The 72,089-nt window shown below is 46.1% G+C and overlaps 1 protein-coding gene across 1 annotated transcript; it reads right to left on the bottom strand.

Moving 5' to 3' along the window:
* Positions 1-13,049: 13,049 nt before the first annotated feature.
* Positions 13,050-38,300, bottom strand: LOC142783996 (uncharacterized). The gene is made up of 3 exons (XM_075882610.1): positions 37,908-38,300; positions 13,908-14,077; positions 13,050-13,092 (listed from the first exon to the last, which is right to left on the bottom strand). Exons 1-3 carry the CDS (start codon positions 38,298-38,300, stop codon positions 13,050-13,052), a joined length of 606 nt encoding a protein of 201 aa, XP_075738725.1.
* Between the last annotated feature and the right edge of the window lie 33,789 nt (positions 38,301-72,089).

Genomic DNA, 72,089 nt, shown 5'->3' with positions numbered 1-72,089 from the left:
GTTAAAGCGCGTTTGCCGGTGCCTTTATAAGCTGAGCCCCAGTAAACACCGTCGTCCTTATTGCACTGACCATGCCGAAGTCAGCATCGTCCGTATGCTCGTGCGCTAGCCGTACATGGTATCAGAAGCAGCGCTTTGACCCCAGAGGAAACCATCCTCGCGTCTGCTACTTCATGGATCTCCTGAAACTGCGGAGCCATTGCAGCTGTCCGGTAACGTCAAGAAAAACTGGAAGTGGTTTAAACAGAAGTTTGAAATATTTTTCCAGGCAGTGGTGGCAGTGGAGCAGCCGAACACGGAAGCATCGAAGGCAGCGCTACTTCGGAGCATTGCCGGTGAGGGCGCGTTGGACGTCTTCAACAACTTCCAGTTCGGACCGAACGAGGACAAGAACGACTACAGAACCCTGGTGAGCAAGTTTGATGCCTAGTGCGCTTAAAGTTAGCAATGAAGTGCATGCCCCGCCGTGGTGGTCTAGTGGCTAAGGTACTCGGCTGCTGACCCGCAGGTCGCGGGTTTGAATCCCGGCTGCGGCGGCTGCATTTCTTATGGAGGCGGAAATGTTGTAGGCCCGTGTGCTCAGATTTGGGTGCACGTTAAATAACCCCAGGTGGTCGAAATTTCCGGAGCCCTCTACTACGGCGTCTCTCATAATCATATGGTGGTTTTGGGACGTTAAACCCCACATATCAATCAAGCGATGAAGTGCATGAAAGGTATGTATTCCGTTCAGAAAAGCTGGCGGAAGAGGAACCATTTGAAATATATGTTCGTGACTTGAAAAAAGTTAGCAGCCCAGTGTAACTTTGGCATATTGCAAGACTCAATGATAAGGAACCGAATCGCATTTGGCAGGCACAATCCTAGACTACGCGGAAAAATGCTACGGGACAGCAAGTTCACGTTCCCAAAAGCGGAGGAAAAATACAGGGCAGCGGAAACAGTAGCACAGCGAAACGAAGTGTGGCATAAACGCAAAGACAGTGTGGACGTGCTGTCTGAGCGCCCGTCAGCCCTAAAGGAAGGAAAACGAGCGAAACAACAACATCGACATCGCCGGTGCAATCGCTGCCACAAACCCAAACAATGCCCAGCATTTGGAAGGAAATTTCAATTGAGTCATAAGCTTAACCACTTGGCAAGTTCCTGTTCCTCAGCTCTAGTAAGTGAAGTTGGCAAACAACAAAATGAGGACTGACATCCTCGAGATCACAACAACAAAACGCGAGAGGGATTGGATGGTTAAGGCTGAAGTTAGCAACTGCGAGATAAAATTCCAAGTTGACACCGGATCACGAGCAAGCTTGTTTCCTATGTCAATGTACCGAAATTGCATGGAGCAGGCGAGTTGAAACTGACGAAGTCTGTCCTGTGGGCATATAACGGCCGTACCATATCTTCTTTTGGAAAGTGTACGCACGAAGTAAAACATGGGAGTGTTACAGCTATTGTCACGTTTTTTGTTGTGAAAAATGGTTGGCAGGCTTTACTCGGACTTGAAGCAAGTGAAGCCCTAGGACTAGTCAAGCGTAATGTTTTCCTCGTTGATGAGACTGCAAGGGAGAACTTCTCAAAAACTTTAGACATTTATTTGAAAAACTTGGTTGTTTGCAACAGACACACAGCACGGTGCTGAGACATGAAGCAGTGCCAGTCGTGCAACGAGCTTGTCGGGTTCCGGTGGTGCTGCAAGAAGTGCGAAAAAAGAAACTTGAAACAATGGTACGTGCTGGCATCATTGTTAAAATGAATGAGCCAACCGACTGAGACAGCACAGTTCTGCAAAGACGGCTCACTGAGGGTGCGCATGGACCCCAGAGCTGTAAATAAGTACATAAGGCCGCAGCACTTACCGCTTTCTACACGGAAAGATTCGGAAGCACGTTTAACTAATGCCACATGCTTCAACTGTCTTGATGCCAACTCGGGCTATCACCAGATACCTCTTGACGAACGAACTTCCAAGATCTGCACGTTCTCGTCACAGTTTGGGAGGTACCGCTTCCTCCGTTTGCCTTTCGGCATTTCTTCCGCACCAGAGGTATTTCAGCAAAGCATGAGTCAAGAGTTTGACAGCCTACCGGGTGTACTGGTGTACATTGACGACATCTTAGTATGGGGTTCTAGCAAGCGAGATTACGATGAGTGGTTAATAGAAGTGTAGAAAGCTGCCGAGAAAGCAGGCTTGACTCTCAACGCGCAATAATGCAGGATAGGGGTGACAGAAGTGAAGTGTCTCTGTGATGTGATCGGCTGAGCAGGCATATCGCCTGATCCGAAACTAATTAAAAGTTTGGTGGAAATACCGACGCCAACGTCTAAAAATGACTTCTAGCGCATGCTGTAGGTGCGCTTCGGAAAATTCGTTCTGCAGTTGCCTGAGCGAACGACGCTTTTGGCGAGCTTATCGGGTCTCGGTCAAAATTCGTTTGACAGCGAACCACGCCCGAAAGTGAAACTATTGACGCAAGTTTTCACCACCACTCCTTTGCTTGCCATCTTTGATCCCCAGCAACGCACCGAAAGATGTCGGCGGCGCAGCGTTATGGCAAACGTACCATGATGAATGGCGACTTGTAGCATATGCATCTCGGCTCTTAAACGTTGCGGAAAAAACTAGGCGCAAATCGAAAATGAAGCCCTGGCAATATGCTTTGGCTGCGAGAAGTTTCACGAATTCGTGTATGAACGGACGGTCCGCATCGAAACAGACCACAAGCCGCTGGTAGCGATCGCACGAAAAGAAATCTCCGACATGCCGCCGCGGGTGCGAATGTTCTTTTTGAGATTGCTAAAATATGACTTTGTTTCAATACATTCCCGGAAAGCAGCTTGTTTTTGCCGACATGTTGTCACGGGCAACAGCGGATCCTGGGCACGACAAACTTGACTCCGACAATGACGTCGAGGTTCAAGTGGTGGTGTCCTTGGCCTACACGGTGACGCCGGAAACGCAGCGGCTGTTCCAGTTGAAAACATCGCAAGATGGCTACCTCCAGTTTGTAATAACAAGTTTGGGAAGTGGCCAACCGGTAACAGGTAAACTCAGGCCATTTTCGAAAGGACTCTATGTCGTTATTGGAGGGATTTTTAAGGGTCCTAAAGTTGTATTACTGCGAAGTATGCGTCAGTGCATGCTTAAGCGAATTCATGCTGCTGACTTTGGGCTGCAAATTGTAAAGAGAGGGCTCGAACACTTATATTTTGGCTTCGATTGAATGCCGACATCGCAGCGCTAGTAGACAGCTGCGTATTGTGCAGAAAATACGTGTTCCGGAAGCTACAGGAAGAGCTACTAATGCGAGAAGTACCCAAATACGTCTAGAGCAGGGTCGGAGTTCATATATTTTCTCATGCTGGAACGTTGTACGTCCATGCCTACGAAGCTTTTTCAAATTTTCCCGATGTCGAACAGCTCGAAGACGCAACCGCAGCAACCGCGACTACCACTCTGAGCGCTATGTACGCCCGGAAGGGGATACAAGTTAAACTTTGTGTGGATAACGAACCCCAGTTTTCTAGCCACGAAGTTACCAGCTTTGCCAAGAGATACGATTTTGAGCATGTAACCTCAAGCCCTCGTTACGCGCAGTCAAACGCCTTGGCGGAGAAGAGTGCGCAAATCGTAAAGCAAATCCTGAAAAAAAACTGTAGGGATGAGAAAAGACTACTAGCTGGGTTTTCTAGCCTATTGATCAGCCCCTCTAGAAGACGGGCATTCTCCGGGTGACCTTCTACAACGAAGGCGACTTCGTTCTAACCTTCCCGACTTTCGCAGGATGCCCCGGACAAATTTGACCAAGCACCACCAAGACAAAGCTGGCAAACCTTTGAGAGTACCACAAAATGGCACATTTTTCCGGCTTCAGGATGCTGCTTGCTAGTCCCAAAGGAGGATTGTGGTCGCGGAAACAACTCCGTCATACTACCTGGCAAAAACTAAGAATCGGCGCGTGCTGCGGCGAAATTGCCGACGTCTCCTCAGGACAAAGGAACGGTGTAGTAGTGACAGTAATGACTACGATGAGAGTCCCACAAACATAGACTCTGATTCGGAAATTTCGACAATCTAGTGTTTTTTAACATGCACTAACATAGCACAGTACACCGACCTCTACCACTAGGCCTCCACCGAAATGCGACCGCGTTCGAGCCCACAACTTTCGGGTCAGCAGCAGAGCACCATAACAATTGATCCACCATAGCGGGTCGTTCATTTTGGCTTTGGTCATTGTTGAATGCAGAAAAATGCTTTTACATGGACGGAATAAATGAGCCACGCAGGCAAACTGTATGAGTGACTCTTCTCATGTACTTGGGGTTGTTCTTCCAGTCAGGAGTGCTCATTCGTGGGCTAGTTGAAAGAGAATACTCTAAATAGCATACTCTAAGGCAGCTGTTAGACGCGCACGAAAAAACACTCGCAAAACCATAAACGATTGCGCTCTGTGAAATGAAACGTCGCAAATGACGAATATTGTGGTCTTTGGCTTTTTTATGCAAAACGACTTGCATATCCAAGAAAAATGAGTCTACTTCTGAAACACTCATTTGTTCATCAATGTTTTCTTCACACTTTCGGTAATTCTGCATTTGCTTAATTCGGATGTTTTCTCCTGTGTAATGAAATTCGAGCCACGAAGCTTTTGTTGTAGACACTCACATACCAAGCATGTCACCACTACTTTGCACGTGTTTTGCGGGTTGAAATGTTGAATATTTCACGGCGTTGTGATTGTATGGTTAGAAGAGACTGATTTCATGGTACGACGAAGCTAGTGCTTGTTCTGTCTAATCTGTCAGCATTTTTTGTATCGGTTCTTTCACCACATGGCCTGGTGATTTTGAGCATCTGCTCATACAAGTTGTCATACTCTTAATTTGCTTGTTTTGTCGTAGGTTTCGACTTGTTAGGTCTTGCGTGAGAGAACCAAAATTCACTGTGCCAGGCTCTTGGCTCGCTCTTGTATTGTTTTTATTTTTGGTTTCTCATCAGACAGTTTCCAGTGAGCCATCTGATGACAGTGTTGGGCTGGAAGATGAGCAAAGTTCACAAGATAGCTCCCTTGTTACAGATGGCGAGCTTTTCAGAATTTCAGACAAAGATGATATTTGTCTGGAAGATAGACTAAATGCACAGGACAGCGATGCTGAGACGGACAGGCAGTTTTGCGATAGCACAGAGTGTGCCGAAGAAACTCCAGCTGATGGGCCAGACCCTCAAGACTGCGACATCAAGATCCAGATGTTGATCTGTCAGAGGTTATTGCGGAATAATTAATCTGTACATCTTTCTGGCACTTCCACAACTAGGTTGAAAGCAATGCTGCTGGTATTTACTTTCGTTGTGGAAGTGGGACTACCATGGACTGAAGTAGACGGCTCGTTGAACTTGCTCAATGCAATATTAGGACAAGAGGTTTTTCTATTCACCTAGTATCGGTTTCGAAAACTCTGGGGTTTGCAAAAATCTAAAATGGATCAAGTCTTCACGTATTACTCATTGTGCAATTTTGTGACTGAGCAAAAAGTGTCCGCAGCAAAAAGATGTGCTTAGGCAGACACGTATAGTTGTGCACGGGGAGATGGAGTATATTATAGAGAACGTATAGTTATACGTGTTTGCTTCGGCACAACTTTTTCTGCGGACACTAACTTCAAAACCTCTCCACTGCCTCCTTCAAATGAAAATGTTGAAGTGGCCCGTAGTGGTCCAGTCATTCTAACATATTTCGCAAAATGAAGACGCTTACGGAAAATAAGAGTCTGAGCAGCTGCATCCTATACTATGGAAACCTTCTGAACAAATCCCCGTATATTTGTGCACGGGGTGATGGAGTATATTATAGAGAACGTATAGTTATGCACGGGGTGATGGAGTCCCTTACACATCTTGTGACTCTGCCATCATATTTGAAAAGGCAGTTGTCAATATTTTCGGGAAAGAGTACCGAGCAAAGCAAGACCTCTGTGTGTAGGTGCTCCTCCGCCTTTCTGTGTTTAAGAGGAAAATTTTCAAGCAATAATAACGGAAGCGATTGGTGCAGGGGTAACCGTTGGAGAATATTTCAAAGCTCGTGCCGGAAGCATCGTATTGCACAGTGAAAAATACACGCGTGCCGAGGAAACGTGTTCTAGGTATTTTGAATACCACAGTTGTAATGTTTTTCAGGTTCAGGGTTTCTTTCCCGAAGAGGCAACCATATTAATATTATGCCAAGAAGTTATTCGTGAGCAGTATTTCGTGAGCAGTTATTCGTGAGCAGAAGGCATCATGTGGGTGCAAAAAAAGCAAGTGACGAGTGCATAAGTGACACTTCCATTGTGCTGTACAAGGCTGAATTCGAGTTCCTCTCTGGTCTGGTTTAAATCAAATCGTCTTCCTTTTCCCAGGAATCGACGTCTATCAAGAAACATCGGTGCTACCATCCATCGGTGCGACGTCCAGTGGCACAAACGTTGGATAACAAGCCTGACGTCATCACCGAGAACGTATAAAAAGAAGAAAACATCGTGTGTCCTGTCACACACATTCAGCAGTGGTGGCACCGTGAGGCTCGTCGACTGGCTACTAAAGCAAATCGTCTTCCTTTTCCCAGGAATCGACGTCTATCAAGAAACATCGGTGCTACCATCCATCGGTGCGACGTCCAGTGGCACAAACGTTGGATAACAAGCCTGACGTCATCACCGAGAACGTATAAAAAGAAGAAAACATCGTGTGTCCTGTCACACACATTCAGCAGTGGTGGCACCGTGAGGCTCGTCGACTGGCTACTAAAGCAAATCGTCTTCCTTTTCCCAGGTTGGTGCTCATCTGTTTGTAAAATTTGACATATCCTGGTTGAGTACGCGGTTGCCACTGCTGCTGAGTAACTAACATGACCGACACCTGCATTTCTTGTCATGAAGTTTTGCGGGACGCACCATACCTGTCATGTTTAGAGTGTAAATATACGTATCATTTAGGTGCATGTTCAGGAGTAACAGAATCGGCATATAAAAAGAAATATGCAGCGGCGAAGAACTCGTGGAGCTGTGCAACTTGCAAAACGTCGAAAGCTCGAAGCAGCAAGTGTGCTGAACTAGAAAATGTGGAGCAGGAAATGAACCTCGCAAAAGAAATAGGCGAAATTCAGAAGAAATTATCACTACTTCTTTCAATGAAATCGCAAGTCGATGCTCTGGCAGGTGTTGCTGACACTGTATGTGGTATTGAAAGGTCACTACAGGAAATGTCAAGCAAGTATGATGACGTGCTTGCCGAAATGAAGCGACAGAGTACTGATATGAGCAATTTAAGAAAGCGAGTGGAAAAACTTGAAACGCAGACTAACAATAGTGAAGTAGAAATGCTTAAGCAAGAAGTTAATAACCTTGATCAATATAGCAGACGCCTTAACCTGGAAATCCATGGACTAGGCGAACAAACTAATGAAAAAGTAATAGAAAAACTTAATCTTTTGGCTGATGAACTGGAGCTTCCAAAATTATCTGGAAAGGATATTGAAGCCGCCCACCGACTGCGCACTAGAGCAGGCACAGACGGGGGTGATAAGCCATCGCCTATTATCGTGCGTTTTTCTGCCCGGTGTACTCGTGACGCTTGGCTTGCAAAAAGAGGCGAGCTACGAAAAAAGAATTCAAAGGTTTTCATCAATGAAAACTTGACTGCACAGAATAAGCGGTTGTTCTGGCAAATGAAAACAAAGGCAAGAGAAATGAAATATCAATTCGCCTGGGTCAAGGACGGAAAATTCTTCGTTCGGCGCAGTGAACGGGACAGAGTAATACGGATTAAGACAGCCAGTGACCTCGACCATATAAGATAACTCTAAAAATGACACTTTTTTTTTTCGTGCGCCATATAAGCATATGGCTGCTCACGACAACACAAAATACCATGATGCTGATTCATTTAGGCGTCTCAAGGCCTTACGTGGCACCAAGCGATTCTCTTTGCTTCACCTTAACACACGAAGTTTAAAAAATAAACATGATTCTGTTAACCTTTTTTTAGACAACTTAGATCATGAGTTTGACGTATTGGCATTCACCGAAACTTGGTTTTCCAATGACTGCCCCGCTGTAAACTTTTCGGGATACAACTGCATATCAGTATCACGACCTAAAAAAAGAGGAGGAGGCGTTGCTGTGTACATTAAAAACCACTTTAATTATGAAGTTATTCCAGAATACTCAATCATTGATGTTCACTATGAATGTCTGCTTGTGAAGTGCTTTAACACAATGCTAGCCGTTCTATATAGGCCTCCAAACGGTTCTGTAACAAAATTTATTGAATTTCTAGAGCGTGTTTTAGAGCACTGTTCATACGTTGGTCTACCTATAATAATTAGTGGAGACCTGAATATAAACTTTCTCTCTGTGGAGTCACCTGCACAGATGCTACTTGATGTTTTTCTTTGTTTTGGCTGTCAAAATGTCATTGATGTACCTACAAGAATAGCGAGCAAATCTGAAACTTTGCTAGACGTTTGTTTTACAAATTATGAAATTGGTCAATCTGATGCCGGAGTGTTAATATCAGACATAAGTGATCATTTGCCCTTCTTCATCTTTTTTACGCCTCACATGGCTCAACACAACCAACGCAAACAGCCACCTATTCTTTTAAGAAAAATATCTGCAGAAAGGGTTAATTATTTCAAACATTTGGTTGAAGGAACTAGCTGGGAGCCTGTCTTGCAGATAACTGATCCTACCGTCTCCTATGACTTATTTATTAGAACATTAAAAGAACTCTATTACACTGTATTTCCCTTAGAACAGCTTAAAAAACATAAAAAATCGAGAAAACCATGGATTGATGCCTCTTTACTGAAGAGAATAAAGACCCGTGATAAACTATTTGCATTGTTTATAAAAACAAAGAACCTTGATCAGTTAGCTGAATACAAAAAAATGAGAAATAAATTAGCAGCTGATATTAAACAAGCACGTAACTTGTATTACGAGGCTAAGTTTACTAGCATTGCTAACGATTCCAGGAAAGTGTGGAATTGCGTTAATGAACTACGAAATAAAAACGAAAGAGACGTAATATCGGAAATATTGATTGAGGGCGTATCATATACGGGTAGTTCGCTGGCAAACAAGTTTAATGAGCATTTTTTAAAGGCAGGTGTTTGCACGTCTTCACCGACAAATGATATCAGCTGCACTTCTTACATGAACAGCTCAGATTCAACAATTTATATGTATCCTACTACACCGGAAGAAATATGCGGCTTGTTAAAAAAGTTAAAAAGCAACAGTGCCTGTGGTGTAGATGAATTGAAGGCAGTTCCTCTTAAAGTAGTCGCTCATGCTATCTGTTTACCTCTATCGCACATATGCAATCTTATTCTAAGCTCTGGAACGTTTCCCAACGAACTGAAGATTGCAAAGGTATCAGTTATTTTTAAAGGAGGAGATAAAAACGATCTCGGTAACTATAGGCCAATCTCTGTTTTACCTATGTTTTCCAAGGTTATTGAAGAAGCTATAAACTTCAGGCTTACTAATTTTTTTCAGCAAAAAAACATTATCGTAAAAAATCAATATGGTTTCCAAAAGAAAAAATCCACAGAAATGGCATTACTCGATATTAAAGATAAAATAGTTGACAACATAGAAAAAAAACTATTCACGGTAGGGCTTTTCCTTGACTTTAAAAAAGCATTTGATTCCGTTAAGCATGATGTTTTACTGCTCAAACTATCCAGATACGGTGTCAGAGGTATAGCTCTAGACATTGTAAAAAGTTACCTAGAAAACCGTGTGCAATACACCAATATTGGTAATGCGAAATCTGAATTCGGTAAAATTACATGCGGCGTGCCACAAGGGTCAATCCTTGGCCCACTCTTGTTTATTATGTACATAAATGATATAGTTAACATACCTCTTACACCTGACATTATTTTGTACGCCGATGACACGAATGTATTCTTCTCTGGGCCAGATATTGACGACCTTATGTTGAAAGCGAATATTTGGCTACAAAACTTATCCACATGGCTTAGGGCCAACAGGTTAAATCTAAATGCTAAAAAAACAAAATTTGTTGTTTTTAGACCTCGTAACAAAACATACATTAGTAAGAATATTATTAGCTTTCAGGGACAGCCTATTGAACGCGTTGCGTCTCTTAAATTTCTCGGTGTCTTTTTTCACGAATATTTAGATTGGTCTGTGCATATAAATTACTTGCGAAAAAACATCTCTCGAGCAGTTGGCATACTATGCACGTTGCGCAGCCTATTACCAGTATGGTTAAAAAGACAGATTTATTACGCAACCATACATTCGCACCTTCACTATTGTCTTCTGATTTGGGGAACGACGACAAAAACTAACCTCAAAAATTTATATCTATTACAAAAACGAGCTGTGCGATTAATTGAACTTCTACCTTTTCGTTCGCACACAGCCCCTTTTTTCGAAAAACATAGACTGCTAGTCATTAATAATATCCGATATAAAAAATTAGCAATGATTATATATCGTGAAGTTAAATCTAATCGAATTGAATTTTTCAGGAAGTATCACGAGCGTAACCACAGTCATAATTTACGACATATTAGTTTCAAGAAAGACACGCTTCGTACAAATTACGGTACACAAAAACTAACTTACCAAATTCCCCACTTTCTTAATGAACACCCCACTGTGATGGCATTAATTGAACAAAGTTCCTCCATTTATGTTTTCAAAAAGAAGATACACACATTCCTTCTAAAAACTCAAACAGATTCTCATACCTCTTTCGATTCATTTTATTTTATGTAACTTTTATGTGCTGCTGTGACTTTATGAATTTTTTTTTTTTTTGCTTTTGTCTGCCTGTTTGTTGTGCGTAAATAGTCTCTTATTATTTCTTTATGTGCTAATTCATAATTGCTGTTCATTTCTTTGTTAATACTGGCTTGATGTAAAAAAAAAAATTGTAAATGTTTTTTGATATTGTATGTATCTCAATTTCTCAATTTTTGTACTGCTATATATAACCTGTTTATGTATGTGTGTACATAGGGGGTTGGCGCTTTGTCAGGCTTTCTTTGCCTTTACGCCGATCCCCTAGGCAAACTGTGTACACGGGTTGTCTGAAATTAAATCAATAAAAAAAAAAAAATTTTCGTGGTTGTTGTGGTGGTGCCCCTGCGTAGGGTGTTGATATATGGACGTTCTTTGAATGAAGCCAGTTAATCGTTTGCGCCTGTCATCGTGTGTCTGTTCCTGAGTATTGTGTGTCGGTGCGCCATCACGATGTCAAAGCAACAACTTACCCAATCGCCCGACAGCCAACTTTTTCCATGAGAGCAAATTTAGCAGAAAACGGTTCACTTTAACACTGCGAACTCCGCTACATGCCTTTTGAAACAGGGTCTGCTGTGGAATATTCACGCACAGCCACAATGTCACCGAATGCTCTAAGAACATATATTTGCGGTGCGATTTCAAACAGGCTTTGTCGCTGTGAGCTTTCTTTTGTGCTCTTTTTCAGATTTTCGAAACAGTACCCTTTCTGAAGCCAGCAGATACAAAGTTACGCAATGAGTGAGCTCAGTGAGAACGTACACAGGTCAGCAAACTCATTCGAGAGTCGACGAGGTTCAGATGAAATCTTTGCTGTGAGTCCGGGTGAATGGTATTCTTGCGAGTTTGAGTCCGAGTATGTCCGCGAGTGTAAGTTCAAGGTGCAAAACATATTTCTTGAGTGGTTCCAGTGCTTTTTTTTTGCCCACTCTTATCTACTGACCCTGAGCATTGCTACCAGCCTTGTCTAGATTAACGTTTACACTCACTGTGACTCACGTCTACTAAACAGTATTGATCACTTAAACTCGTAAGCTAGGGTAGAGTATCAAAAGGCGCCAAGAAGAGCATCACTGATGTGAGATATTCATGTTAAAGAGCACCGATATCTTGGTAGACTCATATGAGTCATGAGTCGATTGATTCTCTCAGACTCAGATCAAGCCGTGAGCGTGCGTCTGAATGAGTACAGGTGAGTAAGAGTTTGAGTCTGAGTAAGTCCGTTTGAAGAAAATTTTCGTGTGTGAGCCCGGCTAAGCAAAATTTTGATGAGTCCCAGTCTGAATGAGCGCTGCGCAAGGTGTATTTCAGAAGTGATGTGAGCGAGCTTCACAATTTTTGTGAACTTATGGTCAGGTAGATGACTTATCACAGAAGAGGACGCCAATGGCGCGCAATCTGGCTGCAGTTCGATCAACCGAGTTTAACACGTACACTGCATTCCTTATACAGTCGTGCACAATCAACCACTTGCCTGCTAAACAAGCCTCTAAAGTCATAGCATTGTCCGGTGGATATTTTAGTGCGTGCAGTTAATTTGGTCCTTTGCAAACAGCTTTTGTCTCACTTTTTTATGTTGCCTTACCTGCCTTTCTTACTGTTACAAAACCACTATAACAATGAAGTGTATATGGAAACTTGTGCAATTTTGATTTCGACTCACTATTATCATCATCCTCCAAACAGAGTAGCATAGAGCCAACGTTTCTAGAACTAGTTGCATGTAGGGTCTTATTTTTGTGTGTTTTCGCTCTGCATTCTTGGTCAAAGGCGTCAAATTAGGGTGGACTACTCAAGCGTGAGCAGTCGTTCAAGTGTGGCCGATAGCGACAACCTCCAGTGAAAAAAGCAGAGTACCTACACGCTACAGCTATGCATCATCAGTGAGCCCACTTTTGCGGATCTGTCTACACAAGATAACGTCCACAGCAGAAACGTCTGAGCGCGTCAGTGCATGATCGGCGATTTGTGTGTGACCTGGATGCTGTTCACACTGCAATTTCAACTTTATTTCACTGTGCGAGTCCAGAAACTGCATCTATCGAACGTACCATGATCCTCCGACTTTCCGTAGCCGAGGGACCAGTTGACCTTATCTACAACAGCTTACATTTCGGTTCTGCAACTGAGGCGACTCCACAACCAGAAATGAACACTTCATAAACACTCTAAACTCACACGCAACAAAGGTTATACCCATTGCACCCTTCGCTGCTTAAAGCAGCAAGCTAAATAACGTCTCGGCTCTCCCGCTCCCCGCCTGCCTCAATCCTAGAAGTGCATGAATGAAACAATGAGGAGAAGTGTGACAAAAGAATCACACAACAGACCTCCCCAGGTATGAATCACCATTTGTGCAAAGTAGAGACAATAGTCCCCAATTATCATGTACATAGCTCGCCAAGTTCACAAAGCAGTGGCAGCTCGCACACGACTTCCAGCTCAAATCAGCCTCAGTCTAATTTAATAGTTGACAGTGTGATAAGTAAAACTAAGCTTTTGTTGTGTTGTGACACACTAAAAAAGACTGCAGTTGACCAAATGTATTAGTCGTCCAGACAGCTGAATAAACGTAGTGCTACTTTTGCATGTACACCACACTGGGACAAAAAGGGAAGCTCGCTTAACTGCTGACAGGTTACCATACCTACGCTGTCGACAACAACCATTCTACTTAAAAACCTACCCTGCACTAGCAGACTTAGTAGAAAAAACTGGAATTAATAAGGAACCACTACACAGAGAAAGCTTCGAAGCTTCCTTTACTGAAGAAAGAAGACTTCATTAGGACTGCAACCGATCACGCCTCAAATTCCATAGTAAAAATGTGTTGTTGGACCAGTAATTGCCAAAACACACAGCATTGTTGTGCACAGTAGCATGTTAAGCAAAAAGGAGCACACCTGTGATATATGCCTCAGCCGTTTGTGTTGTGACCAACTAGAAAATCACAGTAGTTGACTAAATGTATCAGTCATCCATACAGCTGCATAAACGTGGTGCTACTTCTAAATCTACTACATAGAAAGCTGCGTGAAGTCATGTGAAGAAAGAATGGCATCTCTTTGAGGTAGTCGTCCACATACCTGAAGGTGCGAACGACATCCAAATGCGGCAGCTCATCCTTCAGGCGTTGGTCGAAGGCTGCCAAGAATATGTCACTGAGGACCTCATCGTGCTTGGGAAGGTACCATGTGAACGTGTACAGGGTGTTGTGAAAGGTGTCCTTGAGGTTTTCAAAAGACACTCCAGTGGCCTAAAGTTCACGCAAAAAATGCCGGTCGAAAATAAGATCCAGTTTCTGGACTTACGGCTGAGGTTTGCCAAGGAGCACATCTGCTTCAAATACAATCCGCGATTAACGAAAGGCTTGTTGTCTTTTGAAAGCGCGCACTTGAAGTTAGTTAAGAGGGGCATTGTGCTGCCATCTTGTGCGGCAGCCCTCGACAAGTCTTGCCCTTATCTGATATTTGAAAGCTTCGAGAATCAAGTAGCTCGTCTGGGCGCGGCTGTATACCCGGCACAGATTTTAGTTGGTGCTCGCGAAAGCCTTTTTAATAAGTACAACGGCGAGGGTCCAAGCGTCGTAAGAAAGGAGAGGAGGCCAATTTATGTTATGCTGTACTAACATAGTGTTTCCCAGAATGTAAAAAAAGTGACTAACAGGTATGGTGTTGATGTACTCTTTTCAGCGCCTACAAAGTTAGGTCAGATCGGCTCGGAAATGACTAAATAGAAGAAGGCAAAATGCAGAAAAAAGCACGCGAGCTTGTTCATTAGGCATGTATTTGCTGTTATATATCAGATTCATTTGTCGTGTGGGAGGGTGTAAATAGGGCAGACAGGGCGTAGCCTCTACGAACGCTTGCGTGAGCACAGTCTGGCCGTAAAAGGAAAAAATGGTGGTAATTTAGATTATCACTGTAGGACATGCGGATGCACCCCCCGGCTCGAGAGTGCGTCAGTCATAGCTAAGGCACGTGAAAATACCGAAAGGGAGATTATCGAAGCGTACTTTATCAAACAATTAAATGACAAGTGCATAAGCATGCCTTCATTGTCACTTTCGGACAGGCCGAAGTTCTTCCTACATGGTCATGTGCAATGGTGTGGGTAACACCATGAATTGTGTTCTTTTCCATTTCTTTTCTTTTGGTTTGTTCATGAGTGGTCCTGTTTTATTTACCATGCGACACTACGTAATGTTTTTGTAAGGTTCCATGGTTCTATTATATTTTTTTTACTTTCTCGGCGTACTGCTTCTTCGGGTTTGCTTACTTGGGGCTGCTTGGTGTGACTCTGAAATTGTCATTTTCTTGTTTTTTGGTGCTAAGCGCTATTTTAAATGTTTTTAAACGAAAGTCTTTAAAGTACGTTTTCATAAATTTATGCCTTTGATCTTGGTTTCATAAAAATACAAAATATAATAAAAGTGGGTTTTAGAATAAATAAGAGCGCACACCTTGGGAATACCGATTCTGCTGGGTATCAATTTTGTATTTTGCCTTTTCTCGCTTTTGTCATTGAGGTGGCGGTCACGTTTGATTTTATTTGTTTTGGAACGGCTTTGTTTGCTGCATCTTTGGTTTTGTGCGCATCGTGTAAGCGCAGCGTAGCATGCGCATAAATTGGCTTCAAGAAATGACAATAAACAGTTGGTAGTCTGCGCTCTTTCCTGTGTACCTTGTCTTCCTTCAAGTTTGTGCAGAAAATCAACTTTTCTGCATAGCGTGTTCTGCAGGCTTGGCATGTCCTTATTGGTGTCTCCCAGATTTTCTGTGAGTGATATTGCGTGCAGACTAGGCTGCCCTTTCCCGATACTGCAATTTGTGTTTTAGGTTTTCTTACAAACAACACATTGTGTTTAGCAGGCCTGCTTTTTCCAAGTTGGTGTCTCCTGTGTGTGTTGCGAGTGATCGTCCGTGTGTATTAGTGTGGCTTTTCATTGTGGTGTAATTTGCTGTTTATATTTGCTTGCAGACAGTGTGTTCAGCAGGTCTGGTGTTTGCTGTGTGTGCCATGAATGATAGCCCTGGCAGTAACAGATTAACACACTTTCTTGCGATTGCTCAACTTTCGGCCGAAGTTTATTTACACGCAGTTATTAAGAAGACATAAAACGTTTAATCCGATACGAGTTCCCAACAAAGCTCTTAGAGCAGAGCACATGAAATAGCTGCTTTAACGCATTTTCATTAGTCACAGACACTATCAGACACTTGAGTACTGCAAACAGTTGTCAAGGCAGTTTTGAACTAGATTGGGCACGCTTTCTTGTCCGAAAGCTCAGCATATCTATACATTTATTGCGATTTCGACCGTCCTCCTGAATTTTCTGCGATTTACCCTCCTAATCGAACGTTTGTGACCTTATAGTGTGTGTGTGTGTTTTCGCTTCCTCCCGCTCTTTTTTTATCTCTCGTTTCGTTTTTCTTATGTTTCTGTCTGCCTTCGCAAGTGCAGGGTAGCAAACCAGGTACTTGCTTTCTGGTGAACCTCTTTGCCTTTCTCTATACCACCTCTCTCTCTCTCTCTCTCAAGCGGGATTTTACTTTATTACTATATCCAGTTACAGATTTTCCTGTTTGCATCTTTTTGCTCAAATCATTCCATTGCTTTCTATGTTCCCCAAGAGTAACGGCTCTGTGAAAGAACAAAAGTTGCACGGTGGGCTTGTTGGTTATTCATGTTGTTCATGCGCCGTGTATGTGTTCTGTGTTTTCTTCTCTGTCCAGCCCTGGATGCGCTATACCTCGAAAAACAGCTGTTTTTTTTTGCTCCATGGTTCTTATTGGTTTCACTTCCATAATTCTTGAAAATCGAAGGGTTTGTTGTGGCTGTTGCCTTGCATCATCCAAGCATGTAGATCATGTTTTTCTAGATCTGTTTATTGTGTGTTTAATCTGAAAGCGACCTTTAAAACATGATTGTGTTGATACATCATAATGAAGGCACAGTTTTATTTACCTACGGCTTGCTCAGTTTATAATGTAATAGTTCCCATGGTACTTTTACAACCACACAGTACTAACAAAATATACAGGTAACTCATTCTTCAATTCTGCATGCATACATGTAAACATGAAGCCTGCCTACAGCAGGCTTTTTGTTCCTGAAAAATTTGGGGACTAAAAGGCTTGCTCTCGCGCATATCATTCGCGCATATGAATTCACTGTGTTTAGTGTTTCTAGCTACAGACGTAACAAGGCAACGCAATAGTCTCTACCATTTGATTGCGTTTTTGTGGTTTTTTTTTTGCCAATGCACTCACTCTTTGTGAAGAACGTATAGTGTGGAGCTATAGAGGTCTAGTGAAGTCACTCATGATGTTGTTTTTCGTCTCCTGCACTACGGCATTCGTACATTGTCAAGAAAATAAAGAAATAAAAACACTGAGTGGATCTGTATAAAGAAATCACATTCATAGAAAGGTTAATGTGTGAAGAACATAGGCTCGACTGTTGTCTGTATTGTTCATGCTTTTATTGCTTACTCAGCCACGCTAACTAGCCACTGTCAGTCATTATTCAAATAAGTACACAAAGCTGAATAATTTGCCATGTGTGTTATTGGATGTTTCTGCAATTAAGTTCTCTATATTGTCTCAACATTCGCTGTTAAAGATGGTCTTGATGTCTGTATACATCGTTGATGCACTGTGATTAATTCATTGTTGTTGCCACATTCTTACCATCACGTTAGGGCAACATGATAATTCGAATCTTGTTGCTTTGTTAAAAGCGACACATTAGGACAACGTAATTATTTGAAAGTTGCTGCAGCATTTAAAAAATGTGTTATGGCAACGTAATACTATAAACGTTGGTGCAATATAATATTTTACCGTATAACGTTGCCTCCCATTTGTTGCATAGAAACTACTTTGACTCACCGTTCTGCATTACCTGGGGTATTTTCCGTACACTAGCGAGAATACTGAAGTATTACTGGCTACCACTTGCCACCAACGTCCATCGTCACGTCAAGACAAGCCCAGACTGTGAACGACAGAAGACACCGCCGACTAGGCCCGCCAGGTTTATTCAGCCTATCAAGCCACCTAGCCGGCCGTTTCAGCAAACAGCACGGACTTACTGGGGCCGTTCCTGGCGTCGAGTTCCAGAAACAAATGAATCGTCGTAGCTACTGACTACCTCACCCGCTACGCTAAGGCAAGGGCTCTGCCCAGGCAATGCCACCGAGGTAGCAAAGTTCTTCGTGGAGAACATCATCCTGCGTCACGGAGCTCTAGAAGTCCTCATAACAGACTGAGGTGCGGCCTTTACAGCGGACCTAACTCAGGCATTCCTAAGGCGCAGCCGAAATATTTACCGTTGGACCACCACCTTCCACCCACAGACCGATGGCCTCATCAAACGCCTAAATAGGACCATCGCCGATATGCTGGCCATGTGCATCAACGTCGAGCACAAGACGTGGGATGAAATTTTTCTGTACATTATGTTTACGTACAACACCGCCGTACAAAAAACGACGCAGATAACGCCGTACAAGTTGGTCTATGGAAGGAAACGAACAACGACGCTCGGCACCATGCTGCCAAACGTCATTGATGAAGAAAACCTCGACGTCACCGTCTACATTCAGCGCACGGAAGAAGCTTGTCAACTCGCCCTCCTGCGCGTCAAGATTCAGCAGGTGACCGACAGCCGCTGTTACAATCTTCGACGAAGCTGCGAGGGGTACCAGCCCGGTGACCGTGTCTGGGTATGAACGCAGATACGCTGACGTGAAATCAGTGAAAAACTTCTACAACGGTACTTCGGACCGCTCAGATTAGTTCGACGTTTCGGACCACTCGACTACGTGGTTGTTAACCAAGGCATTACGAACTCTCAACGGTGTCATGCTCGATCTGAATTGTCCATGTCGTGTGCCTCAAGCCGATTCATGCGCAAACCTGAGGACTCTATTTTGTTGTTGTTGATGCACTTGGTCGCTTGTACCTATTGTGTATTGTCTTTAATACTGTACCTTCGACTTTTAAAGCATCGGGACAACAACTTTTTCAGAGTGGGGGCATTTCCACATTCATTTCCTCAAGTTCTGTTATCATCCCGTTACACTACGTTCTGCGCAAACTGCACCCATATAGTTCGAAAAGCTTTGAGGCTGTAGTAGTTGATTTTGTCCGGATTACGCCCACTTCGTGAACGTTTCAGATCATTCTGGAACCTACGTCACTACTAGAGATGACGTGAGAACATTAGGTTGGAAGTGTATAAATGCCGACGCGCTTGAACGCTTGTCAGTTGATCATCGGACGACTGTCCGTTCGCCGCTATCAGTACAAGACTTTCGGTTTACCGACGCAGGTTTGTCCATAGACCAGTTTATTATTTGACGCGCAGTCTGCTTCGTTCGTCAACGTCCCGACTACATGACAATATTCGCGATCATGTACAAGAAGCAGTCAGCTTCGTCTGCTGCTCAGTCGGCTAGATTAAGGAGGTAAGATTGTGTCTGATGTGTTACTTGGGCTTTGGTATGTACAAGAAAAGCTGAGAACCTTAAATGCAATACATGTTTTTCCATTTAGTTTCACAAAGAATTGATCGCAAGAACGAGTCTCTCCCAGTATGAGTGTACATGTGGGACGGGACACACGGCAGCATTTACCTAGGAAGCACCTACAGAAAGTGCTAAAGTGCGTAAAGATTAAGTACCGCTTCTGCACTAGCAGTTCGGAAGACATAGTGCAGTTCCTGATAGATAATGAGCATTCGCCTAACAATACCTTCTAAGTAGATATGAGAGATCTTTTTTGCTCAATTCCACATGAACTTTTCTTTGCGTTGAGATGCTGCATTGAAAAAAGTGGCGTCATATCCTTTCAAAATGTGGCTAGCGCAACAGTAGATTACTTTTTAACTTTGTTCGAAGCGTACCTAAGCCGTACTTTATAATTTTCGACAACCACCTTTTTCTGCAGAAACGTGGCGTTTGCATTGAATCCTGCATTGCGCCGCTGCTGTGCAATATATCTTTATGTAGTGTTTACTGGGTACTCGATGAAGCTATTAATCTGGATAGCAATATGAATGTTGCTATGGTATTTCGGTATATGAATGACTTTTTAAGTCTTTTTAACAGACAAGGCTCCTCCACGCATGACGATGATGTTTAAGTATTTCAAGATTCATAGAAAAAACTGGTTTTTACACAAGAACTGCTGCAAGGTGACACCCTGCAATTTTTTATCTTCGTTTAACTTTCCATAGAGGGCAAACATGTTGGCAATATTTTCTTCGCGCCAAGAAAAGGATAATGCTGTATGACTTTTGCCAATCAAAAATAGTCATGCGTGGTATAGCTATGCTCTGCCTGGGATCTAGTCTAAAAAAGTGTGCACGCACACGCAGCAAGCATCATTCGCAAACCAGGTCCATCGACTTGAAGCTGTGAATTTCCCTGACTAGTTATTGAAACCTGTCTCCGAAGCAATTTTGCGGAAAGTAGGAGTGAAGGAACTAGAACTGCCACGAGTAAACAAGGAACCTAAACCGTAAGACCGGCAGTGATTCCTTATGTTCATAAGGTTTTCCAGAGCCTGAAAAGGTTGCAAGACAGAATGGGGTACCTGTCCCCTTTTTCGCGCCCGTAAAACTGCCTCCACTCTGCCCAAAATCTGCTCAGGTGGTGGAGGCGAGCCATCAGGGATAATGCAAGAAAACATGGCACGATGTACGGGATATATGCCAAACGGGTTTTTTCTGCGATTCCCTTTTCTTTTGGCAATTCGTACATCGAGACTACTGGGTGCTGTAATAATGAACGAGTTAGAGAGCATGAAATAAATTGTATGAAGAATGGTTTGGCACCTTTACCTATGCACTGTAAAGCCTGTACCATGTTTTAATGGGTTAAAGATTCTAGGCAGAAGTGAGTATAAAACTGCGCGTGAGTTGATGGAAGCCTATTACATAAAAAGAAAGATGAAAAGTGTATCAGTGAACCGTCGGTGACGTTGTAGTATCGGAGAACAGATTGTCTGATAATTGGATAGCCTAAGACTTCGTGAAGACTGCACATGTCTGTACGTCGTTCCTTAAGGTCGGTTTGCATGCGGTCTACATTAGTTGGAAGTGCCACCTGTGCTTGTCCTCGTGCGTTCCTTAAGTTGTGTTTGTGTTATTTGCGGCCAGAGCATGTCATTAGGCAAGTACCAACTAGACCGACAATCAATAATGTTACAAAACAAAAGCCATGTGTGCTTAGAAGCAGCATTAAAGCTTCTGTTAATTGTGCAGGTTCAAGCAGCCGCACTCCAGCTCATCGGCTCCTTCTGCTGCCCTTCCATCAATTGTTGGTGTTACATCACCTGTTGCTCCAATACCAGCTCCTTTTCCTGGATCTTCTTCCCACAAAACTGAGACAGCAGAAGCGATCAGTACAGACTCCTTGTGTGAGTGCAGCTCAATAGTGGTCTTGGATCTACTGTCCACTGGTGCTTCTGAGCTTTGCATATATAGTAAAATTGGTGACAAGACTTTTTCACTTTTTTCAACTTTTAACCTGCACCAAATTTTGCAATTATCAATGTAACTGAAGCTTCTGAAAAATTTCAGAAGCCAAAGTGCCTGCAATCTTACACAGGCAATATGTTTATTCTTTGCACTTATACCATGTTTAGCTGTGCCTCCGTGTAACATAGGGAGCAAAGTTAGCAGTGTTGTACCTTTATTGTTCATTGTCCTCATTTTTTTCATCTGCACTTCACGCGCAATAGGTGATAGCACTTCTTTTCGGAGGGCTATTTTCAAATAATGATTTATTAAGAATGAATTTATATGGTATGGGTTGAGACTGTAAGCCAGTATTGACGTATTTATTCTTTCTTACTAAAACTTGACGCAGCAAACACAAATCGAAGACGCAAGCACGTAAAGAAAGAAATTTTTAGTGTTCATGTGCTTCTTGAATGAATTGAAGACATTACCTCTAGTCACACACCATGAGACATGCTACAGCCGTGTGCAACCTAAACCATAGGCAAGCAGCAAGCATAGGGGTCCTAATCGCAGAACTAGCTATTTCTCTGGCTGTGACAAGGTCGCTCTATCGGACAATGCATTGCTATACCTTGGCAGTGCCAGCCTAGAGGTGTTTGAAATGCTTCTGAGGATACTTTTACCTTCTTCAGACCGCAAATGTGATGTGTCTATGGAAAATAGGCTCCGTTTATTTCTTATGAAGTTAAAGCTTGGAATTACCTCTTCGTCACTCGCTGTTATCTTCTCTGTAAGACATACATCTGCATTACGGCACTTCAATAGCGTTCTCAAAGCACTCGCTGGGGCAACGGAAAAATTGATTTTTCACCCTCCATCATTATAAATTCAGGCCACGGCGCCAGACAGTTTTAAGCTGCTTTATCTTGACTGTATTATTATCAGTGACTGCACAGAAATACGCACAGAGCAACCACCAACTGGTCAGCAAGAACGAGTCTTCTACTCAAATTACAAAGGAGCATATACGCTTAAGTTTTTAGTGGTCATCACACCAGGAGAAATGATTTGATATGTGGGGTTTAACGTCCCAAAACCACCATATGATTATGAGAGACGCCGTAGTGGAAGGCTCCGGAAATTTCGACCACCTGGGATTCTTTACCATGCACCCAAGTCTGAGCACACGGGCCTACAACATTTCCGCCCTCATCGGAAACGCAGCCACTACAGCCGGGATTCGATCCCGCGACCTGCGGGTCGGCAGCCGAGTACCTTAGCCACTCGACCACCGTGGTAGGGCAGGAGGAATGATTTTATTTTGTTGAAAAGCCTACGATGGTAGACTGTCTCGCGCCCACATTGCCATCGATTTCGATTTTTATGAATATTGGTAAATCTGGTGATATAAGTCTTGCTGATAAGAAATTTCCAGGCATCCAAACAGTTTTATGGAACCAGAATGCGGTTTCGGTTATGCCTCCGTTTCTGCATGCCTCTCAGGTCTCCCCAGAATAGGTTAGGGAAACAAGCAGTATTGCTCAAGTGCGGATACATCTCGACCGAAAGATTCAGCGGTATAATAATGCCACGTTCTATTTCCCAAGTTTTTGTTATCGTCCCAAAACACCACACGATTTTCAGCGCAAACCGTGCCTGCAGTTTTCGAGAAGGTTCCGGACTGTAGTAGATCATTTCGATAAGATCACGCCCACTGTGAAAACGGTACAGATTGTTCTGGAACCTACGCCACCGCCAGCGATAACGCTAGAACATTCGACGGCAAGAGTATAAATGCCGACGCACTTCACCGCTTGTCAGTTGTTGATCGAAGGCCGACGCTCCGTTCGCCGCTATCAGTCCGAGACAGCTATCTGTGCGAGACTGCTGCTGTAATTAGACTTTCCGTTTACCGGGCACAGGTTCGCCCAAATAAACAGTTAAATCCCCACACGAAGTATCCTGTCTTCGGCCACGTCACGACCCCGTGACATCTGGTGGAGGTGCTGCTTCGTTCATGTACCGGACGCCCCCTTCAAGCCGTGAACCCAGCCCACGTCGCGGAGAAGACACCGACGCCAACCAGGAGCAGCGAACAAGCCGCCGACAGCAAGGGCTACTACCGGAGTACGGGCTTCTACAAGACAAGGGGCGGAAGACCAAGGCCATGACCGCGACTGCGGCGACAATGACAACCGCAGCGTCCCAGCCCACAATGGTCATGCATCAACCCAGGGAACCACCAATTTTCCATGGGTCATCGTTCGAAGACCCGGAGTCCTGGCTGGAAACATACGACCGTGTAGCCGCCCTCAACCACTGGGACCATGACGAAAAGCTGCGTCGTGTGTTCTTCTATTTGGAAGACACCGCAAAGACCTGGCTCGAAAATCGAGAGTCCACGCTCCGAACGTGGGATGTTTTCTGCGGCGCATTCCTTCAAACCTTCGCGAGCGTCGCCCGCAAAGAAAGGGCCGCTGCTTTATTAGAGACCCGGGTTCAGCTACCAAATGAAAATGTCGCCATTTTCACAGAAGAAATGACCCGACTATTCCGTCACGCGGACCCAGACATGTCTGAGGAGAAAAAAGTTCGTTTCCTCATGCGAGGGGTCAAACAGGAGCTCTTCGCGGGACTGGTGAGAAACCCACCGAAAACCGTCCAAGAATTTGTAGCCGAAGCGACCACTATCGAAAAGACCCTCGACATGCGCACCACACAGTATAATCGTCGCCTGACTGCAGAGTGTGCTGCTGCTCAAGCCAGTAACTCCGGAGACCTGCGTGAAACTATCCGAGCGATCCTGCGGGAAGAGCTGCGCAAGCTTTTGCCTTCGGCACAGCCTCAAGTGCATTCAATCGCCGACATTGTGCGAGAAGAAGTTCGGCCATCGCTTCAAATTCCCCACGCACCGCTGCCCGAGCCGGAAGCTATGAGCTACGCCACTGCACTGCGCCACAACGCTCCTCCCCGTCCACGCCAAAACGCCGCCCCATCACACTTCCGTCGACAGACGCCACCGCCGCCACCACCGACGTCATACCGTTCGCCAGCGGCCAAGCGCAGTGCACCGAGGAAGACTGACGTCTGGCGCACCCCTGACCATCGCCCGCTCTGCTACCACTGCGGCGAGGCCGGACACACATACCGCCGTTGCCAGTACCGACAGATGGGACTGCGTGGCTTCGCCGTCAATGCACCGCGTCCACAGCCAGGAGAACGACCACGTCACTTCGCCAACTACCTGCCAGGAACTCGGTGGACACCAAGAAGCCCTTCGCGTTCGCCGTCGCCCAGCCGCCGCACGTCACCGCACAACCGGCAGTACTCTGGCCCAACGCGGGGCCGGTCTCCTAGCCCGTATCCGGGCAACTAAGGGCAGCAACTGGTGGAGGTGCGGTTGCTGTGCGACGAACTACCGAAGATCCTCCGACGACGACGACGCCGCGACGGAGCTTTCCGAACACAACGCCAAACAGGCAAAGCCCTGACGTCGAAAGCTCACTTACCGAAGGTGGCCTGACGACGCAACATGGAAGCAGCGGAACAAGCCGACGCAGCCGTGACCCGACGCCACGCCCTAACTGTAATGCGAGACTGCGAACTAGCGACCTCGACGTTCTTATCGACGGCCACAGTGTGACCGCTCTCGTCGATACTGGAGCCAACTATTCTGTCATCAGTGGGTCGTTCGCCGCGAAGTTAAAGAAAGTTAAGACAGCTTGGAAAGGCCCTGAAATCCGCACAGCAGGAGGTCATCTCGTAACGCCTGCAGGAATCTGCACAGCGAGAATCACCATTAACGGCCGTATTTATCCTACAGACTTCGTAGTCCTACAGCGTTGCTCGAGAGATGTCATCCTTGGCATGGACTTCTTATGCCTCCATGGTGCTGTCATCAACCTAAAAACAAAGTCGATAACGTTATCCACAGAAGAAGCACTACCGCCGCGCACGCCGTCAGGACACCATGCCTTGAATGTGCTGGAAGAACAAGTCACCATTCCGCCTCGCTCAAGCGTCATTATTTCAGTCGGCGCTCCTAAATCACCTCACTTGGAAGGCGTCGTTGAAGGCAGTCAGCATCTGTTGGTCACCCGAAATATTTGCGCCGGAAGAGGAATTGCAGAGCTGCGGGGAGGTAAAGCAACGGTTATGCTCACGAATTTCACCAATGAGTACAAACGTGTGAACAAAGGAACAACGGTTGCATACATCGAGAAATTGTCGAAGCCACCAGTGCTTTCGCCCTCGCCGATTCTGCGGAACCTGCTCAGAGGAACCAAGCCCCTCCCATAGCTTTCGACGTCAATCCCAGACTTCCGAACGATAAGCAAGAACAGCTCAAGGCCCTGCTCCTGCAATACGAAGATTGCTTTTCGTCGTCATCGAAAATTCGGCAGACCCCAATCACGAAACTTCGCATCATAACCGTTGAAAATGCCAGACCACTCCGTCAGAGTCCATACAGAGTTTCGACGCGAGAACGTGAGGCCATGAAGAGACAAGTTGGTGAAATGCTGCGGGATGACATTATCCAGCCGTCCAAGAGTCCATGGGCATCCCCCGTGGTGTTAGTGAAAAAAAAGGATGGGACCCTACGTTTCTGCGTCGATTATTGCCGCCTGAACAAAATCACAATAAAGGACGTGTAGCCTCTCCCACGAATAGACGACGCACTTGATCGGCTCCATAAAGCCAAGTACTTTTTGTCAATAGACCTCTAGACTGGCTATGGGCAAATCGAAGTCGACAAAAGAGACCGAGAGAAGACGGCGTTTATAACACCGGACGGCCTCTTCGAGTTTAAGGTGATGCCCTTCGGCCTTTGCTCAGCGCCTGCAACTTTTCAACGCGTTATGGATACAGTACTGGCAGGATTGAAGTGGCAGACTTGCCTTGTGTACTTGGACGACGTCGTCGTGTTTTCGTCGAGTTTCGACGAACATCTTCGGCGCCTTGAAGCTGTACTTCAAGCCATCAAGACTTGCGGACTCACACTGAAGCCAGAAAAGTGCAGCAGATTTGCGTATGAGGAGCTCTTGTTTCTGGGGCACGTTATCAGCAATCTGGAGTTCGTCCCGATCCACGGAAAACAGCCGCCATCGCCGACTTCCCGCCGCCCATTGACAAGAAAGCTGTGCGCCGTCTTCTGGGCCTGTGTGCCTATTATAGGCGGTTCGTGAAAAACTTCGCCCGCATCGCCGATCCTCTCACTAACCTTACCAAGGCCGACGTGGAGTTCATGTGGGAAACGCCGCAGGAACACGCTTTCCAGGAGCTTAAACATCGCCTCCAGACGCCTCCGTTACTTGCCCATTTCGACGAATTCGCCGAGACGGAAATACATACTGACGCAAGCAGCGTAGGTCTTGGCGCCGTTCTTGTGCAGAGGGCTGACGGACTTGAGAGGGTTATTAGTTACGCCAGCCGATCGCTATCCAAAGCAGAAGCAAATTATTCCACAACAAAAAAGGAGTGCCTCGCCATCATCTGGGCTACGTCGAAATTTCGCCCCTACCTCTACGGCAGGCCCTTCAAAGTTGTGAGCGATCACCACGCATTCTGTTGGCTAGCCACCTTGAAGGACTCTTCAGGTCGCCTCGCACGATGGAGCCTGAGACTTCAAGAATATGACATTACTGTCATTTGCAAGTCCGGCAAAAAACACTTTGACGCCGACTGTCTCTCTCGTGCGCCTGTCGACCAACCGCTACCCGACGACCCGGATGACGACTACTTCTTAGGAACGATAACTACCGACGACTTCGCTGAACGACAAAGGGCCGACCCAGAACTTAAGGCCCTAATAGAATACCTCGAAGGCAGGACCACCGAAGTCCCGAAGGTATTCAAGCGCGCACTTGCGTCGTTCTTTCTACGAAATGGTCTTCTACAAAAGAAAAACTTTTCACCGCTTCGAGCTAAGTACCTCCATGTGGTGCCTTCAGCTCTGCGACCAGAACTCCTGCAGGCCCTGCACTACGACCCGACGGCAGGGCACCTCGGTGTTTCTCGCACGCACGCGAGGATACAAGAAAGGTTCTACTGGCCACGTCTTACCACCGACGTCACTCGTTATGTGAGAGCATGCCAGGACTGTCAGCGACGCAAAACACCGCCGACAAGGCCAGCGGGACTTCTGCAGCCAATTGATCCACCTTGCTGACCTTTCCAGCAGATTGGTATGGACCTACTGGGGCCGTTCCTGACGTCGGATTTCGGAAACAAGTGGATCGTGGTAGCTACCGACTACCTCACCGGCTACGCCGAGACAGAAGCCCTGCCAGAAGGTAGTGCATCCGAGGTAGCTAAGTTCTTCGTCGAAAATGTCGTCCTACGTCACGGCGCCCCGGAGGTCCTCATCACCGACAGAGGAATGGCATTCACAGCCGACTTAACTCAAGCGATCTTGGCATACAGCCAAACAAACCACCGCCGGACGACAGCATACCACCCACAGACCGACGGCCTCACCGAGCGGTTTAACAAGACGATCGCCGACATGCTTTCAATGTACGTCGATGTCGAACACAAGACGTGGGACGCCATTCTTTCGTATGTGACCTTCGCATACAACACGGTGGTGCAGGAGACGACGCAGATATCTCCATACAAATTCGTCTACGGAAGGAGCCCGGCAACGACGCTCGATGCCATGTTACCCAACGTCACCGACGAAGAAAACCTCGATGTGAGCGAGTACCTCCAAAGCGCCGACGAAGCCCGACAACTTGCGCGTGCCCGTATCAAGAATCAACAGACGACCGACAGCCACCGTTACAACCTTCGACGACGCTTCGTGGAATACCAGCCCGGTGAACGTGTTTGGGTGTGGACGCCAATACGCCGACGGGGACTAAGTGAAAAGCTTCTGAGACGGTACTTCGAACGGTACAGGGTGGTTCGACGTCTCGGCCCACTTGATTACGAGGTTGTCCCCGATGGTATCACGAACTCTCAACGACGCCGATCGCGACCTGAAGTCGTCCATGTCGCGCGCCTCAAGCCGTTTCATGCGCGTTAACAAACTGAACCAGTGTTTTTTTGTATTATTGTATCGTAACTTATTCATTGTACTTTCTTGCATTATTATAGTACTTTCATCTTTAGTTAAAGCATCGGGACGATGCCTTTTTTTTCAGAGGGGGGCAATGCCACGTTCTATTTCTCAAGGTTTTGTTATCGTCCCAAAACACCACACGATTCTCAGCGCAAACCGCGCCTGCAGTTTTCGAGAAGGTTCCGGACTGTAGTAGATCATTTCAATAAGATCACGCCCACTGTGGGAACGGTACAGATTGTTGTGGAACCTACGCCACCGCCAGCGATAACGCTAGAACATTCGACGGCAAGAGTATAAATGCCGACGCGCTTCGCCGCTTGTCAGTTGTTGATCGAAGGCCGACGCTCCGTTCGCCGCTATCAGTCCGAGACTGCTATCTGTGCGAGACTGCTGCTGTAATTAGACTTTCCGTTTACCGGGCACAGGTTCGCCCAAATAAACAGTTAAATCCCCACACGAAGTCTCCTGTCTTCGGCCACGTCACGACCCCGTGACAATATATACAATGTATTGAACAATAAGGTACTGACTAATCTTATCCCATGCATGAGTAATATCTTTTGTCTGCTGTGTGCAAGCTAACTTATATATCGCAACAATTAGGCGCAAAGAACGACCACAGTCATCTGTCATGGTTGCACCGTTAACCATCACACTAATTGGCGTAAATGAAATGTTGCTCTAATTGCTTCAAAAGAGAATAATCTATGCTGCTCTAACCAGTATTTTTGTGAGTAATTACTCAAACCTTCTCCAAAATAACACTGAGAGTATGATAATGACGAACTTTTACTGTTTTTCCAGCTCATAACTCCTGAATAAACTGAAAATATTGTGTTCACTATCATTTCAGTGTGTTACTAGTGAGCAGCGCTATCGGCTTTGATCTCATTCGTGCGACGAGAGTCGGCATACTAAGAGGTATTGCACTTGGCTGTTTTTTTCTCATCTAGACATGCAAGCTAATGTGGTGAATTGCGAAAATAGGACGATTGCACTGATACAAATTTTATACTGTCTATTTAGCAAATATTATTTGACATTGTGGTTACATATAACGTGTGTTGCTCAGCCTTCCCGTTTTTATTTGATTTCTGCACCTAAGTCTAGTATTTTGATCTTTAGCTCGTTCTACAGCATGTTTTAAAAACCTAGATGTCATTCTTTACAACACAAAATATACTGTGAATGTTGTCTGGTAAACGTCTTTCATAATATATTTTTATAATTAAGAGATGCTTGGACAATGCTCTTAACTTCAGTTATTTTATGGAAAATTTATTATCTGCTCCTAAACATTGATAACTGCTCCAAACAACCAATTTTTCTTGTGGAGAAGTCTGCTTCATGAAGTACAAAAACACTTTCAATACTGCTTTGGCCTCACTCTAGAATACAAAATAACAAAGTGAACGAATTATGGGGGAGCATCGGTACTCCTTCATAGTGCACCTACACAAGCAATGAAGAATTTTTAATGTGGGTGTTGTTTCCACAAACTTGTCTTCTATGTTTTCTGTTTAGGTAATGAGCTTTTGTTCCTTGATGTGTTGTCACTTGAGTTTGAACTTGTCTAGAGGAGCATCTTTTGGAGCCTTGCAAGTACATGCTTGGTTAACAGAAGGAAAGAACTTGTTTTTCTCGTTACAAACTTAGAAAACTGCGTTGAGCTGTGTGTATGCGTTTGGTCGATGATGATTGTGGATTTTTTCGGGGCGAGAAGATCACGTATGGCCAAAGATTACCAGGCCAGCGTTACCGACTTAGGTCAGCAGTATACAGCGAACATGTGTGAATTATTTAGTTTCCTGTGTTAACTTGTCGCTTCGTTTTGTATACATGTAAAATACTGTTTCCTACTTTCATTTATGTAATCGTGTTTTAATGATACTTCTTAACTGATACTACTATGAGGCACTTATATTTTTGAGTATGTGGATATGATTCTCAACCTCATTCAGATTTACTAGTTTTAGTTCAAAATAAGGGGTGTTTTAGGAAACAGCAGCTTATTGTTTAGCCTAATAGCTGTAAAATAAACGCCCTTCTACTTCAGCTGCTCATATACTGCATGGACTTGTAAATAACTAGCGTACTCAGTGTAGACACACATAGAACACTAGAGCTAGCGAGTAAAAGCCACGTTAATTATTTTTCATTTTTAGCAATGTAAAGTTATATCACTTTGTAGTTGAATTCATATGCAGTTTCATTGCTTGCAAAATAAAAGAGAGAAACTTGAAACGCTTTCTTTCAGTATGTTTTGTGATAAAGATGTAGTCGTAAAAACAAATCTCTGAGTATATACTTTATTTCGCTGACACTGAAGCAGGTAGACGATTTGTGAAATAATTTTCATGTGCTGGGATGCTCTCGTGAAGAAAGATGTCATCTCTGCAAACTTCAACAGCAACACTTTGTCTGCTCGAGTATCCATAAAAAAAGACTTGCGTACAGTCAACAGATACATTAATATCTGCACTTTAGTGAAATATTTATGCGTTTTCTTCAGTGTTCTGTTGCTGCGGACCCTGGATGTAGTCAAGGATACTCTCTCCTGAGCTGCAGAACTTGTATTTTTTCTTCCACTTGTGTGGACACTTGATTGCTAAAAGCAAGTTTTTCTAGAGAGGCAACAAATATGGTCAAGGCGGCCACACAGTGAAGGCTGATCTCGGTGAATGATCAAACCTATCTCAAAAAGGACAACAACTTATCTCTAAACCAGGTACTACAAGAGCTGAATGGTTACTGTTGCTTTTCACTGGTGGTGACAAATAATTCTAGCTTGCAAAATATCCCTCCCCCAGTTTAGTGAAGATCGCATCATCCTAAACGCAACTGGCCCATGCTAAAGTTAAGTGTTAGCGTTGTGACATCGCACTGTTTATTTTTCTTCAGACGTTTTTCCTTTGAAGCGTTTGTTCAGTGTAAAATGCTGAGCACTTGAATTTTAGTATGGCGCCACCTTCCAAAATTCAACGCCTTGTAGGTGCTTAATTTCTAACCAAGCCAGGGGGTTCTGTACAAAACCCTACAGTCGAAAAAATAAAACAAAAAACTGTAAACTTGGCATTCTAGAATTGAAGTACACCGTACTAAAACAAAAATAAAAGAGTACTTGGCTTGTTCTGTCACTGTATAACCCTGTGTGTTCCACTAGAAAAACTTGAAACTTTGTACGCACCACATGCCGTGGCCCTCGTAAAAAATGGCCTTGAGTTCAGGATGGCCTTACCAACCCCCTTGCTGCTTTGTTTGTCGTGAAGTATTGTGTTGCTTGTGGTACTGCTTAATCACAACTTCTTTTCTTTGTGACACTTAAATAAGTGTAACATACCTAATGCTGGAAGCATCAAGAATAAACTTGAAGAGCACTAATGTCCTCTGTCACTATTGTTTCCAAACCTTACGTAGCTTGACTGGCTAATGATGGCTTTACATAGGTATGGTAGTGACTCACAGACAGCATTTCTCTTGTAAAGCTCCTGTTCTTGCGTCATGAGTTGTGCATAGTCTTTTCCTGCTACATGTAGCTTCGGTAGGTGCCTGACATCTGCAGCACATGTGAAGCCTTGCAAGGCACTCGAAGTAGCCGAGTAACTTTTAAAATCTGCAAAACCCACCTGCTTTCTTCTGTTTGAATGCAGATTACGTCTCCCTCACATCTTGTTATCTCTTTCAGTCTCTCCGTAAATGTAAATAGTACCCGGGAGGTACATCAATGCATAAAAAGGGGACAGCTGTGTAGGCTGTTTGTTACCCACAAAGGTGCTCTTGTAGGCTTGGAGCAATAGTGACAATATTCACTGCATATCAAGCAATATCCAATCACTACTCTCAGCACAGAACCACATAAAAGAATTTGACAACTATATAAAGAAAGCGCGCATTACCAGATCGCTATATTTGCGAGAATGACATGAGATCACAGGTGTTTCATTCAAACAATATTAACAGCACACATGCAATGAAACACTCATACAACGAGGGCATCATACTTCCAAACAGTTCGTCGACGCTGGCGTTGTCATTATGCTGTGGCTTTCCTCGTGGTTTTCTGCAGGCACGTGGTGCACTTGTGCAAGATTTATGTTCAAATTCATTCAAATACTAAAACTGCAGTGCAATATTTGTAATCGTCCAGGCTACCATAACCGCACAAGCACTTGCCACGTTTATTTGTTCAGGGTTCACTCGTCTACTGCAAATCAGGGTTATAGAACAGCAAGCAGCTTAGAAAAAATGAGAAATCAAACAAAATAACCCAATGTAATGTCGGCCCGCACAAAGACTGAATGGCGGCAACGGTCAATTAATGCATTTCTTAAGCCTGTTTCTACCACAGATGCAACAAAGCATGTTTTAGCAACATTGTCGTGTTAACTTATTTTGAGGCAAATATCGTTTGCGTGCCTGCTTTACTCTGACAGGCGTTTTGCAGTGATTGCAGTCTCGAGTCGTCGAAGCCTTCGACAGGCTTGAAGCGGCAATGCACAATTCGTGACATCGCGCGTAGCTTGTGCTCTGTGTGAAGGTGCTGGAGACTGAAAAAAATTGCCCGCAGCTTCCCTCGGGGGAACACTGAGGAGGATGCGGAGCATATAATTGGTTAACGGGGTGTTAAAGTGCGACTTACTTGGGTCGATGGCTAAATTGGTTAACGTGGTTGTGAAATGGGGTGTTAAATTGCGACTTACTTGGGTCGATGGCTAAATTGGTTAACATGGTTGTAGGAGGGGGTGTTAAATGAGTGAACACGTACACACGTATGCGAAAGGACGGCGCTGGTCGAAGGGACGTCGATCATTGTGTTTGTGGATTCGTTGGAATTCATTTCACCGCGACCTTGGACGTCGACGCGCCGTACAAACCAACCGACGAGCGGCAACTGAGCGAGCGAGCGCCGACCTTGAGTATATATACAGCGCTACGGCGCATGCACTGTCAGCTGTTGAATGTTCTCGAAGGAGAAGCGCGCGCGCGGCACACATGGCGACGGCGCGACGGCGCATGCGCTGTCAGCTGTCGAATGTTCTCGAAGGAGAAGCGCGCGTGGCACAGATGGTGGGCGACGGCGCGACGGCGCATGCGCGCGCGTCAGCTGTCGAATGTTCGAGAAGCGGTGCGGACGGCGCACTACAAGGCGAGTGTATAAGATGCTTCCGCATCTAAAAGTTCCTGAGCAAACACAGGTATGTAGCTGCATGGTTCAACCTTGATGGGATCCGTCACTTTGTGAGTAGACGGGACGTCGGAGACGATCGCAAGCTCCAGCATAAAAAAGGCTCGAAGGCCGCCCACGCGCGGAAGAGCGCCTGTGTGATTGGTAACATCTCCGTTGGTGGGGCGGATGTCAGCGCACCGGTGGGACCGCCCGACGGTTGTTGGTTCCCTATACTTTGACACAAAAATTTTGGTTTGTCAGTCGGTCGACGTGTCTGCATGTCACCCTGAGTGGCTAAAATTTGACCACATTGGCAATGTGCACCAATATTGGTCTGGTTTTGGCGTTCTTACTTGTGCGTATGCTTGACTAAAAATAAATGCTGCGTGTATCTGGGCAAAACCTCAACGCGTCAATATCTGTGGCATGTTTCTTTATGCATAAGTAATCCTAAAGAATTAACTGTTATTTACGCTGCACTGACATTGTAACGCTATTCACTTTCAGCGCTTCGTCCAGACGATACGGTGATGGCAGCCACTCGTCGCTTTGCAATCTACAAATTGTGACCTCCGAGATTGAGCGCACGCGCCGCAGGCTTGCTATATCGGATGCCAGTCTTTTATTATCCAGGATTACTGCCTGATGGCACTCCTATTACGCAGCGCCTCCAAAATCCCAGTCACTGCTTTTCTCGCCCATAACACGAAATAAACGTTTTAGTCACTCCTTTCAGGTGCAAGACTATCGTCTTTAGATGACATTTGAAGTGAAACATGCAGATACAGGGCCGATTTTTTCTCTAGCTGAAACTTCGAAGTTTCTAACGTTCAGCACACGTCGCACTATGAAATCTTTTAGATCTTTATTCATTTTTATTTATTCAGAGAATACTGCGGTCGAATGACTAAGCAGGGGGGGGGGGGGCATAATAAAGAGTGATTCACAATCTAACTTTAAGAAAATGAAAGTTCAAGGAATAAAAACATGTTTGGGCAGTAAAACAAAGGATAACATTTGAACAAAGTTAAATGGCAGCAAGAAATTGAAAATTGCAACAAGAGAATGCAGATCAGATACAACGTGAGTCATTCTGAGATCTTGAGTTGTGCAGTTTAAGATGGAAAGATACATAGTTATTGAAGTCAGGATTTTCGTGATCACTGAATGCTTCAAAAGGTAATGCGTTCCAATCATTGATCGTGCAAGGAAAGAACGAGTACATGAAAACATTAGTACGTGCGAAGTAAGGTTCAAAAGTGTAACTGTGCGTATGTAGAGTTTGCCTTGAGATTCGATTTTTGATATAGGTTTCTGGACTAATGTTAAATTTACGGAAATTAAGTGAGTGTAGAAATTTCAGCCGGGCAACAGCTCTTCGGTATTGTGAAGTCGCGATATCATTATTAGCCATGATCGTTGTTGGCGAGTCATTTCTGTGGCAGGCATTATATATAGAGCGAACCGCTTTTCGCTGCACCATCTCAAGCTTCTTAACATCTTTCTTTATATGTAGGTCCCAAACGACACTAGCATAATCTAACTTTGGTCTTATAAAGGCATATCTGGTCATTCGGAGCAGTAATCGTTTTAAAAAGTATGCAGTTATCTGCAAAAAGCTTTATGTGGACTTGTGATGTGTCTGTGGATTTAACAATGTCATTTATATACACTAGAAAGAGAATAGGTCCCAAAACACTTCTTTGAGGAACTTCGGATGATACTGGTAGAATACCAGACATGCTGTCTTTTACTATAACATACTGCTTGCAATTGTGAAGGTAAGAATGGATCCAGTCAATGAGGTTAACAGGTAGACCTAGAACATGTAATTTAGAAATGAGATTGCTATGCGTGACAAGATCGAAGGGTTTACTGAAACGTAAAAAAAGTAGCATCAATTTGATTCCCCGTATCAAGCGACGACGTAATTTCAAATTGTTTTGACTAGCTGCGTTGTGGTCAATAATTTTTTTCTGAATCCGTGCTGCAATGGCGACAGCAGGCGGTTTCTTCAAGAAATGTTGTGATGTAATGTGCAACTATGTGTTCTAATAGCTTACATAACGTACACGTTAAGACAATAGGCCTATAGTTTGCAATGTTTAGACGATCCCCTTTCTTAAACACTGGTACTACACGCGCCATGCGCCAGTCATCAGGAATGAAGAAATTTTCAAAGGAGAGGTGAAAAACGTTTATTAAAATATGCGCAATGGGTTCGGCATAATTGCACAAGATTGTGTTAGGGATATTGTGTGGACCAGCTGAAGATTTAGTTTTCAGCTTAAGCAGCAAAGAAAATATACCCTCATAAGTTATGAACTCGGGAGACTTTACTGGAAGAAGGATGTCATGTGGTAATTCATGTTGGGGAGCAGAAAATACGGAGCAGAAGTATCTGTTAAACTGGTCAGAGATAACCTACGCATCACTCACAATGGAACCATCAACTGTTATTTGACTGGGCGTAGCATCCGTTTGCTCTAAATATCGCCAGAATGTTTCAGAGCTTTTTGTCGAAAATTCAAGTAAATAATGAGTGAAATACCTAATTTTCACGTCGGAGAGTTCGAAAGCAAGGCTGACTTTTAATTGAGATATCTCACTAACTGGTTTTTTATGTTTTTTGGCTTGTTTTAGCCTACGCTGTAAATGAAGGATTTCTCTTGTCATCCATGGGTTATTTTTTTGTACGAACATATTTGGAGGGGACAAATTTTTCAATGCAATAATGAATAGTTTCTTTCAGAGCATCCCAGAGTTGTGACGCAGCCCGGCACGTTATCACGAAATTCCCACAAACAGTCAAGTATTGCAAGGTCATCGGCTTTAGCAAAATCTTTTATTACCTTTTTTTCCTTGTTTTTCGTGTGACTTCGCATCATCAAGCGGAAAGAAGAAGTACACCTCCTTGTGGTCCAACGCACCATCGACCACATTCACAGAGCATGTACAAATAGCATTACTAATAAAAATAAATCTATTACTACATGGCCACTTCCCGCTTCTCTGGTGTACGCGGTAACAGTTTGTTTTAGATCACACATAATCATAATATACACAAGAGGGTTTATGTCCGCATCGAAAAAGGAAACGGAGTCACGCCAATCAATGCAAGGAATAATAACATCACCGGCGAGTATCACCCTGTTTTTCGAAAACGCAGCGATAGAATCACACAGTTTGTAAATGTATTCAGGGGAAGCCGACGGGGGCCTATACACAGCACACACGATAAAGATATGGTTCCAGCAGTTTACTCTGAGGAACAAACTTTCATGACCATCAATTTGGTTTATAACAACACGTGTCAATGAATGCCGTAGAACAATGGCTACGCCGCCGCTCCTACTTGGCCGTTCACAATGAAAAATGCTATAGTTTGGCGGTATTAAAACAGAATCACAAACGTGGTCGATTAACCAGGTTTCCGTGATTACTGTTATGCGTGGATCATGTTCAAGAAGTAACAGTTGAAGTTCGTCAGTTTTATTTACAGGGCTCTGAGCATTAAAATTTCGTATCCTTATGTGTTTTGTCTCTGTACGCGTTTTACGTCAACGAGCGGCGTCGCGCTGCTTTGGAAGTGCTACACGCTGATTTCTGGCATCAGCCCATACAAAGATGGTGTCATCAATTTCCAACTTATCATGCAAAAGAGATAAGCGCTTCTTATTCACTCGGTCAACTTTGGCGCTATCCCAAAGAAGCTTGCGCACGCGCAGTGCTTCATGACTGTAGTCATTTTTAATAAAAATGTTTGTCCCTTTAGGTTTGTGTGTATCTTGAATGACAGCCTGCTTTTCATTAAAGTCTTGAAAAGAAGCTATTACTGGGCGTAGGCCAGCGCAGCGGCCAAAACGGTAAATACGGTCTATAGACTCGCATTTAACTCCAAGTTTTTTCTCAAAAAAGTCTCCAACAACACTTTTTCTTAATGATGCCTCGTTTTCCCCGCTATTTTCCAAAATGCCCTGAACGGTTATGTTTGACCTTCGACGGCAATCTTCAAGATCAACAAGTTTTCTGCTTTGCAAGGCCAATAATATTGAAGGCATAATGACGATGATTGAAGCGCTGTCATTAGCGGCAAGCTTTCCTTTGGTTTTTTCATAAGCTTCTCTGGTGATTCTAAACGTGAGTCAAGATCACGAATGATATGTACACACTCGCTGAAATTATTTTTCATTTCAGTAACCTCGGCGTGACTATCGGCCTGACCCTTCAGTACATTCTGTAAAATATCAGCTGTAGAGTGACCCGAGTTGCTTTCAACATCGCCACAAGTCACAATTCCAAGAGCTACGTAACATTAATAAGCAAAACCAATAAAAACAACTCCTCTCCACTCCTAATTGTAGAGAATGAACAACTAACCTGCACAGCGAGAACAAACTTTTTGGTTAGCGGCATGGTAGCAGCCGTTTCGCCGTGCTTACTGGTGAAGTAGTTCTGTGGTAGTGCTTTTATACTGTCCGTGGCGCATGACGTCACGGACATGCGCAGATCCTGAAGAGGGGTGTCCAACATGCCTGGCGTGAATGTTGATCTTGATTGCGGCCGTGTGTCTGCGCTTGCGTTGGTCGCCCTGGGTCCAAGGCACACGTTGCAAGAAGTTCGTATGCCGGTTATCGCTAGCAGGAAAACCTGCACAGCAAGAACAAACTTCTTGGTTAGCGGCATGGTCACAGCCGTTTGGCCGTGCCCACTGGTGAAGTAGCTCTGTGGTAGTACTTTTATACTGTCCGTGGCACATGATGTCATGAACATGCGCAGATCTTGAAGAGGGATGTCCAAAAGGCCTGGCGTGAATGTTGATCTTGATTGCGGCCGTGTGTCTGAGCTTGAGTTTGTCGCATGGGGTACAAGGCACACGTTGCACTAAGTTGGTACGCCAGCGATCGCTAGCAGGAAAACCTGCACAGCGAAAACAAACTTCTTCGTTAGCGGCCTGGCCGCAGCCGTTTTGCCGCGCCTACTTTAGAGTCCATATAAACAAATAGGGACCATATTACTATGCCAATTAGAACGTCATAAGTGACACATTTTTTGAAACTTGCAAATAAAACACATCTGTAAACCCAAATGTGTCACGATTATTGATACACTCTAAAAAAAGGCAGCGAGAATGGAGAAACGGGCTCCGTTCCTCCGGCGCAGTGACTTCCTCCCTTTCGGGTGCTTTACCCGTCGCGCCCTCTCGCGGCAAGGACTAAAGGAGCAACGTTCCTCCTTCAGCGTTCAAGTTTCTCCTCAATAATGGGCGTCTTGCGCATGCCCATGCGCACGCCAAGGCTAGCCGGACGCGGCCAGTCGCGAGCGATTGCTTTTACCTAAGATTCATGTAAGCAATGCAGGAGTGACGTTTTTGTTTGTTTTGTTAGTGTAGACTAAAGGCCTCTCTTTTTTTATTGTCAGGCACACGCATGATGCTCCGCACACCTCCATGTGTGTCTCGTGTTGTTTCATACTACCAATTTGTCAAGAATACAAGGAGCTCTGCTTCCCAAGCAGTCTTGCTTTATCGATTACCTTAGAGTGTACAAAAATAATCAACTTTTGCGGTGTCGACCTACTTGGTAAGCCCACGCATTTTTAGTATCGCACGGCGCCAACAGTACTTATGAATTCAACGAGGCGCGTAAAAAACATCACACTTAATTTTTCAACATTCTAGAAAACCTGATACCACTCTACAGTCCATGCGTGAAAGCACGATTATATACAATTGATAGAGTTATACGTGCCATTACTGCCATATGAATGTCCTTGGCAGTCTACCCCCATTCGAATACGGCCGCCGTGGCCGGAAGTCGAACCTGCGTCCTCCAGCATAGTCACACGTCACCCAATAAGAGACTATGCTACCACGGCAGGTGAAAGCACAAAGGGAAGCACGCTGCGAAGTTTCACCAAGTGTTTATTCGCCAGACCAGGTTACAACCTTCAGAAACGTTTTAAACATCATCATAACTAAACTTTTGTGCAAAGTGAACCAGTGACTTCTGTAGGTCAAATGAATTTCTCAATCGCAATCGTTTGTAATTGCCCATGCCAGCACTAAGTAGGAAGGAACTGTGCACGCGTGCAGTATGCCTTTCTCGTCCATGATTCTCCTTTGTCGTGAGAAACTCAACACAAAATGCACTTCTAGTAACAGCCGTGCAAAGCAAGTAAGGACTAATGCTCACTCACCTTTGTGAAAAGAGTGTTCTGAATTCACGAGTAATAACCACCACAGCCACAGTGCTAACAACAAAATTGTTGCACGCACTATGATTGCAAGTTGACACGCGAGGCAAATCGCGAGAGGCATCTGAAGCAGAAAAGTATGTAGGCACAACATTCTATAAAGTTATAGTAAATTTGCGCATTGCAGTGAAAGTTCCTGAACTGAAGTATTAGAGCTGCCGCGACACCAACAGCCACTGTCATAGCTCACAAAATAATACCGTCGGATGCGAGGTCATCGCTTATTTCTCTCGCAAGACCCGCGTTGTAACGTACGTATACACTTCTAGGACGGTCGTCAACACATCAAAAACATTGTCATTGAAAGGCTAGTAGAGTACTGTATCCATGGTTAACAGTCACACTTGTGGTAAGCACGTAAAAAGAATATAAGCAAATGTAAACACGAAACAACTAAACGAGGTCGACGTGACCACAGAACACCTACTACGGCGGAGACAAAGTTTGGTCGGCTTTCTGCGCCCTCTCCAAGTAACAAGAAGAAAAAAAAACGTGACCTCCGAAATGGCTAACGCGCGGCAAGTGTTTGCTATCTCAGAGGCTTAAAGAAAAAAAGTGACTGTGTCAGTGGTCGAGAAAAGGCGCAGAGTTCGGAATGCCGTGGGCATTCTATGCTCGGTTTGGGGGTATTCGCCTTCATGAAAACCTGATAAGCACTAGTAATTATTCCGTTCATTATTATGCAACCATTGATAAACTTACGTTTGCCTAGGCATCAGATACAATATATTTACGTGTGCGCATGTTCTGGTATTGACACAAAACGTGAAAAAAGTGTAAGAAAAACTACTTGTAACTTGTGCCACAATGGTTAGTCAAAATTCATTGCTATATAAGCTGGTGCGCTTTCATAGAAGGGTGTGAGTGAACACCTTGAGGTGTGGCCCGTTGCTGTGAATGGTTGATTGTGCTCTTGTTGTGAACTTGTTAGCGTACTTGTTGCGTAGTATATGTGTAGTATGTGTCCATGTGTGCAAGTGTAGCTATATGTATTCCATCAGCACATATTAGGCTTGCGGTGTCAGTAAGTAATCCTGAATGGGCTGAGGCGTAAACAATCCGCAAGGGAGCCGTGATTGTGGGTATGACTACGCACGTCGTGGCAGACAGCTTTTTTTTAGTATTGTTTAGTTCCTCTAGATGTCGCCAGCTACCAGCTACTTCATGGCTAAGACGCTCTCACACCTCCAGCTACTTATATAACGTTGAACATCTATCAAGGCTGTGCTACTGAGTCAGAATGGTTTTGCTGCGATCGAGTCTACGGTTTGGAGGCACATCTCGTGACCTGCGGACCCGTAAATGCATGAATAACGTCGCTACACTATGTGAATCTGCGAGAGATAAATACAGCAAGCCTAGCATGCACTCTTCATGTGAGGGCTCTGCAGTATCCGTGTCTTTCGGAGTGAACGTCGCTTCACTGACCGAATGAAACGCGCTTGCTCCATCGTTCTCTTTCGCGATGTGTTCATTGCCGCAGGTTTGTCTGCTTGCTTTTATAATCATTTCGTTCAATATCAAGATCAGCGGAACCGTTTTTTGTAACTTTCAGTGCCGTGTACTCCTTATCAGTCGAGAATCGTTGCATTTGCTAAGCCTACTCGCTTCGCCGGGAGGCAGCCATGTTGGTTTTCATAAGGAGAAACATGTTTCTCCTTGGATGAGGGAGCAACGTTTCTCTATTTAAAGATGAACATTGGGGATATCGCCGTTTTTCCCTAAATGGAGAGAACATCACTCCAGTATTTTAATAGTGTACCGACCCATTTTTAAGCAAATACTCTCCAAATTAGGACAGTGCTTGTCCCCAACATTTTATTGCGATAGTTACTCGGCTTTTTGGCCAGATGTTTGCTTGATAAGTTTGTATTTAAACCTTGAATTAATATTTTGGTCACGTGGTATAATCTGTGGGCACAAAATCTTGCACTTAGTAATAAAGCTTGTGGCGACTAGTGTACGTTGCGTATATAACGTACCCTCGCCAAAAAGTTTTTTTCTGGGAGATTCAACTCTACTTTGTTTGTTCGTTTGTTGGCCAGGTGTGCGACTGATTGCGGCGCTGCGAACAGCACTTGTATGAAGTCAGTTCGAGTATTCACGCGCTGTCGACGCGCGGAGCCGTATAGAACCTACCATCGTTGTAGAGCTCGGCAAAGACACTGTTCTAACAACAGTGGGTGTCCACTTTTACCGTTTGTTTCATTATCGCAGCGCTCTGTTTCTTGATCACGCACCCGTGAATAGGGCGTTAGCGTTGACAACTATACTAAGGGCCCGAAGACGAGAAAGAAGTGGATAGTCAAACTCAGAGAGGGAAAGTGACCAGAACGCCTTTATCGACCATGTGCAGCAAGCACTTCGCTGACAGCGGCTTACCCACCCTACGCTTTACTTTTCGGTAAGCTTGCAACCGTGTTTCAGCACATCGCCAGTCTTTAGCGTAGCGGTTTGGGCTAGTTGATATAACATGACGATCGTTATTGCGAGAGAACAAAATGATAAGAAAGGGACAAGGTAGTGCTCGTCTTCTTCTTGTCGCTTTACCATCGCGCTGATCCCGCGCTATACCTATCGTTAAAACTTAGCATTTTATTGCGCGGAAGCTTGAGGCGTAGGTTATCTACACCATGTGAGGTGCCGTCAGAAAACATCCCGCGGATGCCCCTAGACAAGGAGTCAACGATACAGCCTCCGAATCGCCCCAGGTAAGTGCGCTTCGTGGGTGCAGTTGAGCGCTGCAGGACATCTGAGACTATACAAGTTGTTTTTTGCTTGGTGCGTTTACTAATGAACACAAGCGCATGCATAGCACACCAATTACCAGAAATTCCTCAGGAAAACCGGTTGGCGCTGTTTACTACACTATCACTAAAGGTTTTCGCATAATATTTGTGGCCCTGTGCGCCATATACAAAATCTGTGATGACCGTTTTGTTTTGACACTCTAGCTAAAGCCCTGTGTTGTGTTAATATGACCTACTTTATCATAACGCTCTCACTCAACAAACATTACTGAGAGAAACTGCAGTCATTTGCATCAGCCAAGGCAGAACTTCGCCTCTGCCTGAGTCCCACCAGCACCATACGCTTCAAGACATTTCCTAAAGCAGAAGGATAGTAGATGTATATCGCAGTATACTGCAACAAAACACGAGCTTGCACCATGCCGACACCCGTAACTGCAATATAAGAGCGGTTATCTCAAATTTCGTCACTTGATGTACTTTGAATTTTTAGTAGATGCCATGAACGGTCGCTTGACTGCCAAAGCAGGAATTTGAGCAGGTGCTCTGTAGTGATTATATCTTGTGTTGTTTGCGTATTCTGGGGTGGCAGAAATTCGCGATTCTTGTGTATATATTCGTGTTCACTGTCGCTATCGCTGCCCTGCAGAAAAAGTATACCATCGAGAAGGGCAGGAGTACCATTCTCTTTAAGATTGTTGTGAAACGTAATGTCCTTTTGACTGGCGGAAGAAGCGCAGCAAGGAACAAAACAGTACTTTATCAAATCACAGTGCTCGTTCGGTACGTGGACGTCGTGTAGCGGGTTCAAAATTACACGTATTTGCCGGACCAGAACCACGACAGGGATGCAATCTCAATTGGCGGCATCGGCTGAGCATGGTCAACAACGTGACCGGCGTCGTACACTACGTCGATTCGACACAGCAACGTTGCCCTACCTGTATCTACATGCTAGTAGATGTGGGAGAATGGCATGATCACGGAGATTTCGAAGCGCACAAACTGACTAGTATCACACGGCGGAAACTGCAGGTTACGAGTGAGAACACTCACACACAGTTTCACTTCCTGACGAGCATTGTGGTCGGAGGCATCGGCGTGCTTATCGAACATCTCGGACGTTTTTTGCCCTGTCAATATGACTGCAACCAAACAAAAGCCATAACTGCACTTTAAAACATTTGTTGTGGGTATTAGTTCACACTCGGGAGGCTGTTGGTTCGACAAAGTTCACCCCCAAAGCAGATTAGCTGGAAGCGGAGGAGGGTCACCACCCACTTTCTTACGGTTACGCCATCGTTTCCCTAAGTGCCTTGTCACATCACGTATCCTTCAATTATCGTTCAGAATGCGATGCGAATTTTAATGTACATTGAACAAAGATGCTTACCTTCATGGCCTCAGTCACGCAATGTGAGACGCTGTTGAAGTTCCTGGAATAAGTTGCATTGAAGTTAGTACAATCGAACAACTTAGCATGAGCGCATCCCAATAGTGATGTTAAATTCTTGTTACGTTCTTTGCTTAGCGTAGGTAGAAATCACACGAAGCTGAAGCATACGAAACTTTATTATTCGATCATTTTTTTCTCTAGAGCATTTTATTGTACCTAAAATAATAGTGTGTTTTTACAGCCACCGTGTTCAAGGTACCAACAGCCAAACAGCAGAGGGTGCATAGAAATTCACAGCAATGCACAGACTGTAGCACCTGACGCTTACCAAGATATTCACGATCTAAATCATTAGGAGAAATGCTAAACAAAAGCAAGGCATGGCTGTGCATTTGATGAAAGATTAGTCCATCTACCACGCTTTCTCATAACCCGAGACATCGTTCCTCACTAAATGCCGTTACTGTTGTGTGCTGCCCTAAGTAAAAAAAAAACTTTGCGTAAACGTACGCAATACTGTTTTTGTGCAAACACTAAGGCTTTCTTTAGAGAAGCAGCAACATTAACTTAACCCATGTCGCACCTTTTGCGTCAACGCGTAGTTCTCGATCCCCTAGTAATGATTCGGTTCTAACAATGCACCACAGGGACGAAATAGTATATATATTATCAGTGATTAGGAGCAGTACCGAACCCGGTACAAAACGGATGCAAAACCCACCAATTTTCAGCGCTGCCAAGCAGTCACCTCCCACAGACCTGCCCCAGCTGATCACGTGGTTACCCTAAATGTATACGCGAGTTTTTGATGACTTATTGTTTGCTCGGTGCGCACGTGCTTAGGCCTATCTTTGCCAACCCCAGTGTCGTCTCCGTGGTTATCAGTGTCCACAAGCGATGATAAAAACAGTGAGGAATATAGAATCGCAATGGTTCACTGCTATCACTGTAAAAAATTTTACACCCATAGGAGTGTATTTTTTGGGTCATGGGCAACACCGTTTTAGGGTGTCTAGGAACACCCTAACAATAAGGTGTTTAGAAACACTCTGAAAACGTAGGATGTAAAGAAACGTTACACCCTACTTTATAGGTGCTTATGAACACCCCTAAACTATGGGTGTTGGATGAAGCTATACCCACGCGAATGAGGTGTAACACTCGAACCACCTTGAAACAATGACAGTTATATGAATAAGTATACTTGATCAAATGAAGCGCAATTAACGGGGCAACAAAAGCAGAAACACAGGAGGAGGTCTTTTGCGTTGAGGAGAGCAGTTCATAGCACTTCATTCCATCCAATATGCATCACCAACTGGCCCAAGCCTCAACTGTTCTCAGGGAGAAGCATGTATGAACCTTCTCTACGGCTGACAGGGAAGAAAGACGAGACTGGTGTCACCCACAGCACGTATACCTGCTTACATGCAGCTGATAAAATAAAGTGTCGTGATCTTGAGTGAGCTGAATAACACCAGTGTGTAAATTTGTAGGTAGACTGGACCAAAACCGACAACGTAGGACGCGGCCGGCACACACACACACACATACACACGCACACACATACATTCGACAAGAATGACGCGGCCCAGTGGTGACCCCATTGGAGGATTCTGACCTCACGGCCAGCGGCGCTTCTGGTTGGACATTTGGTTACTCAAAGAATCCTCCCAGTGCATATAAAAAAGCCCTGCGGCACATCGCGAGCAGTAGACATGTGTCAGAAAAGAGAGCTCGGCTTTTCGAGTCGCTGAACTGTCGGCCCCAGTGCCGAATTTCTAATGCCTCTGTATATATGCTGTCCATAAACCTTGTTTAACTCACCATCGTCTCGTCCGCTCGTCTTTCAGCTCTGCACAGAAGCAGTCGCGAGCTGAGAAACCTACGCTACCAAACGGCAGATGACCGTGTCGGTGGAGATCGGAGCAGAGGCGCCTTCGGGACCGTGTTGGCGTCGCTGTCTTTCGTAACAGTGGTGGCAGCGGTGTGATTCGTGGCGCCCTTCGTAACGTCGTCGGAGGCGCGCTTCGTAACAACGCAGTGACATGAAAGACGATGCCGGAGCCTTTCCCGCGTGCGCAGCTATCCCGGGGAGCGAAAGTTGTCTAGGCGACGAGACTTCATGGCGCCGAGACTTCATGGTGCCGGTGCGCTCTCAGACCGGATTGATGTGGTTTAACGCTAGCTCCGGTGATAGCTCCGGTAATTTTTTTACCTTTTTTTTGTGGCAGTGATCTGTTGCGTTATACTCGCTCTTTAACAGTGCATCTGAATTGTGCAGGCACATCTTCTTCTTCACACAGTGAACATTGCGACCGGGCAGTGCGGCCAGCACGAGCTACTAGTGAGAACGTGCATTTGTAATATTCAGGAGATATTTAGCGCACCTTCACCGACCTAACGTAGTGAATACTGGTGAAAAACTAAGCTGACGCGTTTTGATTAGCTCTATGGGTCTTTAGGGACTACACATTCACGGTCACGGACGCGATATTTTATCAGCACTTTCATTTCGGTAAAGACATTGCAACATTGAGAGCATCGGCCGTCACACTATTTGATGAGAACATATTTCCACATTGAATATGCAGCACCAAGAGAACAACTAAGAACACGCGCAGAGAGAGAAGAAAAGGAGGTTTTCTTCCGATCAGTTTGCCAGTGTTCTGGTACAATTAAAGTGAGTTTCCTGTATTCGACTGCTGCTGTTTCTGCATTGTGACACTGATGGAGGCGCTGGGTACATGTTCGGGACGCCTGACAACAGCCCCGCATCTAGTCCAGAAAGACTCCCGCGCATCGACACCCCCGTTCACCGCAGCAGCCGGTGGCTGTTAGGCCTCAGCCCGGAGTTTAGTCCATTGCCGGAAAGCGTGACTGTGCCAGAAAGCATGACGGCACCTGGAAGCACTGGCCCCAACATGTCCAGCTCAAGCACGACACAGGTGACTGTTTTGAACCCTCGACTTCCGCCTGACTTCCACGGAAACGCATATGAGGATGCACATGACTGGCTCGAGGAATTCGAGCACACAGCGAATGTTAACGGGTGGAACACCACACAGAAATTGGGCTACGTTTATTTTCCGCTTCAAGACGGAGCCCGAACATGGTTCACGAATCGCGTGTGGTCGTCTTGGGACGAGTTCCGGCAGAAGTTTCTTGACACGTTCGCGAGCACTGAAAGACGAGAAATCGAACAGCGTCTCCTCGAGTCACGGATTTAGAAACCAAATGAATCCGTTACGATGTTTGTTCCGGACATGGTGCGGCTATTTCGTTGAGCAGATCCTAATATGCCCAAAGCCAAAAAGGTTAGCCACCTCATGCGGGGCGTTAAGGAGCAGCTCTTCGCTGGTCTCGTACGAAACCCGCCTACAAGTGTGGATAAATTCTCCAAGGAGGCGACATCTATCGAACGCGCACTGCATCTACGTTATCGCCAATATGACCGCCCAACCCACAGTGCACCGATCAGCGTGGCAGCCACGACCACAGCAACAACACCCGACAAATGTTCTTTGCGCCAACTAATACGAAAAATCGTACAAAAAGAGGTCAAAAAGCTCGCCGCCAAACCGAATCACTGCACGATTGCCTCAGTAGCAGAAATTGTACGCCACGAGATCAGGCAAGCGCACTCGCTTCCTGAGCCGAACACGAGCACTCCCAGGGCAAGCTATGCAGACGTAGTCCGCCGACAGCCAGCGAACGTGCCGACACCACATCAGTACCACCAGCAACATCCGCCGACAGCGTCTTGGTACTACAGAGAAACTTCGACGCCGAGGTGGCCACCACTTCGCAAAACTGACATCTGGCGTACCCCTGATCATAAGCCCCTGTGCTTTCACTGTGGGGAAGCAGGCCACATCGTCCGGTATTGCCCGTATCACGCCGCAGGTACCAAGGGTTTCCTTCCACTGTTCCTTGGAGCCATTTCAACGGAACACCTGAGGTCGACACGAGTGTCATGACCCCGCGGGACGTTCCTCCTGGGTTTCGGTCACGCTCACCCTCTCCTGAGCGTTATCCTCCATTCTCTAGACGGAGCACCACTGACATGCCAAGAGAGATATCTCCTAGGACATGCCAGGGAAACTAAAAGCAGTGACCTCAAGGGGGAAGGTTGCGAATCGTCGAAGTGTTGAAAATCCCCCAATACTGCCGAGCGAAGAGAGACACATTTTCAATGAATCGACGAAAGATGGGGTTGTTACTGCCGAAGTTGCAATTACGATTGACGGACATGACGTCATGGGATTGGTCGACACTGGCGCCGACTTCTCAATAATGAGTGAGAGTCTGGCAGACACGCTCAAGAAGGTTAGAATGGAATGGGCAGGAGCGCAGATTGGAGGAGCTGGAGTGCAGCTACTCACACCTATCGGAAAGTGCACCGCAAGAATGAAGAAAGGGAATGCATCCTTCGTCGCAACTTTTGTTATTCTTTCTGAGTGTTGCAAACAGGCAATCTCGGGGAGAGATTTCTCCCGTGAATATGGTGCCATCATCAATATTCCGTACGGTGTACTGACCTTTTCAGCTGATCAAAGCGCACCGCTACACCGAAAATCCCCGCGAGTCATTGACGATGTCACCGTACCTCCGTTATCGTGCCGCCTTGTTTCAGTCACGTGCAGTGAGCAGAATACTGGAGAAGGAATCACTGAACAAGTATTGACGCTTCTACTCTCTCGCGGTGTTGCAATTGCCAGAAGTGTCGTCAATGTTGTGTGCGGTGAATCAGAGGTTCTGTTGACGAATTTTACCAACGAGCGACGACACATTACACAAGGCACTACAGTTACCTACTTCGACGAGATCACCGAAATCCGCGAGTGCTGTGTGGTACAACAGGACGAGCCGCAAGTCACGTCAGCCCCACCACCAATTGACGTAAGCACGGATTTGTCACCAGAGCAGAGACAGGGTCTAGTAGATCTTCTTCACTAGTTCAAAGACTGTTTTTCATCGACCTCAAGGGTCAGTCAAACACCACTGACAAAGCATCGAATAATAACGGAGGAGACGGCAAGACCAATACGACAGAACCCATACCACGTAGCACCGAAAGAGCGTGAAGCAATCCAGGAAGAAGTGAAGAAAATGCTCGATGATGACGTCATCCAGCCGTCAAGAAGTCCTTCGGCATCGCTGGTAGTGCTGGTTAAAAAGAAAGACGGAAGCTTGCAATTTTGTGCCGACTACCGCTAGCTGAACCGTGTGACAAAAAAAGACGTATACCCATTACCGCGCATCGATTATTTTCTCGAGAGGCTGAGGTATGCACGCTACTTTTCGTCAATGGACCTCAAAAGTGGGTATTGGCAAATTGAGGTCGACGAGCGAGATAGAGAAAAAACGGCTTTCGTAACACCTGACAGACTTTATGAATTTAAAGTCTTGCCATTCGGATTGTGCTCAGCCCCCGCAACATTTCAGAGACTGATAGATACCGTTCTGTCTGGCCTTAAGTGGCAGACATGTCTGGTCTATCTGGACGACGTCATTGTTTTTTTCTAAAACATTTGAGGAACACCTGAGCAGGCTGCTATCGGTATTCACGGCTATTAGGTGTGCAGCCTGACACTGAAACCCGAGAAGTGTCATTTCGCTTTCAAGGAGCTCCAAGTTTTAGGCCATATGGTGAGCCATGAAGGTGTTCGACCTGAACCCGATAAGATTGCGGCCGTCAGAAAATTTCCGTTGCCAAAAGACAAGAAAGCAGACAGGCGTTTTCTTGGCCTATGCGCATACTATCGAAGGTTTATTGCCAACTTCTCCCACATAGCCTCGCCGTTAACACGACTCACAAGAGAAGACGTTTCGTTCACATAGGGGGACGATCAACAGGTGGCATTTGACGATCTCCAACAACACCTGCAGACTCAAACTGTGCTTACTCACTTTGATGAGGATGCTCCTACCATGGTCCACACAGATGCCAGCAACGTGGGTTTAGGCGCTGTACTCGTCCAGTGGGAAGACTCAGCCGAGCGTGTGATCGCATATGCTAGTAGGGCGCTTTCCAGCGCCGAGTCCAACTACTCCACAACGGGAAAAGAGTGCCTTGCTGTCGTATGGGCGGTTATGAAGTTTCGTCCGCACCTCTATGGTCGTTCCTTCCACGTAGTCAGCGACCGTCATTCCCTCTGCTGGCTGACCAACTTGAAAGACCCGTCTGGTCGGCTCGCACGGTGGAGCTTACGCCTTCAAGAGTTTGATATGATGGTCTTGTATAAGTCCGGACGACAGCACGCCGACGCCGATTGCTTATCAAGGTCACCGATAAAGCGCGGCGATGACACAGAAGATGACAGCATGGCGTTTGTAGGAGTCGTCGACACCACTACGATTTCGTGCAAGCAGAAAGAAGACAGTAAGTTGCTTCCCCTTATTGAATTTTTGAATGGCCGGACGACAACCGTTCCTAGAAGATTTGCAAGGAGCCTGCCGTCATTCTGCTTACGTAGTGGTGTTCTCTATAAAAAGAACTTTTTCCCAGAAGAAGCACCCACCTACTTGTCGTTCTGACGTCACTCCGTGAGGAGATACTTTGTGCTTGCCACGATGAGCCAACGTCTGGTCATCTCGGATACACACGCACATTGGCCAGAATTCAACAGAAGTACTACTGGCCAAGACGTCCAGCTATTGTGAAGCATTACGTGCGCACGTGCCTCAATTGCCAATGACGAAAATCGCCACTGTTAAAACCAGCTGGACTATTACAACCAATTCAAGTGCCCACGGTACCTTTTTCCCAAGTTGGAATGGGTCTCCTTGGACCATATCCGACTTTCCATGCTGGCAACAAATGGGTAATAGTCGCCCCTGATTATCTTACGCGCTACGCGGAAACAAAGGCTTTGTCAAGTGGCACTGCCGTTGAAACCGCACAATTCTTCGTAGAAAATATCGTCCTAAGACACGGTGCTCCGACAACAATAATAACAGATCGAGGTGCCGCTTTCACGGCCGCGCTCCTGAAGACAGTGCTTGAGCTCAGTGGAACAGCCCATCGGAAAACCACTTCCTATCATCCATAAACCAATGGCTTAGAGAACGCATCAACAAGACTATTGTCGACATGTTGATTATGTACGTCGACGTGGATCACAAGAACTGCGACGACATTCTACCGTACATCTCGTTCGCCTATAATACAGCGCAGTGAGAAACTACACGAAGAACGCCATTCAGTCTCCTTCATGACCGCGAAGTGACGACGATGCTTGACGCCATATTACTGCACGACTGCAGTGACATCGATTTGGACGCTGTATCTTTTAACCAACGAGCAGAAGAAGCGAGGCAGCTTGCGCGCATCCGAATCACCCAGCAGCAAAATTACGACGCCCAACGTTATAATCTGCGACACCGACATGTCGTCTATCGGGCCGGGTATGTCTGGGTATGGAGTCCTATCCGCCGCCGGGGACTGTCTGAAAAATTGCTGAAGAAGTATTTTTGCTCATACACAGTTTTATAACGCCTGAGCGAAGTTAATTACGTGGTCGTTCCTGACCGCCCCTCGACAACTCGCCAGCGAAAACCAGAAATCGTGCACGTTGTGCGAATGAAGCCCTACTTTTCGAACTGATTTACACCATACATCTACTACACCATCTTTTGTAGAAGAGCATCGGGACGCTGCTCTCTGGAGGGGGGCAAATGCCACATTGAATATGCAGCACCAAGAGAACAACGAAGAACACGCGCAGAGAGAGAAGACGAGGTTCTCTTCCGATCAGTTTGCCAGTGTTCTGGAACAATTAAAGTGAGTTTCTTGTATTCAACTGCTGCTGTTTCTGCACTGTGACAATATTGCTACGTGCGTGCTGCTAGGAAGACAAAGACGGCATCGCATGCGTGCATCAGCACGCTTTTATGCAGCAAGCAATAACAAGAAAGAAGAGTAACGCTCTGGCGCACAGTAAATAAAAATACTGACCTGCTGCTACTTTCTTAACCTGTTAAATACTACTCCTGTCTTCACGTTACGACAATATATCTGTACCTAACTTGCAGTCCTTGGAAGAACACCGTGGCTGAAAATATTTTATAAATGTTGTTTTCTCACTGCCTACAAAGTCAAGGCTTTGACTGAAGCACGTCTGCTGAGGAAGTTACATAATTTAAAAGAAGGAGATCAACTAAAAACAGATGGAGAGAGAGAAAGAACTGGAGAATGCGTTTCGGTTCCCCTGAGGAAAGCTTTGTTCACAATTTAGTCAACAAGGTTCCCGTCAGGGTGAGCAAGGCTGCGTCAAGGCCACCAAAATGTCCTTCTTCTGCATTTTTTCTGTACGGTAGGTGTCCTCTTCCTGATTTCCATGACGCACTTTCAAGGACAGACGAAGATGAACATTTGCTACAGTAATTAAATAAAACGTGCCTGCTAAAAATACATCACTTCAACGTTCGTTTTATGGGACCTGATGGCCTGTGCACGTGGTGATTATGGCTAAACAACTGTGCAGTTTTTTTGTTTTTTTTTGCAGATGGCGGACGTTTTACCTCCAGTTTTAAAAGATTTAATCTTATGGAGGACGGGAGGGGGGACAGGAGTGTTCCATGCATGGCTACACCAATGTACTGTCAAAGTACTGTCGATGCCTTTTAGCCTGGAACGTGCCACTGTGCCTTCAGACGCTCTTGCCGTTTGGAATAGACAAGCTTCTACCTAATAGACGTCATTAATACTTCGCTAAAAATACCCACGCATAAAAAGCAATGGATTTTTCCACAAATTGCGTGCGCCACCTATGGCGGCTGCAAAGCTTATGAGAAGCTGGAGCGCCGGCGGAGTGTCGTCTGCTCGTGAAAGCGCCTACTGACCTCGTTTCTCACATTGCACGGACGTACGAACGCATAGTAATGAGAATATCGGGCGTAACAACACGGTTTCAGCCTGCACTCACCAAAGAAGCACACCCAGATCAAGATAGAGCCAGCTAAGACTAAGTATCATGGATATATTAATTACCCGGGAAAATGCTCGCATAGCTGCAAAAAAGCCCATTTATTTGGAAAGTTTACTAGGCTTTTTCGGTTCCTTCCTTGCGCTTCATTGGTCCTGGCAGTCCGTGACCATGGCCATGACGACGCTGCTGACCGCGTCCACCTTTTCCGGCCAAGACTCTAGGTAATCAATTCTCGGTTTTATTGACCTTCTCATGTTCTTGACTGTCAGCGGCTTCTCGGAGACTTACGTGCTTCGGCGGGTCCTCCCACTTCCTTTGCATGGGGCCGACGAACGATGGCGGCGTCTTCAACCTCCCTTCAACTTCGGAATCAGTGTGCCGTTGCATTCCGGGAAGAGTTCCTGCCAGTCACCTACGGCTACAGTATCTGGCATGAGCTTGACACCCGAATACAACATGCAGAGGAGGGTTTCTGCAAATAAAGCCATTCACGCACTATTTTATCTGGCGCACCCAACTGCTCCAGAGACCATTGAAGTTTGGCATGTTATGCGGTGATGCAACCCCCGATATTAATATGTGGGGTTTACTGTCCCGAAACCACCATATCAATCTGAGAGACGCTGTAGTGGAGGGTTCCAGAAATTTCGATATCCTGGGGTTCTTTAACGTGCACCCAAATCTGAGCACACAGGCATTAGCATTTTTGCCTCCATACAAAATGCAGCCGCTGAAGCCAAGAGTCGATCCCGCGACCTGTGGGTCAGCAGCTGAATAACTTAGCCACTAGACCACCGCGGCTGGGTGATGCCACCCTCGTTGGCAGATACACGTGTTTGGCCACTCCTTTCTGTTCCTCGAGAAGCTTACTTGCTTTGTTCAGCAAATGGCCAAGCCGTCTACACCGAGTACCTATTGCCGTGGGTGGGGGAGGTGAGCTTTATGGAGGTGCGGCAGACGCTTGATTGATTGTGGGGTTTAACGTCCCAAAACCACTATTTGATTATGAGAGACGCCGTAGTAGAGGGCTCCGGAAATTTTGACAACCTGGGGTTCTTTACCGTGCACCCAAATCTGAGTACACGGGCCTACAACAATTCCGCCTCCATCGGAAATGCAGCCGCCACAGCCGAGATTTGATCCCGCGATCTGCGGGTCAGCAACCGAGTACCTTAGCCACTAGACCACCGTGGCGGGGCGCGCGGCAGACGCTTATTGGTGTCGCCAGGATGTATGGGATATCACCAGCGTGGAGGTTGACGCCGTGTGTAAAGACCCCACGTGACAGGACAGCGCTGCGATCGGAGAAGGAGGTGCTCATAGCGCTACAGAGGACGTTGACAATAAAAGGAACAGGAAGAAAAGAAAAAAGAAGACACCAGAACATGCGGCGCATTCATCTGGAGGCAGAAGTTGAGCAGCACATAGAGGGCGACTATTGCGCAGAAAGAGACGGTGCTGCAGGCTGGGAGGAAGCAGGCTGTGGCGCGGACGGCAAAATTGAATGTGTGGAGACGGTCACGAAATACGACAAGGGAGGAGAGAAAGCTCACGCTCGTGACCTCGAGAGGAACAAGGTTGTCTTTGCAGCTAAGGTGGGTTGTCTCAGCAAAGTTGCTTTGCAGCACGCTGCTCGCATCAGCCAGCTCGGACGCTGAAGTGTGAGTTGGGATGCTTGACTCATGAACTTGACAAGCTCAAGACATGCACGACGTTTACAATTCTAGGGCAACCACCATCATTGACGAGAAGGACCGCCAAAGGTTTGGCCTCAAAGAGGAGGTTTGCAATGGGAGAAGCTGCTCGCAGATGCTGAGCAGCACCAGAGGGAGCAGCAGCATCAGTACGCCCAGTTCAACACGCAGTTGCTGAAGAGGGACACTGAGCTGGCAAACATGCGGCGCAGTCATGAAAAGCAGCTTTAGTGGCTGCGTGCACTCCATGAATATCAGCTGGACGAACTACCAATGCAATCAGCCGACCTCTGTGCGCAGATAACCCAGGCCTAGTTGTACCATGGGCGCAAAGTTTTTCAAGGGCAGGAACGAACTGGGGTACTCAACAAGAACCAGGAGCGATCCAGGAGCTGAAAGCCGGCCTGGAGACTTTCTCGTCAACGGTTCCAAACTAGAAACGCAGCTCAGTCTTGTGTCGCATTCTGAGACAGCCCTTACGCACAGCCTGATGTGGAGCGAGGATGAACTAGAGATTATGAAAGATAGACTTGTGAAGCTAGACTCAACTGAGATGGAGAGCAAGCGGCTCATGGAGCACTTTGAAGCAAGGTAGCAGCAAACAGATAAAGAAACCAGGCTAGAGCAGGAAGTGATGCAGCAGTCTTTGGTGAGTGCGACAAAAAGGTGGGATTGTTCAAGAAGGAACCTGCCGCCAAAGCGAGTAATTGAACTGGTGTGTGTGTCCAGGAGAGCAAAGGGGCTGTCCTCGAGGTTCGAAACTACTTAGAGAAAGGTGAAGAAACGTGATCTCGCATCCACATCAGCGAGGTTGGAGGTGTGAGCGCCAGAGGCATTAGCAATCAGAGCTTCTGCGTGGACGTCATGCTTCCACGGCTGCCGAGCTCGCCAGCATTTGACTACTACTATGTGGAGGATGGGCCTCAACCAAGGCGTGAAAGGTCTGGGTGGCTACGACGGCAAAACATGATGCAGCGAGATGCTTGCTATGACCTAGGCACCGGGCATCAATTTCAGCACCAGAAGGTCTACTTTAATTACTTTAGGCCCGATAGCTCGGTGGGACTATATCAGCATCTGTAGCATCGGCTTCCCTTCGTGTTGCCACCGAAGACCTTAGTCACTAACATGAGTGAGACTGGTGTGCCTCCGTCTTCGGCGGAGGCGTTAGGCCTGAGCGAATAAGTGGCTACGACGTCTGGCAGCTCGTGGGATGTCGCGAGGTGTTGATGGACGGCCCCGGCATGTGGTTGCGTGCACCACGTGCGGCCCCACTGTGGCCAGGGCTAGTTGCTACCGCAGCGCCTTCTTCTCTCCACTTTCACCAAAACAGAGAGGACAGTGTGAGAGCACTGGTAGAAGAAGAGAATTACTATCGCGGGTGTGCTCGGAACATGCGGCAGCCGCTAGCAGCGGGCAGTTGCGGTCGAGGCTTAGAGAAATAAACAAGGTTCCTGGACTATCCCCGCGTCTTCCCGGTGTGATTTTGTGCCGATCAGTCCCGAAACCCCTACAAACAAAAAATAGCAAAGTGCTTCAATGCGCTGGTTGGTGCTGCATGGTAGACGAAGAAAGTGCTTAACTGCGCAAACGACAGGAGGGGATTGAGAAGTGTGACGCAGGTTCTTGTTGCTCATTTGTTTCTCCTGTGCTTAGCCTCGGAGATTTCTACTAATAAGGACAAAGCCGTTAATTCCACAAACAACACCTAAACATTTACTGCAGAACTAAAGCGAAAACTCAACACAAACTACAAGAATGAGTATCTCGCTAAAATCTGGATTCAGACGGAAAACAAACGTCTAAGTACCGAAAATGTCGGCTGAAAGTCACAGCTACATGATACAGTTCTGACGCGGTGATTCGGCGGAGCAGGGAAGACAGCAAGTTCAACCTCATCAAAAGGTTGCTGCTGGAATGGTGGCGGCGGCGTGTACCGATGTTCACTGGCGGCGACGATGGAACGGGGCTCGCTCGGTGATGCCTGTGGCAGCCCGAATTTGTCCACTGAGGTGGCTGGTTGCAAGGCTAAGGCCCGTGACCCAACTGCCGTTGCTGCAATCGCACCGGAATCTGTGGGCCCTGGTCACAAACGTTGTGGCAGCTCGCAATCCCTGGAAGGCGCTGTCCGGAGTCCAGACCGGGTGAAGTCTAGAAGCCTCAGGTCCGCCACCCGGCTGACTGTCTTCAGCTCCCAGCTGCGGCCTTCTTCTTGCCTCGTTCGCCTCGAACTGCTAGCTCTCTTGCCCTTTGGGATTGGCTTGCTCTGGGGCATACTTCTCTCGATTGGCCCTTTAAAACTTCGTGGTGACGAGCCATTGACCCTTGTTTGTTTTATGACTTGGATAATTCCACTCCGCGCTCTCACGCGGACCGGTCCTCTACGTCGTCGTTGTTGTTCAGGTGACCGGGCACGTGCACTTGGTCATCTTTTGATTTCGCGCACTTTTCAAGCATTCACAATAACGCGCACCAGTCGCATCACCATCGCATCACAATGGCCCCTTTTTGAAGAAGTTTTTCATGTTGAAAAACAGTCATTCGATGTGCACCACACAAGCTATCACAACACACCTATGGCACCACACTGCTTTTTCCTTGACATGTCTCACTTCGAAACACCGAGTCCACAGCATGTAGCATTCAACCAACAATAATAAGAAAAGTTCTTGGCACCAACTAAGAACTGTACAAAAAGAGTCATTTACTCCAGTAACAGCCCACCGCACAAGCATCATCTTGTAATAGTAACACACAGAACATTTTCATTGCAACCTACTCATATAGTCGGCTCCAAAATTATCGGATCCCTTTATATGTTCTACATGAAAGCTGTATTCCTGCAGTACCAAACTCCACTGCAGAACTCGGCTGTTGAGGTGTTTTGTCCAAGATAAATACTGCAACGGTTGGTAATCTGTTTGAACCGTGAAGGATTTCCCATATAAGAATATGTGGAACTTTTCCACTGCCCAAACCAATGCAAGGCACTCCCGCTCGATCGTTGAGTAGTTGTGCTCTCGAGGTAGTAGCTGACGACTGGCATATTTTACCGGGTGTAAAACACCATCGTGTTCTTGCATAAGGACTGCACTGACGCAAGAATCGGCGGCGTCACTGCGGAGTACAGTCCACGTTTGAGATCTGGAGACTTTCAATTGGGTCTAGACGCCAGGGCTTGTTTTAGTGTTTCGAATGCTGTTTGTCTTCAACATTCTGATTGGTCTTGTTACTTTCCCTTTTCTTTGTCATTTCTGTAAGAGGTAGTGCCTTCTCAGTGTAGCGGGGGATTAGATCACGATAGTATCCTGCCAAGCCAAGAAACGAACGTAGTTGTTTCTTCGTAATGGGCAATGAGGCTTTGGCGATCTTTGTAGTCGCGTCCTCTACTGGCTGAATTTTTCCATCTTCTAGTCGATGACCCAGAAACACAATCGACGTCATTCCAATCTTCGAATTCTGGATTTTAATTGTGAGTCCAGCCTCTCGAATTCTATTCATCACGTCATTCAAAGTCTGCATGTGTTCCTCCCAGGTTGTCGTAGCGACGGTAACATCATCGATATAATGAACGACGTTCGGCATGCCCTGAAGGAGACTTCTCAATATCCGGACAAACACTGCGGACGCTGTTTTGATACCGAATGACATATAGAGGAAATGGTAGTGTCCAGATTGGGTAGAGAATGCTGTTTTTAGCTGTGACTCTTTGTCCAAGGACACCTGCCAGTAGCCTTTCGTAAGGTCAAATTTGGAGAAGATTCAAGTGCCGATCTCTGTAAACAATATATCTGTTCCCTGAATTGGTCCTGGGTCGGAGACCAACAGATCATTGATGCGACGGAAGTCGATGCAAGTCCGGTGATTCTTATCGGGCTTCTTCACCAGCACCAATGGCGAGTTGTAACGTGAGTCGGACCTTATAATCACTCCGAGTCGCAGCATTTCTCCCACTTCTTTCTCAACTATCTCTTTTATTGCGAAAGGTAACGGATATTGTGGAGTGTTGATAGGCTTGGACGTTGTCAGTTTAAGACGACACTCTAACAAGTTTGTCTTCCCGGGGACTTTGGAAAAGACGTCTTTGTGGGTGGCTAAGAGCTCGTCAATATCCATCTTTTGACTATTCCTAAGGTTAGGACCAAGCTTGATTGCTTCAGTACCAAAGCCCTCAGTAGCTCTAAAGGTGGGAACATGCGGGGCTGTCTCCTCCTTTTCCACTACAATGAAACAAGCTTACTGGGGTGATATTTCTAGAGGATGCTTTTTGTAGCGTTTTAACATATTTATATGAAACAGCTTGGTCGTATGTCCTATATCGAGCCAGTAGTCAAAGTAGCCCTTCTTTCCTTTGACCTTGAAAGGTCCCTTACGATGCATCAGAAGCTTGTTTTCCGACGTGGGTAGTAGTATGAGGGCACTGTCTCCGACCTTTAGCTGACGCATCCAACTTCCCCGGTCATAATATTTCTTCTGAGTTGTTTTAGCTCGTGACAGGTTCTCTTGCGCCAACTGTAATGTTTTCTCCAGTCGATCTCTGAGATCCAGGACATATCCATATGTTGTCTCAACTTCTTCGCTTTGATTTTCTCCGGTCCATAATTCTTTAGGTAGACTGAGATGTCCTCGAACATTTCTACCGTAGATCAGTTAAAAGGCAAAAATCCCAAGCTGGCTTGCGTGACTTCACGGTACGCAAACAGGAGGGGGGCTAATAGCCGGTCCCATGACTTGGGTTCCTCTTGGCATAGTTTACGTAACAATTGCTTTAGTGTGCCAATAAATCTCTCCACTAAACGATTACACATGGAATAATAGGGCGTGGAGCTGAGATGCTTGATCGCCAACAAGTCATTGACCTCATTCATTATCTCCGATGTGGAGCACGATGCTTGATAACACAGTACCTCACGCGGGAACCCGATTCGAGAGAAAATCTTTACCAGTGCCTCGGCTACTGTGGCCGAATCGATGGACGGCAGGGCTATTGCATCTGAGTATCTAGCAGCGAAGTCCACTAGTGTAAGTGTGTAGTGGTTACCCATGCGAGATAATGCTTTCAAGGGTCCGATAATATCCACTGCCACTCTTTAAAATGGGGTGTCTATCAAAGGCACTCGACCTAGTTGTGCCTTGCCAAATTTGCTCTTGGGGTAGGTTCATTGGCATGCGTCACAAGAGCGCACGAATCTCCTGACTGCCTCTTGAACTCTTGGCCAGTAAAATGATTGTAGGACACGCTCAGTCGTTCTTTTTATTCCTTGATGTTCGGACATTAGCGTTTCATGCGCCAAAGTAAGCACTTGGCTGCGCAATCTTTGGGGCACTACTACTTGTTGGATCACCTTACCAGATGGTAGCCGATTATAGCGGTACAGCCGCCCCATTTCTATCTCGAACGCGTAGGTCTCTGATCTTCGCTGTAGCCCTTGACCTACTTTACTCCTGCAAGAATCTAGGGTCTTGTCCTCTTTTTGAGCGGCAACAAGATCCTTTCGGGTCGTCCTCAAGGTGGGTACATCGATTTTAGATGAGATTGGCCATTGCTCTCGGATTTTTATACCAATCACAGAAGACTTCACGAAACTATCTTCTTTGCCTGCTATTTTCCACTTGCGATATAGTTGGGGTAGGTCTTTACCAGAATCATTTCCTTCTACTTGTTATTCGGGTCATGCACTTCCCGTAAACCTGGTACATTTCCGATGATAATGTCGTAGAGTGGGTTTGTTATGCATCTGAGAATAGATGTACCAGAAAAAGAGGATGAATGAATTTCCACCTCCACCTCAGGAATTGTGATGCTACTGCCATCGGCTAAGAATACCGTAGCGGTAGTCCCTATGACAGCTTCATCAGATACCAAAGAACGACGCACCACCAGGGTATTGCTACCCATATCTCGCAACACTGAGACGGTTCGGCCAAACCTTCTACCCTGTAAAACGGGCATTTTGTGTGTGGCAAATGTCAGGTGAGTATTTATGGTGCCAGCCATGTCCTCTTGTTTATCTGGTGAAATAAGCTCCACTTCCGTTAGGTGCTCTTCTGGCGACATAAAGCGTGACGTCTTGTTGGCTGAGCCGTTCCTCTTCGTGCAAGTTTTGGAATCATGCCCTGTCTTTTGGCAATGTCCGCAGAAAGGTTGTTTTGGCCTTGATGGGCACACCAACGCCCTGTGACTCATTTTGCCAAATACAAAGCAGCGTACTGCTTTCTCTCTCCGAGTAACTACTACTTTTTTCCGTGTTGCTTTTAGACTCCACTTTTTCTCGGAAAACTAACAGTTTGGGTTTCCTCTGAGCTTCTAAAAAGTTATCTGAGGCCTCGGCCATGTCCTCCAGATTGCTGAAGCTCTTTTTCCGCAAAAAAAGTGCCAAACGGTGATGACATTTGCTTAAGAACTGTTCGGTAACTATCAAGTTACGAAGAGCCAAATATTACTTTTCGGTCTTCGACATTTCGACCCAACAATCGAAAAAACTCAGCAGCCTAGTTGCGTACTGCTTGCCTGTTTCGCCGTCCTGTGCATTGCTTTGTCGGAACTTTTCCCGATAGCATTCTGCCGTAAAAAGGAAACGCTGGAGCAACGCCAACTTGGCTTTATCGTAATCTAGTGAATCCTCGGGTGAAAGTCTTCCGAACACCTTTAAGGATTCTCCGCTCAAACATAAAATTAAAGCCGTGCCCCATTTGTTCGTTGGCCATACTTGACCAATGGCGACTGTCACAAAACGAGCGCTCAAAAAAGGGCGCGCCGCAAAATTCTCGCGACGAAGCACCGGAGAGACGGCTCGAAGTCAACGATAAAGAAGAAAACAAGCATCCAAAGACTCCCCGGGCGCGCCTCTCTGTTCCCTCGGAAGCGTAGGTTCGCCGACGAACCTCCTCACATCGGCGGCCGAGCAAGCCCTGGAAAGTTCTCGAAGGAAAGGGGCGTGGTGATGAACGCTTGTGTGATCTATCGCGGACGGCCCTCGAACCGTCTCGCGCTTTCCCCAGCCTTTGCAGCGCATTGCGCCGACGAAACGATGCGAATTTTCTGGAATCTCGTGCAGAAGGTATTTAACCAAGCAGCAGAGATGGGAGATCAGGAGAAGAAGGAAGTTAGCGTCAGTGTATTTAGGTTGTTTCCGCCGCGTCTCTTGGTGAAGCCTTTTGTCCTCAGTGCCAGAAGAGAAGAAATTTTACGCCAGTGTGTGTAGGGTATTCCGCCGTCTCTGTCCGCGAAGGTTTCGTCCTTAGTGACAAAGCAAGAGAAGAAGAAAGTATGCGCCAGAGTACGTAGGGTGTTCCGCCGTGTAGACGGTGAACGTTTTGTCCTCAGTGACAAAGCAGGAGAAGAAGGAATATTGCGCCAAAGTGCGTAGGTTGTTCCGCCTTGTCAGCGAAGCCTCTTGTCTTCCGTGACAAAGGAGGAGAAGAAGAGGATTTCCACCTGAGGGGTGAAGACTCGTGCTACCTGCAAGAGTGTGTGTCTACCGCCAGCGAGCGAAGACGCGTGGCAACAGCTGCGTGGGGGAAGCCGACGTGTTACCGGCGAAGAAGTTTGGTGCTTGGAGAGCGGCCAATTGAAGACGCGAGGTTTCCTGGAAGAGAAACTTCGGGGGCAGCGGAACGACAACAACGCGGGACTTTGAGTGAGTGATTCTCGGAAGAGTATCATTCAGACTTTTGTTCCAAAAACTCAGAATTGTTCTTTGGACCCCACCCGACGTACGCTGGCACGCCAAATAGGACCAATTTTTAATTGTTCACGCTTTCGTGGTGCGGTTCAAGGGGCCGATACTTCAGCCCTTGGAATTAGCCCGGCGATCACCTGCCTAATTAACGGGACCTGTGACAACTAATCTGGCGTCCACGACAGGATTTTTTTGGTGGATAGTGTGTCCAGAGTAGTGAGAAAGAGCCTTGAGTTGTTTATAGTGCTATGGAAACGATTTTGTGTGTTGCTCAGTGTTCTCGTAACGAGTGCAGGAGAGTGTTCCGATAGACTGATTTAGGGAGATACTTTTTACACGTGGCAAGAATTCATTTGCGAGACACAATGGATCTCGAAAAGTTAGTAGCTCTTGGTGAGAAGATGGGTCTTTCTGGCGCCGAACTACGGAAGTGGGTAGGCCAGAAGGAGAAAGAGGCGGTGGAGAGAGAGAGGTTGGCAGCTGAGAGAGTGAAGGAAGAAAGAGAGCAGCAATTGAAGTTAGAGCTGGAGAGAGAAAAGTTGGCAGCAGAAAGGGCGAAAAAAGAAAGGGAAGCAAAGGAGCGACAGGTGAAAGATGAAAAAGAAGCAAAGGAGCGACAGCTGAAAGAAGAAAGAGAGGCAAAGGAGCGACAGCTGAAAGAAGAAAGAGAAGCGGAAATGGCTGAAAGGGAACGGCAGCGACCGCACGAGATGGAACTCGAGCGGCTCTGTTTGCAACAGCGAAGTGAAACTCTGGTCCAAGTTAGAGTTGAAAGCAGCGAACGGGAGGACCACGGCTTCCGCTTGGACCCAAGCAAGCTGCTCGTAGCGTTTGATGAAAGGAAGGACGACCTTGACGCGTACCTTCACAGATTTGAGACGATTGCGAGGAGCCAGAATTGACCGGAACATCAATGGGCAACTGCTTTGAGTACCTGCTTGAGTGGTGAAGCGCTCAGTGTGTATGGTAGGCTGACGCCGACCAACTATGCAAAGGTGAAAACTGCTTTACTGAAGCGATTTAGATTCACTGTGGAAGGTTTCCGGGAAAGATTTCGGACAGGAAAGCCAGCTGATGGTGAGACGACTTCGCAGTACGCCGCCCGACTTAGCCATTATTTCGACAGGTGGATCGAACTTTCAGGCACAGCACATGAGTATGTTGAGCTTAGACAGCTCCTAATTAGAGAGCAATTTCTTACCAGTTGCCACCCAAGCCTGTCGCTGTACTTGAAAGAGAGGAAGGTTGAGTCACTTGAAGGCATGCTTGAATTGGCCGACCAATTCTTGGAAGCGCAAGGTGGCACAAATTCGGCCAAAGTCAAGAAGGAGTGTCCCGAAGATTCGAAGAAATCGGCCCCCGAACAAAAGAAGCGTCCACCGGAGAGTGTTCTGCGATGTTTTCTGTGTAACCGAGTGGGTCGTCGCGCGAACAGCTGTCAAACGATCTTTACGAACCCTACAGTCGTAAAATGTTTCAAGTGTGGTCAGACTGGGCAAAAAGCAGACGCATGTCGTAACGGAGCGAGTCAAACTCACAAGGTATCTCGTGTGCTAGCAGCACCAAAATCCGATGGTGATGCCGTCTCCGACGGATTCGTAGAGTTGGAAAACGGGGAGAAACTTCCTATTGTGGGTGCTGTTAAGACAAAACAGCCAACCGGTGTTACAAAGGGAATGCCAACGCTGCCTGGAAAAGTTGCGGGCAAAAAGCTTACGGTGTTAAGAGACACTGATAGCTCCACAGTTGTCGTGCGGAGAAATTTGGTACGGGAAAGTGAGTTAACAGGCAAAACGAAACCGGTCTGTCTATTTGACAGTATGGTTCGGGTGCTTCCCGAAGCAGAGATTGAGGTTGAAATTCCGTACTTTAGTGGGAAGGTTACTGCTCTATGCATGACGACCCCCCTGTACGACGTCGTCATCGGAAACATCGACGGGGCGCGAGGGCCGAATGATCCAGAACGTTTGGGGGAAGACCCGAAGATGGAGCCCCCGCCGACACCGCGACCGCGAGATACAGCGGAGCAAAATACCGTAAAGGAGTTCACTCGAGCCCAGGGGGAAGCCCGGGTGCAAGAGACAGTGAATGAGGAGATGATCGTGTTGAATGAGTCTACATGCTGGGCAGCTTTACTAACGTCGGCACGACCTCAACCGACCGACAGTGGAAAGAGGACGGAGTCGGCCAGCCAGGCCAAATGTCGTGACATGAACAAGCGGGTGAATAACCGGACAGGATCGGTTGAGCGTTATGACCCATTAACATTGTCGGAAGTGACAACGATGGCTGAGACGCCACCTCAGATACCATCGTTGGTAAGGGCTCGCCGGAATAGAACGAGGAAAAACAAGAAGAGATCGAGCAAGCAGCGGAAGAAAGGGCGCAAGCGCCGCTCAAAGTACACGGGATAGGTGTTGAGGTCGAATCGAAATGTGTTTGACAGTGCTGAGTGCAGTATGTTGAGTTAATATGGTTGTTATCCTGTGTCACAACTGTATGTCGAGCGAGTCAAAATTTTTGTTGCGTTGATGTGATGTATAGTATTGTACAATTGCTGTAATGACAGACCTTTGTAAATTTGTATTGCTTGAAGTATGTGATGGAGGGTTGTATTCATGTACCTGTGGCTATATTCTATGTGTTGCGAGATTTAAGTGCAATGTACAATTGTATTGAGTGATCTATTGTGAATGTGACGTATCATGAGCGATGGACTATGTTACAGTCTTCGAGAGTGTGGGGACTGTTCGCACTCGTTTGTGTGGATTTGAATATTATGAGATAATATTCTTAAAGTGGGGGCAGTATCACAAAACGAGCGCTCAAAAAAGGGCGCGCCGCCAAATTCCCGCCACAAAACGCCGGAGAGACGCCTCGAGGTCAACGATAAAAAAGAAAACAAGCATCTAAAGATTCCCCGGGCGCGCGTCTCTCTTCCTTCGGAAGCCTAGGTTAGCCGACGAACCTCCTCACATCGGCAGTCGAGCAAGCCCGGAAAAGTTCTCGATGGAAAGGGGCATGGATGAGCAGGGTTGCGTCATCTATCACGGACGGCCCTCGAACCGTCTCGTGCTTTCCCCAGCCTTTGCAGCGTATCGTGCCGACGAAACGATGAGAATTTTCTGGAATCTCGCGCGGAAGGCATTTAACCGAGCAGCAGAGATGAGAGATCAGAAGAAGAAGGAAGTTAGCGCCAGTGTGTGTAGGGTGTTTCCGCCGCGTCTTTCGGCAAAGCCTTTTGTCCTTAGTGACAGAGGAGAAGGAATTTCACGCCAGTGTGCGTAGGGTATTCCGCCGTGTCTGTCGGTGAAGGTTTTGTCCTTAGTGACAAAGCAGGAGAAGAAGAAACTATGCGCCAGAGTGCGTAGGGTGTTCGGCCGTGTAGTCGGCGAAGGTTTTGTCCTCAGTGACAAAGCAGGAGAAGAAGGAATATTGCGCCAGAGTGCGTACGGTGTTCCGCCTTGTCGGTGAAGCCTTGTGTTTTCCGTCACAAAGAGTAGAAGAAGAGGATTTCCACCTGAGGGGTGAAGACTCGTGCTACAGGCAAGAGTGTGTGTCTACCGCCAGCGAGCGAAGACGCGTGGCAACAGCTGCCTGTGGGAAGCCGACGTGTTACCGGAGAAGAAGTTTGGTGCTTGGAGAGCGGCCAATTGAAGACGCGAGGTTTCCTGGAAGAGAAACTTCGGGGGCAGCGGAACGACAACAACGCTTGACTTTGAGTGAGTGATTCTCTGAAAAGTATCATTCAGACGTTTGTTCTAAGAGCCCTGACTTGTTCTTTGGACCACAGCCGGCGTCCGCTGGTGCGCAAAATAGGACTACTTCGAAATTAACCACGCTTTCGTGGTGCGGTTCAGGGGCCAATACTTCGGCCCTTGGAATTATCCCGGCGATCGTCTCCCCAATTACGAGACATGTGATAGTGAATCTCAAAAAACCTTTTTAAGTTAACGACCAAGTCGTCTCGGCTTTCTTTAAATCCCGGTATCAAATTATGAGGAATCAGGCTGCTTGAAACTCCTTCCTTGCGCTGAGCCTGGTGCTGAGTCAACAGCTGTTGTCTCTACACGGTTTCTCTCAGCTTCGGCAAGTCTAGGACGCTGTTGCAGATTATGGTTCTTTAATTCAAGCTTATCCTTCTTTGCTCGTGCCTCCAGTTCGAGCTGTTTTTCTTTCTCGCGCATCTCGAGCTGAAGCTGCTCCTTCTTGGCCTGCGTCTCCCGTTCCAACTGTTCCTTTCAAGATTCTCGTTCCGCAGCCCGTTGCTCTCGCGCTCGCGCCTCCTTCTCCTCGTACCAAGCTTCAGAATCCACCCTATCAATCCTCATGCGATCCGCCCAGGCCATTAGCTCTCGCGTAATCGACATGATTTAAACCGCGTCGATAAATGAAGGTGTCAAACAAACGGCTTCGTCCTGTTGCGGACGCCAGTTTGTGACGCAGGTTCTTGTTGCCGATTTGTTTCTCCTGTGCTTAGCCTCGGAGATTTCTACTAACAAGGACGAAGCCGTTCGTTCCACAAACAACAGCTAAACATTTACTGCAAAACTAAAGCAAAAACTGAACACAAACTACAAGATTGACTGTCTGGCTAAAAGCTGGCATTAGACGGAAAACAAACGCAACGTACCGAAAATGTAGGCTGAAAGTCACAGCTACATGATACAGTTCCGACGTTGTGATTCGGTGGAACAGGGAAAACAGCCAGTTCGATCTCACCAAGACGTTGCTGCTGGAATGGTGGCGACGGCGTGTACCGATGCTCGCTGGCGCTGACGATGCAACGGGGCTCACTCGGTGATGTCTGTGGCGGCCCGAATTCGTCCGATGAGGCGGCTGATTGCAAGGCTCAGGCCTGTGACCCAACTGCCGTTGCTGCACCCACACTGGAATCGGCGGGCCTTGGTCTCAAACATTGTGGCAGCTCGATAACCTGCAAGGAGCTGTCCGGAGGCCCAACGAGGTGAAGTCCAGAAAGCTCAGGTCCACTACCCGGCTGCTTGTCTTGAGCTCCCAGCTTCGGCCTTCCTATTGCCTCGTTCGCCTCGAACTGCTAACTATCTTGCCCTTCAGGATTGGCTTGCTCTGGGGCACACTTGTCTCTTCCCGATCAGCCCTTTAAAACTTCTTTGTGACCAGCCGTTGGCCCTTGTTTGTTTTATGACTGGGGGACTTGCGCTCCGCGCTCTCACGCAGGCCATTCCTCGACGTCGTCGTTGTTGCTCAGGTGACCTGGCCCGTGCACTCGGTCATCTTTTTATTTCGCGCACTTTTCAAGCATTCACAATAACGCGCACCAGTCGCATTACCATCGCATCACAAGGAGACGAGAACAGAGCGCTGATCTCATCTTTTCTATCTCCCCCTGTCGTTTGCGCTGTTAAGCACTTTTTTGGTCTACCATACAACTAGCACCTTTTCCCCTGACACAGGGACACAAAAACAAGAAGAAAGAAAAGGGTCGATTGAACACAAACAGGCGAGGCTTCTATATTTAAGGGGAACAACAACCAGATCTGATTGCACGTAACCATGAAGTAAACAGCAAAATAAACACTACGTAAGAGTGCATAAAAAGTCACAGTGTTTCTTATGCATTCACCCAAGATGAGTCGTAGGCGAAAGCCGTCTTCTTTTCTTCAGTTTAGTTATCGGTCCTTTCCGCTCCCCTCTGAAGGCTTTTTGCCCGTAAGGTGGTTTTGCATTAGCTCTGAAACTGGAGGCATTCCGAACGTTGAGCACTTCATCTCGTTTCACTCGGGCTCTCTGATTAGTGGGCCGATCACAGGAGAAGTGCAGAGTGACGTCGTCGTGTCATTACGTGATCATGAGACTTGCATGATGGCCTTACACATTATGTTCATCTGTGATGTCCCGATGACGTCCTATTTTAACACCTTCACGTGATAATTCTCGCATCACACTCATTGACGCCTCCACCACGGGACACGAAAGCCACCCATGGTAATTTTTTATTTTAAGGTGAAAGTACCTATAAATATTATTTTATGAGACGCCACATCCAAATTTTGACGCCTCACCATAGTTTGGTGAGACACCTAATCAACCATTGAACTTGGCTGTTTGCATCCTGCGTTGGCGGCGTCAAGTGATTTCAAAATTCATCATGTGATGACAACAAAACATATGTAGTCAGACATCACCAAGCACTTTTACGTCCTTAAACCTCATGTGACTTCGCGTCATCACGTCATCGCAAGGGTTGCGAGCTTTGCCAAAGTGGTTTGATAATGCAGGTAATGTGAAATCAGTCTTGAACTGTATTGATATGTGATGCCGTACAAATCTCAATAGGCACCACAACTTTGCTTAGCGTGGTATCTATCCCCTTCATTTTTAGTACCCAATCTCTGTGCCGACCTTTTGAGGTGTCATCGTAAGGATAGATAATTACGGGTAGCACTTTTCTCTTCATCTTTTTATAATCACTTAGAGAGACTGTATATGGTGGCCAGCATGGTCATCGATAAGGGGGGTGCAAAAGGGGCACTTGCCCTCTTCAAGCTACACCAGCACTTGCCCACACACAGGCGTTACCAGTGCTCTCCCCCTCCGCCAGTCATAATGCAAGTTGATGGAGTCAATTGCGTATCTCAAAATCATAGCTCTTTTATCAGCAACACACAAGCGGGGAAGGCTCCAATTAGGTTCGGGGCACGCGAAGGATGACCAGTCGGTAAACGGCACCCGACGAGAAGTTCAGGTAATGAAAAGAGGCTGTGCAAACGCGGACAAAGTCATGCGCCTCTGCACGCACTTTTGTTGCCACACCCCATAAGCTTTTGTTCACCGCACCTTGTGCTGGTGAATCACCCGCACGGCGGGAGCGTTTTCACGGTGAGCCAGACTGAGAAATAAGTGGTACATGTTGCAACACCCCTCCCGACAAGATAATAAGGCGGCGAGCTGTTCACAATGTGTGTGGATAGACGGGAGAATCGTGTGTACTAAGTACTTACAGCTGACCGGCTGTTTATCCTGGCTTGTCGCACGAAAACATTTTTAAGCTGCACGTTGACAAAATGACCGAGTTCTTCAGTTGATTTCTTGGAGGATGAGAATAGCAGTGTAGGAACGCCGAGGCGCTGACACGTCTTCGAGAAAAGGAGGTTTGCTTGCTGCATTGGTGGAGCATCCAAAAGGGGTTCGTTTCACGAGGCCATCTAGAAATTTATGGAATTCGTGGCATTGCAAGAAGCCCTATGAAAAGCTACCTGACTGCACGTCAACAATACACAAAGCTATATAACGACACTCGCTCTAACAACGAAACAACAAAATATAGAGTACCTCAGGGATCAATATTAGGACCCCTTCTATTTACTTTGTACATAAATGATATTGTAAACATTCCTTCATCTTCGAACATAATCCTATATGCCGATGACACTAACATCTTCTTTTCTGGTCTCAACCTAAAAGAACTTGAGCAGAGAGCGAATAGTTGGCTTGAAGAATTAGGGGAATGGCTGAGGGTAAATCAGCTGAGGTTAAACGTGAAAAAAGCTAATTTCTTTTTATTCCGTGCTAAAAACAAAGCAATACACCACAACCCAAAAATCTATTTTGGTAATTCAGAAATAACATTTACCAGTAGCTGCAAGTTTCTGGGTGTACACTTCCGCAATGACTTGAGCTGATCTGATCACGTGAGTCATGTAAAACTAAAAATGGCTCCATCCATTGGTGTTATAGGCCGTATTAACCATCTTCTTCCACATTCGGTGGCAAAGCAGCTACACTTTTCTCTCGTTCATTCGCACCTCACATACTGCAACTTAGTTTGGGGCACATGTAATAGGACCAATGCACAAAAATTAATTACCATGCAACAAAAAGCATTGCAGCTAACAACTAAAAGGCCAGATAGACATAGACATAGCAATTTATTTTCTGTTTTTCGTGTATTGTGTTTCACTACATGCTACAAACTTAAAGTGATGGTTCTTATTTAAATCGTATAAAACAAGATTTTCTTCATTCAGCAATATGTACCTCACTCGTCACATTGAATATAAGTTACGAAGGACGTCACTTGTTTCAGCACGATCTAGAACAAATTATGGTACCCAAACACTTGACCATCAAATAGTAGATATATGTAACAGTTTTCCTTCTGTAGTAGAATTATCACAGATAAGCAGATCTGTACATCATTTTAAAAAGAAAGTAATATTACTCTTCAATCTAGGATGAAGTGCTTGATGCAATATGTTTTGCCACTTGCGATGCATAGTTTTGTTCACCAGGTTGTACTTCACTGCATTTTAATTGTTAAGCTACGCACATTGTTAGCTCCACTTGAATTCTGAATTATGATGGATACTATTGCACCTCTTCATTCCATAAATCTATTCACAACTGTATTCTGATGGACATATCAACATGAAATGGTGTTTTTAGGTTTTCGTACTTCTATAGCGATATTGCTTGAAATTCACCGACTTCTCTACAGTGACGCTGATGAATTGTGCTGTACTGGATGTTTTTCGCTTTCCTCACCACTGTCCTTGTTTTTGTTTTTGTTTTTAGTTTTTTTTAGTTTTTTTTTGTTTTTTCTTCACGAAACTGTTTACACGAGTATATGTCTCACTCCTTTTTTTTTGTTCAAGAGCCGGGATGTAGGCCTAGTCAGAAAACAGTTTCGCCTGTTCCCTTTTGCCTCACGTCGGTGGCATGTAACTGTTGTACACATATTTGCAAGGTGTTTCAGCGCGCGAATAAAGGAAAAAAGGACAGGGTAGACAGAAAGAGCGCTGACTTCCAACTAACTTTATTTCGCAAAGTGGCAAGAATTTATACGTCTAAAAAGGAAGATTACAAAGTATGAAGGTAAAAAACCAAGCCCAATCTACACATCAGTAACAGCACGTGTGACAGGTCCTCTAATGCCTCTAAGCCCAGCTAGGTAATCACGTTCAGCCTGGGATAAAGCAACCGATGAAGTGCTTACGCATTTATCTCCTAGCACGTGTATTTTTTCGGCTTCGATAATTTCTCGGGTAAGTTGGTCCCTGTGCCTTGCCAATATTGAGCACTGATCAAAGAGGGGGGTGCACCCACAATCTCGGCAATGAATGCCAAGATGCCCTTGTACCACATTGTGCACATTGTTTCGGTGTTCTCGCAGGCGGTCGTTTATGCACCTGCCGGCTTGGCCGACATAGACGCACCCACACGTCAGTGGAATCAAGTATACGACTCCCACTGCGCATGGGACGTAGCATGTCCTGTGCGCGACAGAGCACGCTGCAGAAGTTGCGCGAGGTGTATTCACCCGTTTGCAAAGCTTCTGCAATTTTTCCGGTGCTGAAAAAACAACAAGAACGTTGGCGTCTCGAGCAATCTTTTTAAGCCTGTGTGAGACGTCGTGCACGTACGGTAGTACGACAGGCCGGCTCTTTCTGACGCTGTTGCACTTATCTGGTTTGTTGCCTCGCTTCACGACAGTGACCAGCTTTTCCGCCACTGAAACGAGAACGTGTGCGGGGTTTGACCATTTTTTGGTCAAAAACTCTGACGCTGTTATTGACATTATTGGGCGAACTAACACAGGACTCCAGGCAATGTCTGTGGATATTAAGGACTTGTATTACTCTTTGCCACACGATCAACTACTAAAATGCGTAGAGGAATCCATAGACAACTTCGGATCATCATCGTTCCAAACGCGCACTGGAATTCATAACAGCAGCTTATTAGAGTTACTCAGCTTCTATTTGAAGGCCACTTTTGTATCATGGGATGACAAAAACTACTTACAAAAAAGTGGAGTATGTATTGGTTCATGCTTGGCACCCATTCTCAGTGACATATTTCTAGCACATC

The sequence above is a fragment of the Rhipicephalus microplus genome, unplaced genomic scaffold (assembly GCF_043290135.1).
Source record: "Rhipicephalus microplus isolate Deutch F79 unplaced genomic scaffold, USDA_Rmic scaffold_13, whole genome shotgun sequence".
NCBI classification, from domain to species: domain Eukaryota; kingdom Metazoa; phylum Arthropoda; class Arachnida; order Ixodida; family Ixodidae; genus Rhipicephalus; species Rhipicephalus microplus.
The sequence above is the reverse complement of the archived record's forward strand: the minus strand, read 5'-3'. Positions and strand labels throughout refer to the sequence as shown.

Bases quoted from the DNA above. Each gene is read 5' to 3' on its own strand.
- LOC142783996 (XM_075882610.1), bottom strand. From the start codon at position 38,300: ATGTTCATGACATCATGTGCCACGGACAGTATAAAAGTACTACCACAG. The intron at 14,078-37,907 runs GTTAGTTGTTCA...CGTGAACTTTAG, and splicing joins AGTTTGTTCTCGCTGTGCAG to GCCACTGGAGTGTCTTTTGA. The intron at 13,093-13,907 runs GTATGTGGACGA...ATGCACTTCTAG, and splicing joins GATGTCGTTCGCACCTTCAG to GATTGAGGCAGGCGGGGAGC.